Source organism: Platalea leucorodia (assembly GCF_965183815.1).
Source record: "Platalea leucorodia genome assembly, chromosome: 6".
Lineage (NCBI taxonomy): Eukaryota > Metazoa > Chordata > Aves > Pelecaniformes > Threskiornithidae > Platalea > Platalea leucorodia.
The window spans coordinates 47,078,065-47,150,153 of record NC_138828.1 but is presented as its reverse complement, the minus strand read 5'-3'; the positions used below and the strand labels follow the sequence as shown (position 1 = coordinate 47,150,153).

General features: G+C 38.2%; 2 protein-coding genes across 6 annotated transcripts; one reads left to right on the top strand and one right to left on the bottom strand.

Moving 5' to 3' along the window:
- Positions 1-17,818: 17,818 nt before the first annotated feature.
- Positions 17,819-25,858, bottom strand: SPCS3 (signal peptidase complex subunit 3). Its single transcript, XM_082315629.1, has 5 exons — positions 25,589-25,858; positions 23,002-23,075; positions 20,228-20,304; positions 18,673-18,788; positions 17,819-18,171 (listed from the first exon to the last, which is right to left on the bottom strand). Exons 1-5 carry the CDS (start codon positions 25,729-25,731, stop codon positions 18,039-18,041), a joined length of 543 nt encoding a protein of 180 aa, XP_082171755.1. The 5' UTR covers positions 25,732-25,858; the 3' UTR covers positions 17,819-18,038.
- Positions 25,277-66,747, top strand: ASB5 (ankyrin repeat and SOCS box containing 5). 5 transcript variants are annotated; one of them, XM_082315623.1, is made up of 10 exons: positions 25,578-25,663; positions 28,506-28,616; positions 29,090-29,268; positions 37,784-38,076; positions 59,318-59,397; positions 60,516-60,623; positions 62,202-62,352; positions 62,488-62,622; positions 64,602-64,793; positions 66,209-66,747. In XM_082315623.1, exons 4-10 carry the CDS (start codon positions 37,881-37,883, stop codon positions 66,334-66,336), a joined length of 990 nt encoding a protein of 329 aa, XP_082171749.1. In that variant the 5' UTR covers positions 25,578-25,663; positions 28,506-28,616; positions 29,090-29,268; positions 37,784-37,880; the 3' UTR covers positions 66,337-66,747. The 5 variants fall into 5 exon arrangements, with proteins under 5 accessions (XP_082171751.1, XP_082171749.1, XP_082171752.1 ...); XM_082315624.1 differs by lacking the exon at positions 25,578-25,663 and adding an exon at positions 27,037-27,103; XM_082315626.1 differs by lacking the exon at positions 60,516-60,623.
- Positions 66,748-72,089: the final 5,342 nt, after the last annotated feature.

Sequence of the window (72,089 nt, the reverse complement as noted above, 5' to 3'; positions counted from 1 at the left end):
CAGCACAAAAGAAGGTAGCATAGAAACGATACATTTGAGAAAGAGCGTAACTCTCAGCAGCAAATCACGGCCAAGCAGAAAGGAAAATAGTCTGATTTACTTAAACTATTTATTAGTAAAATATAACCAGTCAAAAAAGCTTAATGGGACCACAAGAAGCTGCTTTATAAGGATGCCTACACAATATCATGTGTTGTATATAGAAATGGAAATGAAGGTACATCATCTTTAAAAATAAAAACTGGGTGACACTTGAGGGCACTGTACTTAAGAATGCAGAGCAGTTCAATCTTTTATTTCACAGGGAGGCAGAAAGTTAGCTTATTTCTTACTTCATTTGTGTAACGTAGAATTAAGAAAAATCACACTTCTTGTCTCCTTCCACATTCCATGCGTCTCTTATAATGAAAATTTAAAATGAAAATTTGTAACATATAAAAGCAGGAAAGTATAATTTCTGTATTCAAAAATGTAATGTTTTAAAGCATTAGAATTTGAATTATTTTACAGTAGATGCATTTTAAGACTTCTACTTGCTAAAAGATTTCATTAAAATTGGCATTTTTACAGGAAGTGTTTTGTGTTTGCAACTTCATTTCTCTACTAGAAAAACATTTAGGAATTTAGGAATGATGTAGCACCTCAATCCATTTATAGGTATCCATTTTAAAGTCTGTATACAGTTCATTTGTACAAAACAATTTTTTTAAGACTGAACTAACAGTTCAAAGCAATGAGGTTTTGAATTTTTTTTCCTTTTTTTTTTTTTTTCTTTTTTTTAAATAAACTTAGTTCTACAATGGACAAAATTTCCAAGAATCCAGATGTGGTCATAGGCATATCAAGGCAAGATGAGAAGACACCGATGTCCCTCTTTGGAGGTTGTTGTACCACCTTTGCAAAATTGCACTAGTCCACTGAACTGAGTTTAGGTATTTGATCAAAGAGCTTGGCATATAGGAATAGCTGTCGGGGGCAGGGTAAAGAAATTGTAAAGAAACAGACATATCAGAGTGATTAAAGCAAAAGCTAAAAACCCCCAAAAGCGTACTGACATGCAGAAACAAAACATTCACAGAAGTCAACCATATAGCCACTCTCTCAAACATTATCTCATTTTAGTGATCCACTGCACACCTAATAAATACCATGGTATAGCTATATTTTTAGGCAATATTGCTCTGTGAATTTGCATACATTGCCTTTCATATTTCACTACATCTATGCATGGTTTGAGGTTGCATTTTTATTAAATTGCTCACTCTATAGCATATTCCAAGATCTTGAAAAGATTTTTGGTAGACAATCACTGAAATATCTGGTAACATTAATATACCCATTAAAAAAAAAAAAAAAAAAAAAAAAAAAAAAAGGCTTAGTATGTTTTTCTACTATAAAAAGTCAGAACACATACACATTTAGGAGCAACTCTTCCAGATGACAGTTTAAAGAGTTTGCCAGACATAGTTAAGGAGCACTGATAAATTAACATGAAAATGACTGTATATGACACAGTATGTTTTCTGTTTAGTGGATTAACAGACAACTTTAGCCTGTTAGTGTTCTCAGTGCTATATACACATCAAATCACTACTAAAAATACAACTTCTGTAATTTTAACTTCAACTCCCAGATAAACAAGACTCCTTTAACATGACAGCTAGAAGCACTCATGAGAAAATAAGTCTTCTAAGTAGTCATGTAACAGAAGCCACATGCAGCGACACATACCAGCAGCAGATAAAAATCTTACCACACTGAACTCAATTTCCCCAAGATACGATTCTGTTCCATTTTCCAACACAGAAGAACCACTATTCATAGAAGCATGTTTCTCATGTGGTAAAATCAGGTACGTAACTTAGTTTGATTCCAAGTGTAGTCGCAAAGAGGAGCATTTGGGAAACTCCAGTGGGGCTGTACACACTAGCTAGGAAAAAGACATTTACAGAAGAACTTGGAGGGAGAGGGAGTTGTGTTTGAAAACATGACTCCCTCATCACAAATGTGTAAAGTGCATAAAAATTAAAATGTAAAAATCCATCACAATCTCTAGCTTATCATATTACAATGCACATTCTTCTTTTGGTCACTTTTGTGTTCCTGTTTTAGTGCTAGTTTTTAAAATTGTGAAGACCTAAACCTTTGAAGTATTAAACATATTCTGCTAAACACTTCAAAAGAGAGCTCCAAAGAGTGGAGAAACATAACACCAGAGAAAGCAGTCAGCTCTTTGCAGAATTCAGCTCCTGTAAGTCTTCAAAGAAAGGGCAGTCTCTGAAGACAATGGATTGGGCAAGCAATTTTTAGCATGCCATTAATCCAAAAAAAGTTCAAAACAAAAGTACAAGCAGATTGGGTTGTGTCTCTGAAAACAATACTTCGCATACCATATTATTTCTTCAATATAATTTTGATGTGGCTAGAACATTACTTTGAGTTTTCTTTAGCAGACCTGCTTTGAAAGGTGGGAATTTCTAAAGCACAGACTTCAGTTATGAGTCATTACTATTGTTTCCTTTAAATTTTCTCACCAGCTCATCCTGCATCACTTCCCTTGTTCTCATGAATGAACAACGGTAATGGAAACATGTCCATTGGTAAGAAAGACTTGAGAAAACTATTGTGACAGGTTTTCAAATGCCCTGTCAACAAAAAGTTAACATTTAATTCTAGTTGCTAACTTTTAGGATTGTAGGTAGGAATTAAGAAATTTGTTTCCTTGTTCAATACGAACTCATTTAAACGTTGCAGCCATGTTACTTCTTAACAGCAAATAAAATGCACCCAGCTTGTGCAACATTGTTTTATGATCCATTACAGTAAAAAGGAAAGGGAATATGATTTTAATCTTAAAATAATATGCCATTTGTACAAAGTCAATGCATCATCAAGGTTTCATTTCCCCATAGGATCGCTGTATTTCAGCACAAGGGGGGGAAAAAAAAAAAAATCATCCTTACATACCATGAAATCTTACCTCCATTCAAGATTAATGGGCACTAGTCTGTACGTACATTAAGAGGTCACTCGACCCCATCTGTTGTGCAACAGCCAGGCACCCTGGGATAAGCGAAGGAGACTAAAAAGCTTAGTTTCCCATCTATAATTCATTGCATGCAATCTTTATGTTGTGGGCCCTTCATGCGTTATGCCTGCGGAACTCCCTTTGATACCAGTGGAATTTCTGAGCACGTCACAAGTGCAGTACCGCCACATCAGGCTCTGTCAAGTGCTGTTTTCCTGCAGCCAGTTCCCTCAGTTATTGGGTCCCTCTTAATATTGGGTCTGGAGGTTAAAAAACAAACAACCCCCCACCAAACAAACACAAAAAAACCCATGAAAATAAGGGGAATGGTCTAGTTTTACTAAACATGTGCAAGCTTTAACAGATTCCAGTCTAGACACAGTGTTACTCAGCTACCACAAAGGACAGCAGATCTTCCAAGTTGCCCTTTCATGAAGGAGCACTATGACACAAACTCTGACTAGATAGATGCCTAGTGCAATTTCTGTTTCGCTCTAACTACTGATGGTCCTCAAACACAACTGACCACAAACATTGCTAACAATTCTCTCCTTTCACGATTATAAATATACTGTTTTTAGGGAACAGCTTTGTGACAACACTATCCCTTGTCTCATTTGCTGCACTTTTATCCATGAAAACTTCCTCAAATTTGCTTTCTCTTGATCTTAAAAATCTTGCTTGTACAGTTAAGACAAAAGCCCCCAGTGCTATATGTAACATTGCCATCTAGTGACATCCTGCAAGGGTGTTTTCTGCTGATAAACTATTCTCAATCACTTTTTTCCCTAATGAAATCTAGCTCAGTGTATTAGTTTAGTGTTAATAAAAGATTATTCAAACGATTAATGTAGTTTAATAAGAAAGGAAATTTTATTATTTGATTGAGTTTTTAGAATATTTCTCACTGTGTGTTTGCATTTCCATGATTAACTCTTCAGAAGTCTGGTTGGTACCTTTTAATATTGCTAACGAAAAAGACCTTTATATCAGTAGGAAGTGGAAGTTAGTATTTTCTCCTTTGGAAAGAGATCATGCAGGACTATTTGCATGGTTGCAGACCTTGCTGTTAAAGCTCTGAACAGTCATATGCATTTTTACTTCTTTTACATTTAAAATTGAACCTTCCCCAATGCATGTCTTACATGCCACCACCTTAATCAATACCAGGTACTTTCTAAACTATAAACATAAGACCCAAGAGCCTAAGTGGAAAAGCCAGACTTAAGCCAAAAATGAACGGGTTTGTGCTGTGGGTCAGCGACATACACCCACTGCTGGCTTACAGCCTTCTCTTGGGCAGAAGTTAGTCCCAGCAGGTCAGGTGAGCCACAGTGCCACAGGCTCACCTCACTGACACACTGCAAATCCCCTGGAACAGGGCTGAGCAGCAGAAGCTGCTCTAGCACCATCTTGCTAAAGCAATGAAAGCTCTAGGGAGTCACAGCCAAACCCCAACCCGACAGTAACCCTGGCATGCTCCCTCCTTTCAGCTTTACAAGCCCTGTGTTGTGCACCCCAGCCTTCCCAGCCCTGGGGGCTGCACTGCCTCTGGCCACTCTCATGACAGGTTTATAGCTAACAGTCCCACAAATAGATGAGAGGCCCTTTGGAAATGTCCTAGTTTACACAAATTAATTGGTTGACAGGGTTACCATTACTTGTCTCTTAGTGTATTGTTTGTTCCAAGCAATCTTTGAAATATGGCTACTTGCCAGAAGTTATTTTGTGCACATGCTGGCAGGGTGGGATACCCTGTCCAAGTTAGTTTTAGGCTTTGGACCCAGCCGCTGAAGGTGACCATTTGGTTGCACTGCTTGCAATTCAGAGATGAATGAATGAGGTTCAAATGAAAGAAATGAGAACCTAACCATTCTAGCCTTGCAAGAAAGTAATACTGAGCGCCACAAAGTGCTAAATGCAGTGTTAAGCAGATACTACTTGATTCTCTATGCATGACTAAACGAGTAGTTATACTTTATTCATTCAGAGAAAAACTGTTTTATCAGTAAACTCTCTACTTCCCCACCACTTACTTGGTGCTACAGAGGCATCAGCTCTGGAGCCAGCGTGTAAGAGGTGGAGGAAGTACGTAAGATTTTCTTCCAAGTCTGTTACTTTTACACAAAGTCATCTTCTGTCATTTCTTACCTGGCACTTTCAACATGCAGCACTTGCAAAGTGGTTTATGAACACTACGGATGCCTATTTGTAGCAGATCTAGTCTTTGTCTTTCCATTTTGTTTTTGATCAAAAAGACTTTCCTAGTGCTTGTGCATGAGGGAAAAAACCACAACATTCTGGAACAGGTACAAAAACCGCCCAATAGATGTAGTCCTCCCTTTTTCCCTTCACATATATACAGAATATAATATTTTATTACACCAGTTATTTTGGTCTTTTTTATTTGTGGCGGCTAAAGTTGGGTAGGGAGAGGATAAAAATAGTGGTTTGCTTCTAATACAGTGGGAACTGCCAAGGCAGCAGTTCTCATTTCATGCTCAATCCTTTCTGTTGTTTTTAACCAAGACTGCTTTGAGACTCATGTTGCTGCAGCAATAGCAACTGACTTGTATCTTGTCTCCTTGGGAAGCAGCTGTTCCCACTTAGCAGGGGTAGATGCTCAGAACACAGGCATTTACCTTAAAGAATGGGGTCAATGCGGTTATCTGTATAGAAATACCACCCCACTTCAAAGGACAGCTATTTGTGCTCCACTGCCCAAATATTTAGGGAAAATATTTTTATTTTGTTTCCTACAGGAAACTTTGAACAGGCAGTTAATAAATGCACTGAAAATTGCCTTAAATATATTCACAACAACAGCAGAGCATCAGAAAGAAGGTGATGTTGTCCAGTCTTGTCATTCTCTACAGCAACCACTACCCATACAATTCAAAGTTGAAAAATTTGACTTATATTCACAATTAATTAGGTTTCAAAGTCCTTGTGAGACAACCAACCATTGCTCCTATACATTTTAAAACTCTGTACCATAGTTCTGTCATCTGCAGCTTCTTCTTTGGTCCATGAATGATCTGTAGAGGAGCCAAGAATAATATTCCAGAGTCCTGACTCCATCATGGACTTTAACTGTAAGGATTCTTTCATTTGCAACAGATGACTGGTCAAATCCCAGGGATAAACTAAACAGTACTATCTTAAATGTCACCAGACATTTAGTGTCTAGGGAAAACAAATGCAAGGATGTCACTTACGTACACATATACATCATTCTGACTCATTTTTTTACCATGTTATATATGGCATTCATAAATATGTCAAATATTCAAAAAGATGTCACATTAAGATTAAGCCCACCACTGTTTAACACAAAACACCCTGAAAAGTAATTCATTAAATTAAAATCTCTCAAGTCTAATGGGTAACAAGCTGCACAATAGCATTATATACACCAAAATTTAAAATCAAAGCTTCTTGTATCCTACTGTGAAAATGGACACTTTTCAAGCTCAGTTGTTTCGTAAAGCGAATGCCTGACATCTGCTGGTAATTATACAAACTGTATATTGTTGAACCAAACTGTCTTTAGTTTAGTTTTTAGACTAAGGAAGATGCTTTAGAATGTATGAATTATTCAAATAAAAAAGATTTAAATTATTACAAACATGATGTAATGAGATTTCAAAACCTAACTGCATCAATATTGCTTTTACTTGTTAGATGCAAGATACTGAGTGACTTAGAATTTCCTACAAAATTTTCCTGCAAGAGTGATCAAATTCACTCCTCAGAAAAAGTTTTTTCCCAACATTATTTTTGTGCGCATTATTTTTAATAAATTAGCAGAAACACTTCTAGTGCTATTGTACTTCACATTCCCTTTAGTTTAGATTGAACATTTTTAGAAAGCTATTTCTACACTACTCTGTAATATTTCAGTCATGCTACCAAAAAATACAGTTGCTAACTGAAACAACAGGGCTGCAGGAAGGCCCATTAAAATAATGACTTACAAAAGTCCCAATCTGTGATGAAGGCTACAAAACATGTCTTTATTTAAGACGACTTCTTAGGAGCCAGCAAAGACATGGGAGAAAATAAAAGGTATTGCACTAGAAAAAGCAGTAAAAGGGGACTGCCCACAAATTGATAAACTGAGGGCTTTCAGTTTTGCACCGTTTCATGAGTTGCACAGTTCTTTTTAAAAAATTTGGGGACTTATCAGTATAAATAAGTAGAACTCAGTTTTACAGTTTATAAGCACCTGTGATTTTATGAAGCAACTGTGTAACATGACATCTTGGTAAAACATAATTCAGAAACTAATTTTGTACATGAAGGGGTCAGCATATCAGAATGAAAATAATCCTGCTGGATCACAACCAGAAAATAGGAGAGAAGGAAAGAATGTACACAGGAAAGTGGGAAATTGTAAAACATTTTATGAATTCTTTAATATGGAAGTAGCAAATAAAATGCTCTGTTTGACAAAGTTCGGGGTGGGGTGGGGGGGTTGGAACAACAACCCAAAACTTCCAAAGTTAACAACAGACCTTTAATGAAAGCCTACATGGATATCAAATAGCAGAACTCCTTCAGCCACAGAAACTCATCCTTCATTCCAAACAAAAATAAAACTTTGTTTGACAAGATTTTCCCTTGCTCTGTAGAAGCCTCACCATGAACCCAATGAAATGAAGAAGAAAAAAGTAAAAGCTATTGCCTCCATCCATTATTATTTTCTCATTTTTCCTCTGTACCAATAAAAACAATAAAACAAAATTAATATCTGGTAGAACATCTGTCGAATCCCTATATCATAATGTGCAGTTCTGGTGGTGTGCAACATAAAAGCTATAGTTTGCTACAGTACTGCCAAAAAGAGAGTATAAGAGAGTTACCTTGAATTTAATGACAAACACATACCAGTTTTCTGAATGCAAACTATCTGCAATTCTCTTTGACAGAAGGAAAACCACCAAAACAAAAAAAAAAAAAAAAAAAAAAAAGAGAGATGGGGGGCAAAAAAGACAAAAAGACTTTAAAAATCAGAGCCAGCAAAAACCTTTACTTGCTGGCTCCTGGAAAACAAGACATTTACACCTCCTGTAGCTCCTCAGGAGCAAAAGTGTTAAATTGGTGTTACACCCAGCAGAACTGGGCAGACAAGTCTCAGTGTTTGACACTGGTTCCCCAAACATATAAGCAGCACCGAAAACAAATTGCTAAAATGCCCTGGTATTGACCAGTTCTTGAAAGATTACACCGAACTATAGATACAGATATATATATACACCATACATACCTATCGGGTCTCCTTGAAAGGATAACAGTATGTTATGTAAAATACAACTGAAGTTCCACATTTTTTGTTTTCTTTGATATTAAAAAATCAGAAATTTTATAGTACTTGAACAATCCCTCCTCCCAATGGGATAAGGAGAGCATTAAAAGAGACATGACTTAACTCACAACATTATTATTATGCCAAGTATCCAGGAAAAAAACAGACATACCTTGTCTGAAGACACCCACTGACTTTGATGAATATTGATGGGTTCCTACATGGAATTATGTGCCTTTGAGGAGTGGCCTACTGTCCATTTTCAGGAAGTCAGCAGCTGCTTTTCAAATTTCTGATAAATAAAACTGGGGGACAGAGGAAAATAATAGTGCTGACTATTCACCACATCAAAGACAACACCTATATGCTCTTATGTCACAAAATATTTCATTAATTTTTTATATCAATATCCTTTTGGAAGATTTAAATCTTTGCAAGAACAAATCCCATCCATTTTAAGAAAATGAAAAATGTTAAATCTGCAAACCCTTTTACCTTAGGGACTTCAGACACAGTATAGCCTAACATTCTGGAATAGCATGGTAGGGAGTTGGTTTGCCAGTGTTTCTACTTATTTGTTATGCTTTTTTAAACAGTAAAAAAGGATAAGGTTGGTTGGTTGTTTATATAGCAAGGAAGTGCATTAAAAATAAGCATTTTGAGATGCAAAAAACATTAAAACCCACAAACATATATCCTATATCTGGGTCAAAGATGTTATTTTGAATTCTAAAACTAAGTGGCAGCACATTCTTGAAGCAGCAGAGACTTCTGCTTTCAGACTTTGCAATCAAGCTTAAAAGAGGCACACTTCACTTTCTTGCAAAATTAACTTTATACCCTGTCATAGAGCTGTTCTCCAAATACACATTACGAATGATTATAAACTTTGTCACAGAGTCAAGGGTTTAAGTTACTTTCTGGATATGAGGATTTTTTCTTTTCTTTTCTTTTTTCCCCCTTCTCCTTCTGACAGAAGGATGGCAACTCTAGATGCCAGAGAATCAAAGAACCATTGACTACTCTGTGCTTGTTCCAAGATACAGCACTACTTCACTTGGAGCTGTTCAGAATTTTTATTTCATCCGTCTTCTTGGATTTGTAGCAATTATAAGCAACATATTTCTTAGACTCAAACCCAAGGGGGAAAATCCATGACTACAAGAAGTATAAAATATTTATTAACCTTATTTATGTGAATTGCTGCCTGTACTGAACCAATGTTTTCAGTGACATATGCTAAATTGCATGTAACAAATTCTCCAACCACTTTCAGCTTGAGAGCAGAAAGTTCCTTTTAAATATAATTATGGGCAAAAAGCACTTGAACATCATTAGGAAGCAGCATTTGTAACACTTCCTACTCAGTCCAGGACTATTACAGCATCAATTTGTTCAGTTGAAATCCAGTTTCAGAGCTGTACTTAAGATTATGCGGATACAATTGCTCATGTTCTTATATTGCATGGATTTACGCAATGGGATACCTACAGGGAAGAAGACTAAATTAAATACAATACAGGAAAGTTGCATTAACTGTGAAGAATATAAATATCACATAATCCTACTGATTGTTAAATCAACATCTTACCATTAAGAATCACAAAGGCTATAAAAATAGCCAGAGTCATCTTTAAGTCCTTCATTTAATCAGTTGTTTGAGACATTGGTACCCAGATTTCTAATAAAGATTAATTGGATGGGGTGGCAGAAAATTAGCAGTAAGTGTTCAATTACAAGTACTTCATAAAACAGCTTATTTTTGTTATCCGATAACAAAACATTCTGGTTTTACATGTGTACACAGTTTAAAAAAATCTTGACAGCAATAAAACCAAGGATATTAAAAGCATCCTGGTGATCATCCCTTCATCTATTCTTCTCCCCTCATTACCCCAAAATAAAAAAATAAGAATACTTTGATTAGGGATTTATTTTAACTTTTCTCAGTGTCTAGAGCTATTGTTACCAGCTCTATGCTCCTAAGACTATATTTAGCAAATAACACTCTATCCCTAAAGCATATTACAAGGTCATATCCACCACATACATCTGAGGAGTTAATGGATCTGTTGCCTAAGTTCTGGTAACTAAGCCAGTAAAATTTTGAGACCCTGCTTCAGTTTTGGGAACTGCTTTCTCACCCTTTGCTATGGCCTGTAATTTTAAAACAGAGTTATCTGGAACATGAATTTACCACTTAGTGGATCAACTCATACACTCAGGTCAACTGGGATAGTTTCACTTACACTAATATGATTGCATAAATGCCAGCCTGCAACCACAAAAATCTTTCCCACCTCAGCCCCTAGGCACATAACCTAGCTGCTGCCCCATCGTCATGATGAGGAGGACACTGCTTCAACCCACCTCCCATTGCTGCGTTCCCCATCCCAGGGTGGAAAGGGGCCACCGACAATCGCATCAACGGCTTACACAGTGCAACACAGGCAGGGAATGCTGTCTTCATCAAAACCCACAGGAGAAATACAAAACTTGGGTACACTCTCTAACAGGCCAACCCAATCTATATCATCACCTTTCACAGTGGTAAGATCTATCAGATACAAATCATCCCAGACAGACATTGGCATAAACTGTTATTTCCAGCAGGAGTTCTGTATCTTCCTAGAAAATCGGTGTTAATCTTAGAAAGTTTTTCTTGGTAGATGAGGGGGAAGATTCAGACTAAATATTCAAACACAAATACTTTATGAAAAGAGATTCTACACCCACACCCAGTAGATATAACACTTATTTTTCTTCCCATGTGCAGTAAAGTAATATGCATTTCAAGACCTAGAAGTCAAGTACTCTTAAATGCACACATATTTTGTAAAAAACCCACTGATTTCCTGTTCTGCATTTCAAGATGTGGAGTGAATGTACTGATCTCACTGTCAAAAACCACTTACAGATTATGCCAGCTCTGATTTTTCTAGAGCCAGATACATAGGAAGAATAATTTAATATGATTTACTGACTACCTTTGCTTGAATCTCCAAACAATTACAACTTTCTGCACTGAGCATAATCTCTAAATGTCATTAAGTATACTTCCTATTCTATCACCTATGCTATTAATGAGAGTAGCGAATAGCATGAAGGCCAAGAAAAAGTAATAGAAAGGGGGGGGGGGGGGGGGGGGGAACAACAAAACAAACACAAAACCATCTGCAGCTAGACTGCAGATGCCAATGCCCCTTGCTGTTTCTTACTATGCTGATTCCTAAAGCAAAAAATAAATGAACAAGTAGTATTTAATGAGAGATGGGGGCTGGAACGGCAGGGAAGAAAAAGAAACTCTGACCCTCTCCTTCTTTCAGAATTGGGAGAGAGAGGAAGAAATAAAACAGGAAGAAAATTACCTTTTAGAAATAAAAGTAGAATAGAAAGAAAAAAAAGACTTAAGCAGCCACAAACAATCACTGTTACTTCCCAATCACAGTTAAATTAGTTTTATCTTAATCTTCAATTACTACCTTACACAAAAAACAGCTCTTTTGTCTGCCTGTCTTGTCAGCCACTCATAACTACATCTAAAACAAGTCATTCTTAAAGGCAAATATTTTCTACATTTACACCAAACACTTATTTCTGAACTGATCTTCCATAGCCACGTCCAAACCCCTTCTTTGTCTCATGGCTCCTATCACCGCATTATGAAACCTCTCCTGCGTACCAAACCCAGCTCATTCATCTCAGCATGAGCACCAAGGACCACAGCAATCACTTAACTTGGGGAAAAAAACCAAATCCTGATAAAGCAAGAAGAAACACTGAGCGAAGAGGCAGACTGAATTAGTACCTGTTGTCCCTGTTGCACCACAGAAGCAAAACCCCGTGTGTGAAGTCCAAAGCCTGGTTCTGCAAAGGGAGCGCCCAATTAGGAGTCCCTAATTACCCCTTCTGCCTGCCAACCACCTGTGCAGCCAGGTGGTACAAAGCCCGCAGCAGGTCAGTCACACACAGCCCCAAGCAATTCTAGCTACCGCCAGATAATATTTTTGAGATGGTCTCTTGCAAAAGCACTTCCAGTATGGCTTAAGAATACCAGCCTCTTTCAGGAAATAAATACGGATTTTTCTCGTAAAGCACTTGGAAGTCATTGGATTACAACTGCAAAATAAATGACAATTGCTGTTAACAAAGTTATGGATATAATATAAACGTCTTCAAATTACAAAAACGTTTACTCACTGTCATGGTCCTCTAGTACTAGAAATACATATATTCTCTCTAATCCATTTCTGCCAGTTTTATTATTTTTAAAATCATAGGAGTGCCAGCTATTTCTTCAGAATTTATGGCCTGGAGCACTGCTAATGAGCACAAGGGGATACAGCTGGAAAGCAGAGGATAGTTCCAGGTGGCTTCGCTGTGTGTCATTAGCACTGAGCTGGGGGAGGGAAGGGGGTCAGGAGGTCAGGTAGCACTTTTGACCATATCTGAGTTTTGCAATATTCTCTTAATGATATATTTGGCTCCGTTATTTTTATTCTGAAGCAATAGCTTGTAAGTCTAGATAATGTATCCATATTGATTCAGAGGGGTTTTTTGTTTTGTTTTGTTTTCTCAATAGCTTATGCATAGAAGATTTAAAATTTCATTATTAGATCATTTGTGTTTGGAAAAAGAAATCATAAATGCAACTCTGTTGGAGTTTGGAGTAAGCAGAAAAGAGAGAGAGAGAGAGAAAATTCTGACTATCTTTCCACATAAAACAAAAACAAATTAAGAATTGCTAATTAAAAACAATTATTACTGGATAAACTAAATAATAACTTGCACAAAAGGAATTATTACTGTGATAAAATATTAAGGGAAAAAGAAACTTTAACAATGGAATGCTTACTTTGTCTTTACCTGTGCCTCATCTCTTCAAGAACGTGCTGATTCACAAAATGGTCCCAGGTAACTGGTGGAGGGTGCCAGAAAAACATCCAGCAGCAGTTTGGCTTGTTCAAGCCAAGTTTTAGATTTTTTTTTTGTTTAATAAAAATATGCCTGATGTGAATACTGTAATATGAGCGTTTACCTGTGTGCTTAGAATGAGACTCTTCACGCTAAAGAGTATATGCCTGTTCGCAAACAGTTTAAAATGTTTTAAAAAGTTTTAAACTGTTTTAGTGGAGAAAATCTCAATTGTCTTCCAAAATGAAGAAGCCAAATAAACCAGAACATTCTTGTATTGTGTTTGTGTGGCAAGGTTTTGGTAGTGGGGGGGCTACAGGGGTGGCTGCTGTGAAAAGCTGCTAGAAGCTTCCCCTGTGTCCGATAGAGCCAATGCCAGCCGGCTCCAAGATGGACCTGCTGCTGGCCAAGGCCGAGCCCATCAGCAATGGTGGTAGTGCCTCTGGGATAATGTATTTCAGAAGGGGGGGAGGAAATGTGCAATTGCAGCCGGAGAGAGGAGTGGGAATACGTGACAGGAACAGCCCTGCAGACACCAAGGCCAGTGAAGAAGGAGGGGGAGGAGGTGCTCCAGGCACCGGAGCAGAGATTCCCCCGCAGCCTGTGGTGAAGACCATGGTGAAGCAGGCTGTCCCCCTGCAGCCCATGGAGGTTAACAGTGGAGCAGATATCCACCTGCAGCCCATGGAGGACCCCACGCTGGAACACATGGTCACATCCCAAGGAGGACGTGACCCTGTGGGAGGCCTGCGCTGGAGCAGGCTCCTGGCAGGACCTGTGGGCCCGTGGAGAGGAGAGCCCGCACTGGAGCAGGTTTGCAGGCAGGACTTGTGACCCCGCAGGGGACCCAGGCTGGAGCAGTCTGCTCCTGAAGGACTGCACCCTGTGGAAGGGACCCACGCTGGAGCAGTTCATGAAGAACTGCAGCCCGTAGGCAGGACTCACATTGGAGAAGTTCATGGAGGACTGTCTCCCATGGGACAGACTCCACGCCTGAGCAAGGGAAGAGTGTGAGGAGTCCTCCCCTGAGGAGGAAGGAGCGGCAGAGACAACGTGTGATGAACTGACCGCAACCCCCATTCCCCGTCCCCCTGCGCCGCTCAGGGGGAGGAGGTAGAGAAAATTGGAAGTAAAGTTAAGCCCGGGAAGAAGGGAGGGGTGGAGAAAAGGTGTTTTAAGATTTAGTTTTTATTTCTCATTACTCTAATCTGATTTGATTGGTAATAAATTAAATTACTATTTTTCTTAAGTCGAGCCTGTTTTGCCCATGATGGTAATTGCCGAGTGCTCTCTCCCTGTCCTTATCTCGACCCAGGAGCTTTTTGTTATATTTTCTCTCCCCTGTCCACCTGAGGGGGAGGAGTGACAGCGCAGCTTTGGTGGGCACCTGGCGTCCAGCCAGGGTCAACTCATCACAATTCCTTAAATACCAAAGACTTGCAAATAGTTATTTTCTATGTATTTTCTGACACAAATTTGGAGTAAGATTGCGCCTCCACTACCTGAATTTTCAGTCTAAATAGCTTTCATTTTACAGAACTGTTCCTGCAAAACCTCTCTTGAAATAATTTTCAGAAGAATAACATTTTCAAAATTTGTAATCCAAAAATAATGCAGGAACTCTACTTCAATCTGGCTGTTAAGAAATATAATAGCTGGCTTTAATTTTGTTGTTCGGAAGAAACTTATTAAAAGAATAAACAACCAACAGTTAGAAGCAATTTATTTTCTCACTGTCTTTCTATTTTCATTATCTATAGTGCCAATCCATAAATAAGACTGTATGCGCAGGGGAGCAGAGCTGTAAATACCGATCTTTAAAAGTTATTTTCCTTTCCTGCATAGGGCTTTCCGTGTCATGCTGTGTGTTCTCAACAGTAAATGGAAACCCAGGCTACGTTAGAAGTTTGCATTTTTTAGTCCTTAGAAAAGAACTCCTGTCTCCAGAACCTCAATAAATTGCCACCTGAAATGCATCAGAAGCGCTTTCAGTTCAAATTTCCTACAAAAGGGTTTCAAGCCTTTTCCTATTAAGTAAACCAGTTGCCTGGGAATACATCTTTTGTACACATCACTACATAAAACATCATTATTTAGTTAGTAGCACATCTAAGAGAACAATCAGCTGTCAGCAATAATACTACCTCTTTTTATAAGATGTATCAGAAGAGACAAGAGGAAGTAAATGCCATTTGTCTCCATAAGAGCATTCTTTTTATAAATGGTTTAAGAATTGTCACAACAGGGTCATTTTACTTTTTGAAAGGCTTTAAAGAGACCAACTGAGCAATTTATCTCCTTGTTCCCTGAATCAAGAGAACAGAGAGCATCCCGTTCTGCTGGGTGGCTGAGAAGGGAAGAGCAAGCTGTTACAGTATCATTTAAGTGCTCATCTATGCTGGCCTTTCCCTCAGGATAAAACCAAGTTCTTCTCCCTAAGGACTTGAGCATAAACTCAGTGATGGTTTCTTCTTCATGCTAAAATGCTTACTTCAAACATCACTTCTCTTCACTGGGAAAGCCTAGAAAAGCTTCAAGCATGGTGTTTGAAGCTACAATTTTAGCATCTTAAAATTCTGCTACTATCTGCTGGGAGGAATTTTGGAGGAAAGAAGGTAGGTTTATCTCTGATTTTTTTGACAGCGGATCCTTGTGTTTGTAGTTAAAGCATCTCTTTCATAGGCAGCCTTCATACTCATTGGAAGAGTACTGCCAAAGGAATACAGGGAAGTGGTTGAATGCCAAGCCACAAGAAATAAGTTTCAGTAAACATTTCAGGAATATAATTTATGAATAAACCAACCACTTACTTGGCAATTAACAAAACAACTCCACAACTTTGCTCAATTATCTCTAAAAAAATTATTTTTTTTGTTTTCCTTCTGTATGACAGTATTAAGTTCTCTAGAACAGTTGGTTTAGAGCAATATATGCATTTGATATCAAAGCACAGAAAAAATAGGATGTATTTCAGTGTGCTGATTATGCTAATCTGTAGAAAACAGCACAAATTCTGAGAACTGAAAATCATGTAAAGATGCTGCACACAAATGAAAAAATGTCCTAAAATATTCCTGTGAAAATAGTTTTTTAGTTTTCACTCTTAATTTTGTTTGTAAAAAGACAAAGCACTTTTTGGAAATTTTTTCAACACCTCTTTGACTGATATACCAACACGGAGAATGTACTAAATAGTCACTTAGGGATAATTAACAAATATTAAAGATCCCTTTTTAAAAGCAAGTTGGCTTCCTCAAAATCCATCTGCCCCCGCAGCAAAGGGGGAGGCGCTGCTCCAATCTTTTGCATCTCTTCCTCTGAAAAGTTTTGTCACACTGCAATTCTCATCATTTTTCCTATTATTTCTTCTGATTTGCAGTATTAAAAAACTCATAGTTTTAGTTTCAGACTATGTTTGCTCTTTTTGAAAGTCCCCAGCACATTCAGAACATTCCATGTCTGGCAATAAATTACCTTCTACCGTACTTGATTTGAATATATATGTGCACATTAAGAACTACGTCAGGAAGGCGATAATGGCAAGTGCTCCTCCTTGTGGATACATGATGAGGAAAAAACACTAGTCAATCAGTGTAAACCATCATTATTGCCAAGAGGCAATCCTGATACCCTGTTTCTTCCTTCTGTCCTCCCAGGTACGACAAGCATTTGCAGCTGCAGCTGAGGAGGAGGACACAAAGAGCAGGATGTGCAGCCACAGCGAAGCCGCTTCTTCCGCAGAGGTGCTGACCGAAACTGCTACACACTGTTTGCTACCTTTCCTGGCTGATGCAAATCAGGAGGACTTGCAGGTAGACTCCTATCCATATTCAAGCCGGTAAATCTGTCTAAATTTCTCTGTGTTCCCATGGGAAATCCCCTTATTTCTTAAATGCTTTCCCAGACTGTTTTGGAGAACATGTGTCCCATTCCTTGCTATGGAAGGGCCCCTCTAATATTAGTTGTCCCAGCCTGCCCCGGAACAAGTGTGTTTATTCTTCCTGCTGAGCAGATCCCAATAAAAATCAAGTGGTTGCTTTGTAGACAGTCTTTCTTTAGATAAAGCTTTTGCTTTTCTTCCTGACTTACGCTTAATACACTGAAAAAATTTCTTTTTATTCTTCCAGTGAGCTGCATTATAAGCAGTTATTAAAATGTTTTATAATACAGAATTGCATGTGGGCTACATCAATGGCACTCAAAACAAGATCTGCAGGCTGACTGGCAGATAATGAACTATCAGTTTTCAGAGTAGCTTTTGGCAGTCCTAGAAAGGACCAAGCTTACCTTACTGTAACATGCTAAGTATGCATTTAGCAAAACGCTGTAAAACAGAATAGCCATTTCCTTCAGGCACTCACAGAAACTGACTCCAGAAGGTGTATTTGAGTTCTACACAGGTTAAATAACTATCACAGTACCTCAAAAAAAAAAAAAAACAAAAAACAGTAAGACTATCTTCTGGTTTAAAAATGTTTATTTAAAAGAAAAGGAGATCTATAACCAGATGGTCAGGAGAAAGAAAAAAAAAAAAAATAAAAATTCCTCAGTTCACCTCCCCCCCCCCAAACCATTACTCTGCAATTTACCTTTCCCTTAAGTTTCAGCTTCAATGTTTTATTTTAAAAAAACCCCTGAACTTTCATTTCCTTTTCCTATGCTGTTAGACCTGAGGAAATTAAGTACCTTTCACAGAAGGGTTGCATGGGATCTGAGAAGAAACCGCGATAAAATTTATTCACAATATACAAGTATAAAAATATCTTGCTTAGGATTCAGTATCATAATTTAATAACTCTTTGTTGTTTCATAGGTATCTGGGAAAGGTACAGACACATGTCCTGATCCTGTTACAAGAGGTAGAATGCCAGCATTTGGTACAACGTTCCAGGAGAGAGTCAAAGTGACGTTCCTGTTTCCCCTGCAAAAGCAACAAAGACTATCAGCACAAACACTCAAGTTAACCAGTTTTATTAATAATTACTAATATTAAATAAATTAGGATAAAAATGGTTTTCCTGATCCAGAAACAATGGGCTTTTTAATTTTATCAAGTTACTTCATGAAGTATTACCTAGTTTCCAGGTAAGACTTTTTTTTTTTTTTTTTTACTGTTACCTAACTCCTTTGGAGTTGAGTACGTTACAGAACCAATTCTACACAGACAAGAATATTGGAAGCAGAAACCCAGAAGCCTAGTGCTCATATTAGCAGTGCATCTTCTAGTCTACAGAAGAAAACAGGATACCTTGTATCCCAAGGTCATCATCTAACAATCAAACCACAAAGATGCAACAGACTGACACAGTATCAGATAGAATATAGGTACCTTACCACAGCAATAAAACCACATATAAAATGCGAAGTATGCAAGTAAATCAAGACACCATGAATAATAATAATAAAAAAAGGATTTACTTACTTGAGACCATTTCCATCATCAAAAAAAAAGTACTTTGACTTCATGTCTTTTAAGAACAGCCTTGGGTTATCACCTCTCAACATGATCTTGTCCCAAAGGACCACTTGGTTTAGAGCCTAAAAATACAATTATAATTAAGTCAGCAAGGTACCTTACAAGATCATATTCAGTCACTGGAATTTCATAGCATTATTAATCTAAAAACCCTGAAGTTGAAGTACATGTTTGCAATCCATAACTAATTTGACAAAAGAAGGCTTGGTGTGTGTGGGCCACTGAAGTGTGGCACAGAATACATGGAAACAACAAAGAACGGCTCAATAAAACATGAGAAAGCCATTTAAATAAGTCACAAGCTTTCAAAGACTTACAAAGTATGATGGGTTTTCCTTTTGAATTGCAAAGGTAAGTCATTTTTAAAGCAGTATTTAGACTTCATTTCAAATAAAGGACTTAAATTGAGCTATCATGACACTGCCTAGGTATTTAACATTTTTCCAATTTTAATGGAAAAAAATCTCTACTTGAATTGCAAGGATAACTCCAAGAATTTTATGAACAATTCAAAAGATGGATCCCAAATTCTTAAAAGAACAGTATAAAGTTTCAAACATTTAAGCAGTTAGGTGCTGAACAGTCTTTAGTACCTTATAGAAAAACTTAGAAAAAAATATTTCTCAATATTTGTGAAAACAAGTGATTTATGTGAAAAAAAAATCTAAAAGATGAAATGAGACAATAAAGTCCCAGACCCTAATAAAGAACCCTAAAAAGTATTTTAGTACAAACACAATATCCACCAGCATGTATAAAATAACTAAGGTACTTTAAAAAACAAAGAAAGAAAAGTAGGGAGATAGTTTTGCGCAGCAAGTTAAGAAAAAAAACTCAGCCTTCACTATCTCCTTGCAATGTGACCACAGTAGTTTAAACTAGAATTCAGTAGTACCATGGCAGCATGGTGTTTTGTTAAAATAATTTTTCCATAGGCTGTTCCACACAGCTCCTATCAGATCACTGAAAAAAGCCTTCAGCTATCCAACGTGAAATATCAATAGCAACCAATTTAAAGGATGCAGCAGAGCCAATTATTTTGAGAAGTATGACAAGATAACATAAATGTATTATGGGGCTACAGTAACTGGTACGGGCAAACACTTCTGTGAACTATGAAGAAAAGACCCACCACACCTGGCCAGACCAAAGGCCACTATATCTTGTTTCTAACAGCAGTCAACTGCAGAACGTTAGGGAAAAGTAAAATGGACAGAGCAAATAAGTGAGAAAACTCATTTACAGTCCACTCTCATAACTGAACAAGGCATGTGTTACTTTTTTCCTACTTCGCTGGGCACATACCAGGTTAGGTTTCATGAAGGAACTTCCCACCCTGAAGTTAAACTGTCAAGAAAATAACAGTCACGAAGGCCAGTAAAAACAGTCCAAGCTAGTAGGAAATGCTCGTGCCTTAACTCTTCCCAACAGAACTTTAGAATGTTAAAAATAGCCACAGTACAAAATGGGTAATTGCTTCAACTTTCTTTTTCATACTTACATTGTTTTTCGTTGAATATTCTGCAGACAAATATAGAAACAATTGTTTAACATTCCAGTCAAATATACTCTGCAGATGTATGTGAGTTAAGAAAAATACCATATTGTACTTACATAACCTTGGTTTATTTTTACTAGATCTAAATAGACTATAATAATTACAGTGGGTTCTTACCTTTCAACATACCTCATCTTATTTATACATCAGAGCACTTCCAGGAGTTCTAACACATATTTTAATCGTATTAAAGCAACAGGGTTTTGGTTGGGCTTTTTTTACTATTTATGAAATCTAACAGCTATTTCCTCCAATGATTTAAGAGTTCTATGTTTGACACTGCAAGCTAGTAACCATAATCCACTGCTAGACAATCTATTCCAAAACCTTAAACATAAAAGGCAAGATAGAATTCTTCAGTAAATATCTTCAAAGCGATTATTTATACTATCAAAGAACCCTCATATCCAACTGTGGATTGAGATACAATAGCATTAAACAATATATAAATACAAAATTGGTGGAGTGTAGAGAGTTCAAAGAGCCTGTAATAGCCACAATAGAGAAGTTAGTAGATGGGAAGTATTTCATATTGGAAGGGACACCAGAAATTAGCAAACTTAATTACCTACTTACTACAAAGTCAGCTTATTAGACTGGAACAAAACCCTGCTCAAATTTTTGATCAACAGTAAAGAACTGCCATTTGAGACTGTCAGTATAATAAAGCTGATACTCTAAATACTTGTCTCTTTATTCAGCAATAAAATGCACCATGTGTAACTGCTAAGGGAAAGACCTTTTAACACACAATAAAGATTAGCTTTCTATTTCCCAGTCCTCTTTTTTCATTTTATTTGCCACTATCTCAAAGAATAAATTAAACAGATTCCCCAACCAGCCTCAAAATCTGTTCTATTTTGTTCCACTCATCCCAACACTGAATCATGTGTTTTTAAGCTGCTAATTCAAAAGGCAAGTAAGGAAGGAATTAAATAATTAACGGCTGTTGCTGCAAGAATAGCTGGAGCTATTTTACTTGAACATTTTTCATCATCTAACTCAAAACAAGAAACAAGATTCTGAAGATCTCCTTTGTAGGATTTCTGAACGCTTGCTAAAGTTAGCCACGAATTCAGTAAGCTAAAGAGTTTGTGAAAACTGCCTCCTCTCCTCCCCTCTCCTTTCCCTAGTTTCTAACTGTCGTTTTAATTAATTCTTCCTAACAACTCATTTCCATTAAGAGAGCCCATGTACCAGTATCTCTTTATAAATTTTGTCCAAAACAACCTACCAGAAAGTTGTATTTTACAACTCTACACACCGCAAGGTTTATTTATACCAGGCATGAAAGATCAAGTCAGAGTTTTTATAATAAAAAAAATTTTAAAACTACTGCTACTATTAAAAGTCACTAAAACATGGAATCTTTATGCCTACATACTGCAGACTAATTCTTGCATAAGAATATTTCTTTTAGAGGTCCTGTCCTGCCTTGCTCTGCCTCCCCTTATATACACTGCATACAATTCAATTAATCTACTTTAGAATGTTTGTCTCTGGTTTTAATACGTATAAGCATTTCAGAGGTAAAACTCAGGCTTAAGAGTTCACTTCTCCTGCTTCCAGCTTATAAAAAAAAAAATCCCTCTTATTCCTGTGCAACACACACCTGCAAAAATCTGAGTAACCTGTTTTCCAGTGTTCACACGCATTCAAGATCTGTATTTTGTTTGGTTTGCTTACACAATGTAGTAGTTGCTTATACAATGTAGAATTCTCCAAAACAGGGAAACTGAAACACAGAGGTAATCAATGTCTTTCCTAACAGTGACAAAAAACAGCAGACGGAAAAATCCCAGGAATCTTAGCCCAGCTGCAAAGCAAGGCTTAGTGTAATCACCTGAGGTAAAGCATGCTCCCTCATATTTGGTACTGACTTCTGCAGAAAAACACAGAATTTTTTTTATATCAAGACCCTAAATCCTGATTGCCTTCTACTGTCGAAAAACCTACCCAAAACAAAACCAAACAAAAACACCCACCCACCACCCTCTTTCCCCAATAAAAAACAGACTAACAGGGAAGCAGAGAAATACAAAAGAAAAGTTGCAAAAAGCTAACAGCAACGAGAAAGAGGCCAAAAAGCAATGTGGTAAATTTTGTAGTACCTCATATGCTTCCCAGTGAATTTCATACTATTCAATGTCAAAGATTTGACAGTTTAACATCTAAGCAAGTAAAGGATTACACTGTCTTTCTATTTTTAAAGGAAGACAGGTACTTGTGTGCAACTATTACAGGGCCAGAACTTTGAAAGCCTCACAACAAAAACAGTTTGAAAGGTGCACTGGAGTTTCTAGATTCAGTATGACAGTCAAAACAGTGTGTTATACAAATCCTAGAATTAATTCACACCTCAAACCACCAACACAAACTTCACTTAACAGTAATACTGTCCAGATGTTAAACCGCACTTCCCATTATTAGATACAGTGAACTTCACTATAGAACCTGATTTTAAAAACAGGCCTTAAAAAAAAAAGACGAGATAAAACAACTTGCCCTGTGTCATCTACTGAAGACAGAACCGCTATTCCATTTCACTGCAATAGCTATATAAAATACTACTTTTCACTGCTTTAAATTTATATTTTAAGACAAATTGCTAGTTTTCCTCAAGTCCTGAGTATCTGAAGATTATAAAGTAACAAAAATAGATGTCAAGATGTTCTTATTTCAAAATGTTCGCAAACCGTTTTTTCCATTAAGGATATCTGCAGTAATGTCAAATGTGACGAATCCCAGATCACTTCTTTCTCTAGGTCCAGTGAAATCTTCTACATTTTTTCTAAGACAAAACAAAACACAAGATTATCCTTTCTCATTATTTCTCTTTCATGCGTTACATAAATTATTATTGTTATTACGTATTTCCCTCATCCATTTTCTGTACTTTCTTTTAAATACTTTTGGCTAAACTATAATCAACATTACTAAGTAAAATCTGCCTTCCAGAAATTATGGAGCCCCAGTTTTGAATGCCAGGCCTTGTCAATACAGTATTTTAAGTTAGACAAATAGCCTATAGACTTTTTCCTGTTAACAAAAATCTGTTTCTATCTACCTAAACTGCACTACATTTCATTTCAGTAAAATATGTGTTAGCCATCCCCAAATATATAAAGCTGATTGGAACACCGGCAGCATAGCTGTCTGCTAGCAACCATTTTCAATATTATTCCTCAGCTTTCCATAGAAAAAAGCCTCTAGTGCTCAATCTCATAGAAGACACTCGAATCATTCTGACAAAACAGAGTTTATGTTTGTAGCTCACACAACTTACAAGATTTCTCTCTGGAATGTATTTAAGAAGCAGTATAAAGGAATTGCTTATTTTCTTCTACATTATGGAAAATCATATCGTTTTGGAAGACTTTATTACAAATCCACATTTGGAGGAATATCTGACATTGCCACACTAAACCACGTTAGTAAAAGAAACTGGAAAATAACAGAGACACAGCAGATATTTTCATATGAATTCACAAAGCTTATCAATTTACCAAACTTACCCTCTACAAAGAGGAATACCACAAACAGGTTGACAATCAGCTATAAACCTTAATTCCTGATGTAACAAAAATTTTATGAATTATGAACTTCTTAGTTACATTTATTCCAGTTTGAAATTTAGTCCATTAAAATATCATTTCATTAAAACTAAGCTTAGTAATCTCAAGCAAAAGTTTACCAGCAGAAGAAACACTTTTGTAGACAGTAGTTAAGAAAAACACCAACAAAACTTCTCAGCTTAAGCCTTGCTACGAATTTCCATCCCTTTGCAAAAAGCAACATCTTTTTAAGTAGTAACCCTTATCAAGCACTTGACTTCATTTCTGAATCGCTGTCAATCTGGTGGAGTAACGGTCCTTAAGCCTGGGGTGTGCAGAACTTCTCAGAAGTTCAAGAAAAGCAACTAATGTATAACGCCTCTCATTAACATCAGAGCTGTGCATCTTGGAAGGGACTGGCACGGCACTATAAATTTCATCCAAACTAGGCATTAATATGCTACCTCATATATGTCAAGCTCATCAGAACACTCAAAAATATGTTTTTATGCTGGTTTTCTGCTGTTCACAATCCTCAATCTGGCACAAGTACGGGGTTTATTTTCCTGAGATATTAAACCAATCCAAAAGGCGATGGCAGTTCCCCCTCCTTATTTGCATCCACCTCCCCTTTCAAACCCTGCTGCTAGCTGTCCACTCCTGCCACGTACCTCGGGTGGTCCAAAGCTCCATGAGCTGCTTTAGCTCACTAACTTGGCCAAAACCGAACTAAACAAACTCATTAGTCGAGTTAAAACAGCTCAGTACCCTGGGAGCCCCATTCGCCTGTGCAGCTCTGGTAAAGGACCATGTGGCCAGAAGCAGCAGCAAAGACCTCCACTTCTTGGTGGCAGTAGCAGCGGCTCAACTGCTCGTGAAACAACAGCCCTCCACATCATACGCACTTAACTTGATGTAAGTTTCCTGTGACAAAGTTTGCCTTTCAAAAAAAAAAAAAAAAAAAAAAAAGTAAAAAAGGTTCCCCTGGCACAAGTTTGCATTGGCATATTGTGCCATGTGGGCAACACCCTTTTGATGTGGCATTATGTATTCTACACCTGGTGCATTTCCCAGGAAGATAAGCCATCCCAGTCAGTCCACTCTCAAAGAGCTCGCAAAAAAGAAAATACGTGACCAGTGGAAAAATATAAAGGAACTGCTAATTAAAAAAGAGGTGCTAGGGAGACAAACCGCACGTTCATTGCGCCCTCAAAGCTGTCAAAAGCAGCTCGCTCGACCCCCCTGTAAGGCACCACCCCCTTACAGAGAGCGCGACTGCGGCCCGCAGGCAAGCACGCCTCAAGGCGGCGGCCCCCCTCGCACCTCCGCAGGTCAGCGCGCTGACCAGCCGCGAAACGCCCAAGGCGGGCGGCGCCGCCCCAGCTCCCGCCCGGCCGGGGCGTGAGGCGGCGGAGCGCCGTCGTGGGGCTCCCTCATTGGCCCAGGCGGGGAGCGAGGGAGCGGGCAGGAAGCGGAGACCTCGGCGGCCCCGGCCGTGCAGCCGGCCGAACGGCGGCGGCCAGGAGCTCCCGCGGCCGCGGGCCTCCGCTCGCGTCTGCGCCCTCCCGCAGCCCGGCGTTAACGTCCCCTCCGGCGCCCTGGCCGTTACTCGCCCCGCAGCGGCTCCTCGGCGGGCAGCCGGGGAAGAGCCAGCTCCCAGGCAAACCCTTCCCCTCCCCAGCGGGCAGCCGCCGCCCGGCCCGGCCCGGCCCTCCTCCGCCACTCCCTTCCCTCTCCCGCCCGCACTCACAGAGTGACCCGGGACACGGCGATGCTGACGGGCACGCTCCGCTCCTTGAAGGCGGTGGTGATGAAGCAGCCGAAGGTGAGCGCCGCCATCACGCTCAAAGAAAAGGCGAAGAGCGAGTTGGCCCGGGACAGCACCGTGTTCATCTCCCCGCTCGTCCCGGCCGCCGCGCCGCGCAGGCTCCCAGGCTCCAGCCGCTGCTCGGAGGAGGGGGCGGCTCCGGCGGGCCCGGCGGCGCTGGGACGCGGCAGGAAGCGGGCGGGCGGCGGCGGCTTCGCTGGGGCCGCGGAGAAGGCGGCGCGCGCGCGGCCGGCGGGGAGGGGCGTGGCCCCGCCCCGGCTGGGCGGGCTCTTCGGCGAGGCCACGCCCCTCCCGCAACGGCGCCTGCGCCGGCAGCGGCGGCGGTCCCTTGCCGCTTCCGCCAGCCGTTGGGCCGCGACATGGCGGCGCGGGCCGGAGTTGGCAGCCCGCCCGCTTCCCGGCAGTTCCTCTGTCGCCCCCCCGTGTCTGCTCTTACCGGCTAGCCGTTAGTTTTGCGCCGCGATGCCGTTTGAGACCCGCACCCTCTCGGGCAGCTCTCAAGCTTGGGAGTTTGGAGAAAGAAACGCGTTGTGCCCTTTGGCTGTCGCGTACCCAAGGCGACTGGCTTCCGTAAAAGAGCCTGCGCAGCGTGTCTGCGTCGGTCAGGTTTATAGAAAAAAAAAAAAAAAAAAAAGTACCTGAAGGCAAGACGTCCCCGCAGGGCTGTGCCCTGTTCAGCTGTGGGTGGTTTATTTCCCTTCGGCGAGCAGGGGCCGCGGCGCGGGGGGAAGGTCCCGGGCGCTCACCCGCCGCCGGCGCCCCTCGGAGCAGCCCATGGTGGAGGCGCATTTGCGTCCCCTGGGGTGGTCCCCGATGGAGGGCTGCTTGGGGCTGCTGTTGGGAGCTCTCACCGCTAACCCTAGCAGTAGATATTCTTGTCCTGGTTCCTTCATAACTTTGGGGAAAAAAAAGCTTGTTAGGTGTTGGAGCGTTTTTTGTCAATTAATTGTTTGCCACCTGCTATGTTTCTAAGGCATTCGTTTTTAGAGGGAAGTTGGTATTTGTAGCTGTGGTGGATTTTTACATTTATGTAATAAAATGTAAATAACATTTGAGGTGAAGACTTGTTTTTTCATTTGATGTCTGTAGCTTGCTTTCACTGCTATTGTGCCGTGCCATTCACTACCTTGTTTCCTATAGGATGTTGCTGTTCCTCTCCACTTTGTTACATACATATTCAGTATATAAATCATCTTGTTTAGAAATCTCATTTGGTAGCTGGGCATGTCATTGGGATCCTTTTTCTTTACCAGATGGCTCTGTGATCCCACAGCGTTTGCAGGATAAGGCAGTCTTTCACCTTAATCTTCCAAGTTGGTTGAAACTTCACTTCAAATCAGTGCTAGCAAAGCTTAGCTTATGTAGTGAGGTGGTTTCTAACTCCTCTTCCTGGGCCCTTCCTTGGCACCCGTTCCTGCTCCCTGGACCTGCAACATTGTAAGTCTGAGAACTGCGGGGAGAGAAAGCCTGTACAATGGTGTGGTGGGGTTTTTTTCCCCATATTTCACTGTATTAAGTACACCAGGCCTGATTAACACAAATTTCTCGGAGCGGACAACAGGTGTCAGCAGTGGTTCAGTGATACTTAATTTCCTCTTCCCAGCCCTAAGATTCCAATGCTGTAAATAGGAGGAGTAGGAACAGGAGCTCAGATACAGGGGTCTAAAAAGGTGGAAGGCCTCATGGTGACTGAAGGGATAGGGAGAAGAAGGTGTGGACTGTCAGGCCGTTCTGAAATACATATGTTCTGTAATGATGGTGCTGTTTCTTTTCCTCCCCTGTAACTGAGAGTCAGGTCTGTGATTCAGGGAAGAAAAATCTTTGCAGGTAAAGGTAGGGAATGGAAGAGGAAAAAGATTGTGCTAATACTCTGTGTTTCCACCCAGCTTGACTATCTACAGCACATCTCTGTTTAGCACTATTATTAAATGTAGGATGTGAAGGTACCTATGGGGATGTTCCTTGTAGTTGGGAACCTCTGTTTCACTCTACTGTTGAATTCTATGTGTCTGTGCATTTGCCATAATGAAATCGGTCGCAGGCCCAAAGAGGGTAGGCTCTTTAGCAGTATTCTGATGATAAACTTTTTGCTGGTTTGCATTTGGTAATTCTCGGCCTTCCCGATATTGCAGAAGAGTTCCAGAAACACAGAAAGTTTCTTGTGTAAAGGTTTTTGTCGGTTTGTTATTATTTTATGTTTTGGTTTGCTATTCAAAACATTAATTGTTGTGAGGTAAAGGTTTTTGATTTATGGTCTGGAACATAGTGTTACTGAAACCTTGGATAACTTACTGAAAAGTGGGTACTTTTCCCCAAAATATCTGAAGACTTAGAAGTAACAAGGAAACTTTTACTGCAAACTGGGGAACCTAAACATTTCAGAAGTTGTGAAATCTCTACTATAATCAAAAAGATAGTTCAAAATGTGAACGCTATTCTTTTCTTGTATCTACAAACAAAAGGCTCAATTACCTTTGCTCTTGCTTTTAGTTCTTATAGTTTCTATTTAGAGTTTTTCATTAGATATTAAACAACTCTGCTGTTGGGGAAAAATTAAGTAACTAAGGCAGAACTTATAGGAGTAAAGTAGTAACATTTCCAAACCAGCAGTCAAGTGTCTGAAGAAGACCAAAATCAAAAGGTTTGCCCAAATTCATGTTAGCATGTGTTTTTAAGACAAATGAATAAATATGGCTGTTGCTCATGTAGTTTTGGATTTATTTTAGTAGAACCCTTAAATAAATGTCTCCTAAAAGCACAGTATGCAGGGGAAGACAGATGGTGTACTTTATTCAAGGACTGATCCATTACTGTTTCAGAACAAAGAAACCTTTTGCAGGTTTTTAATGACTGAAATCTTGCAAAATCAAACGAGGAAAAAAATTTTGAAATGAAGGTGGCAGTTGTGAAGGAAGAAGGGAAGAGGACTATTTACAATAGCTGTTTGCTGGTAAGTTCCAAATTGTTCTGTCAGAAATATAAAATCTGTTCTTTTTGTAAAGAACAGCGGCATAATATTAATATCAGAAGTCACTCTCAGCTAAATAAATTGTGTTAGTGTGAATGGATCAAATACTATAATTATGAAAACAAATTTATAGACTCTTGGGGAGGCAGAAAAGTTTGGGAGATGATTTCCAAGATGCAGTGGTGTAAAGTATTCAGTATGCCTGAGCAGTGTACTCAGGTACAGACCAGCAGAGCACCTAAGGCATGGCAGTGCTCAGGCTGGTTCTTACTTCAAGAAATTTCGTAATTTTTCGTTACAAACTAGTTGAACAAAATGCAGAGGTGGGATTGGGAGCAGGTCTGAAACATAGAATTCTCCCTTCTTCTCCCATCCTTCCTCAGAATTATCCAACTTTGGAATTGTGTTCTTATGCACTCTTTGATCTATTAATCATGTGGTGTTCTTTTTTATAGTGTTAGCACTTCAACGGGATCAATCCCAGTCAACAGCTGATGATTAGTCTTCTGACAGAGAGTGGCTTGCTTTCTTCCGTTGAGATGTTTCTACTCTGATGTTCAAGTTAGTGAGTGCTTCCTTTAATCATCTATAAACAAAATGGCAAGTGTTGACATTGACATCAACAGAGATTGCTGTGAGTTCTTTGTTTTTCTGCTGAAGTAAGATTGGTTCTAACGTGGCACACATAGATAAGAGCTTTGAGGTGGCTGACAGTTTGGCGTGTATGGTTTATGAATTCCAGGTGAAGGGGAGGTGTTAACTTCAGACCAGGTAGTAACAACTTCGGCCTTCTTGGGGCTTGAGTTTCTAACTAATTTTACAGGTGAAAGTGGAGGTGCCTGTGGCATCTTTGGCACCTTGCTAGTTAGATGAGGATGGCATAGATAACTTTTTTTGGTCTAGGGCCACGTATATGCTTCCTAAATTTTACCATAAGTATCTAAATGCTTTATTAAATTCGTCTTTTATTAATTATTGAAATGTTAACTCTTTAAGAGACAGTAGCAACACACAGCCTCTTAGGCAGCTCTGGGTATGCAGATGAAGATTAAAATAAATGTGGCCATGAGCAACCTGGGGAATTTTTGTCTCTATTGCAATAGCCCCCTTTCAGTTAGTGCCTCTTCTGGGTGTGCCATTTTTACCACTGGTGTGGAAAGGCTGTGGCCAAGAGAAGTAGTCTTTCTGGACTGCAATGAAGGGTTTTTGTTTCTAACCTTCTTCTCACCTCCATTTTTTTGCTTTGGATCTACAAAGTGTGGCGAATAAGAAGATAAGCAAACAGAAATTTTCACTTGCCTCTGTATTCTTATTGCTAGTCTTCCAGCAAGAAAATCTCAGGGAATTTTAAATTTCTGATTTCAGAGTGAACTTGATATTTTATAACACTGTCTCATTTGGCAGCATAAGAATGCTTCATCGGAGACGGAACCAAATATTCTTGGCTCCAAAACCAACTCTTATAAGTTTTGGAGCCCAACACAGTTAATTTTTGGCTCCTGGAAGATTTGCTATTGCCTGTTCCATGGCATATGAAGCCATGTTAGGTAAAGCCCTCTCATACATCACTGATTCAGCTGAAGCTTTCACGCTTGATTGTGCTTTGCATTCTGTGGCAAGAAGCCTGTGTGCTGCTGATCCACCTCACTCTAGTTTTACCTCATCCCTAAGTCAGTTACAAGTTCTTCATCACAAGGTATTTTTATGTCACTTGTAAAAGCACCAAGCAGAGACTGTCATGCCTCGGCTTGAGGAAAAGAATGTTTTGCCAGCTCTGTCATGATGATATCACTTAACTGATACCAATTTTAGTAGATGGAAAAAACCTTTCTGATATGAACACCAGCCATGGGAGTCAGCGTATAGTGACATATGCTTGCAGAATAATCTTTTAACTCTCATCCCTGCCAAGTCATGAAATTGAATTTGTAATTTCCTTTTATTAATACCATTCATAGACACCAGAATATATGTTAAACAGAAAGGAGACAAATGAAACCACTTTTACTTAGTCTAGAAGACAACCTCACAAAAGTTCGAAGAAAATGGGTATAAAGTTAAAGTAAACAAATGATTTCACTGTTTTTAGAAACAGTTTGTAATGAAGAAAAAAAAATCAGTTAAACAATTAAAGAAAAATTAAAAGAGACTATAATGTAGAATAAAATTAACAACTTTGAAAGGAATTCAAGTTGGTGACAGAAAACATTTACAACTCAGAGATGATATTTTGAGCAAACTTTTCACTTTAGAATAATTCATAATTGTCTCATCTTGGTGACATAATTTAAAGGTCTTACAGATAAGTAACTAAAAAATTACTATAGATCCAAACCAGTTACATATGTCCAGATAGTATTAATTCAAACAGCTGAAGAGGTCTGTCTGGTTTTCAAAGTGGCAGAGAGGCATTAGTTACAGGTGCAAATCTGGTCTTTTGAAAACTGTCAGTTGAAACAGAAAATTTCTGTCAAGTTCATTTCTCATGTACTAACTGTATATGTGATGAAAACCAAATCCTCACAACATGGCTGTTCTGGGATTTTAATGTTACAGATTTATTTATTTATTTACTTAGAGATAGCTGCTTAATAAGAATAGGTGACATTTTGCCATTCATGAAAGAAAAGATTAACTGTAAAGACTGCAAAAATACCAGGTTCAGTTACATGAATTTAGATTAATAGGATGGTTGCACTGCCTACTAGAGAAATGGCAAAGTTAGTTCTGTCAAGCTAGTTCAAATATCAAAAGCATAGTAGCTGTAGTACCACATACCTAAGGAAGAGGATGAGTTAGTTGCTGAAGAAGGAATCTGTGAAGCTCTATAGACATGCGGTTGGTGATGAAAACATCTGTTTGGACCCAAGAAAGGAACTACACAAAGGGAAAGAGATGCAAAATGAGGAGTCTCTTCAAAGTTTCACTGATAGAGCCATATCAGTACGTTGAGCCACCAAGAATTAGAGCTAAATATCCTTATTAAGAGGCAGCTTGTATGTGCATTTTGACATTACTCTCCCTTCATAGTTTGCTACTGCTTTTTAACAGGAGGTTACTATCTGTAGCAGAATGGGTGGTAGGGGGTGTGAGTGTTTTTTTTTTTCAGTGTGAAGTCCAAAAGGTTAGTTTAAACTCATCAACAGTTTAAATTGCCAGATTTTGAACTGAAGTGACTGAATGCCAATACACATTCCTTCCTGTTGATTTCCAGGAAGGGAGAAAGAGGGGCAGGAATCTTTAGCTGAGGAATGGAATGGGCAGCTGGAGGTGATAACTTTTTAAACTCCTGGGGAGCAAGTTTGGCTAGAGTTTGTCTCTCCGCAGTCTGTGTGAGCCTGCTGTCTGACATGTTTCTGGTTTTAGTAATGTCTCCAAGTACACACATGACTTATTTTAGAATCTTCTATAATACTCTTAATAATTGGGTTGTGTTAGGTGTCCAAAGAGGACTGCAACAAATACTGTAGGACAAACTTACTATGTTTCTTAGCAGAACTCAGATTGAATTTACTTATAAGCAGGTCAGTTATACCTGCTTCCCTTCTGTATAGAACTTTACTGTCAGTGATTAGGTGGACTGGGTAAGCAGATCAAGCATGCTTATATGATAATGTTGCTGATAGCAGGGATTGTTTGATATTAGACTTGTAGTTGAAGTGGAATCTATCACCATTGTGAGAAGCAGCTATCCAGGGGGTGTATAACAAAGTGATACAGCTTTAAAATTTCTGTGCATTCTTTCGAAGAACTGAGAAAGTTAGAAAACTGGAATTTCATAATTGCTTATGTATCTGAGTTACTTTTTGTGTTTTTAAATACATGTGATATAGAGAGTGTTTGTTATATCTAGAGATACTGATTGATATTTAAATCCTTGACCAGTAATTCCATCCTCTAGAAATCCAGATATGCAAGTCTGTATGTTAGAACTATTTTCTAAGATAGGAGCAGTATTTTCCACAGACAGGAAAGGTAAAACACCTGAATAAAACCAATATAAATTAATTAAAAGTTAGCAGTAGAATAAGCAAACTTTTCATGCTGTTACAAATGAAAGGTTGCATCATTCATGTACCAGAAGAACTTGATTTGTATAGAACCTAAACTGTATCAGAGCACTGATTTTAATACATAGTGGAGGAAAAAAAAAAAGTACTACCGTATCCATGCAAAGGCATGAATTTGGACTTTTTGGAGCAGCTTGTGAACTGATGGAAATAGTGTGCTACACCAAAATATAGGGAGAAACTATTTATGTAACAAAACTTGTATGATAAATTTTTGTGCGTTAAAATTTTTAAATGAACTGGTGTGTTTCGTGGTCTTATGAGAGAAGAGGAATAGTGTCTAACTACATAGGCGTTAGTAGAATGAGTGCCAAAAGTCAGAGCATGACTGCTAAGAGGAGGAGGGTAACATGTTTTACGACACTTATTCTGATTTTCCCCTGTTATGACACTTAAGATGTCATTGTAATGCATTTTGAAAGAGATTTTTGGTTAAAGTCTTTAGTTGGGTGATCAGGAGAGTAGCATGAATTATGAGAACTGCAGAAATCTGAACGAAACATAACTTTGGATGTCAGTTATAACTTCACGCTGCATTGTTTGTGTAGATTCTGGATAGACGTGGCATTCAGGTACTTCAGGAAGAAAGGCTGTAAAAAGGAGATGTAGGCCTTTCATTTGTTTTACAGTGTTGTGTTTGCTTCAGTTGGCAACGCAACTCTCAAGCTTTTGTCTCATCTTTAAAAAAACATTTTCACTTTCAGACATTTAGATGCATCTCCAAAATACTGACGAAAACTGTTAAGACTACCTGTAACAGAATTTTGTGCCATAAGTATAATTACTCTTCTACAGCCTATGTTAATCTAATTTAAGTATATTACTTTAAAAGATTTAATTACAAGTAAGTATATTTTCCAGAACTAAAGACACAGTATATGCTATAAAGAAATCGTGTTTCTAAGGGGTTTACAGTCTTTATTATTAAAAAATGCCTTCAAAGACTAAATATTATATCAATTGTGTTATTTTTCTTGTGTATCTTGCCTTACTGAAAATTAAGCATGCCAGTCTCCTAAAGTGTTGAGAAAAAATTGCCAGAGTAAAATAAAAAGTTTATTAATGTGGTTATGTAATTAATCATAGAAGCTAGAGCATACTTTTTTCTAACACTTACTCACTTAGGCTGTGGGTAAATTGCGCTAGATTTCACAAACAGTTTGAATTAGCTTAAACAGGTGCCACTGCTGAATACGTTCTTTCTGCACTTGGCCACTACACAGTAAGGCACTAAAGGGCAGGCTGCTTTGTCTGAGCACTGGAGTTTGAAATTAAGCACTTTTGTAGTCATTATAAATGGCAATACTGCTATCTTGAATATACTGCTTATGTTCTTTGGAAATGATAACTGACCAAGCTACATTAAAAGGGAATTTAAGGCCATAAATTCCAGCATTTGAAGCTTTTTAAATGGTTTTAAAATTAACATAGTTAATTGCCAGAAATGGGGAAAGCATACCAGAGAAATGATTACATTGTTCTTGTTTTATCTGCTGGGAATATGCTAGTATGTCAAGCTAGGGGGATCCTCGTCTGTCACAATATTACCACGTTCTTAAAACAAAACAAAAATCCTAATATTGTTTATCTGCAGTGTAGCTTGGTGCTGTTTTGCTGTGTGCTATGATAAAACCCTAAATGGTATTAATTTTACATGGTATCCCTTTTGTAGCCATTAAGTGAATGAACAGTCAATATTTTATTTAGGTTTATTGTCCAAATTTTGTATTAAAAGAAAAATTATTAGATACCTAATTAGCTTCAGTATTGTTTTCACCGGAATATCTGAGTGTTTTGTTAACAGCAATGAAATCATCAGAATACTCCTCTTGAGCGGTCCTTTTAAACCCATCTTACAAGTGAGGAAATGAGGCAGAGAAATTTCATTCCCAAAAGTCAAAACTATACGGGAAATGTGAATGTCTAGATTAAGCCACTGCTTTTTTCAAGTGCTTTGATATTTTTATAACATTGTACGTTTGTTACATATTGCTGATGCATTTCTATTTGGAAGTTCTCAGTATTCTTCGCTGCTGCAAGACCAGACTCCAATCACTTCACATTGCCGTGCAATAGAAAACTTGGAACACTTACGTGACAGTTTTTTACACTCTTTCATGGCATCACATTGACTGTCAGATCCTTTATTTATTTACTTATGCTTCTACTTTCTGATTTCCATTATAACATCCGTAGCTTTCTGTTCCTGGTTCTCCCAGTCTGTATGGCTTTGCTCTCAGCTATTTTGTGTTCAAGCCTCAGTATTCACATTGTTGATTCTTCCAAAATGCCGTGTGAGCGTTAACATCTGAACAGCTGTTCTGTTTTCATGACTGGGTGCCTGGTAGCATGGGTTTGCCAACAAGCTGTAATGACAATTTCTGCAGAGCTTTAGTAGCCTTAGATTAGGATAAACCTGGTTGTTCTGTGCAGTTGGGAGAGTTTCCAGTTAAGCTGGCACATAGGAGTTATAGAGGTTTAAAAGAGAAGAAATATTCTTAGGAGAGTAATTTTGCCACCTTATTATGAGCATGTGTGAACTGAAATTCTCAAAACTCATAATTTCTTTCATTTTTATGTAGTTTATAGCTGAGGAGGGAAATTTTTGAAAGGACAGAAGACAAGCTTTGATACAGGAATAACCCTCCTGCTCAATTTTCATGTTGTTTCTAAAAACAGAAGTTTTACAGATTGATGAGGATTTTTGAAAGATCACTTACAAAATATTACATGCATCCACAGCCTTATTTTCGAAAAGGTTTTTGTTATTTTTGTTGACCTTTTGCAGAAAAATTCAACCTGAAAAAGACAACCTAACAACTGCGAAATTTCTTTTCAGTGACTTATCTACTGTAGTTATAAGAAGCAGGAAACAGTATTGTAAGGGGAAGATTAACTCTGAGTGCTGCTGTTAACTCCAGCTGTTATTTATAGTAATTGCTATTTGGATTTTTGCCTCTACAGACTATTTTGTTAATTAACAAAACATGGGAGAAGTCCAGATGAGATAGCATAGTTACTGGATGACACAATGTGGGGTCAGGTAAAACACCATAAAGAAGCAGAATGTTTTCCGTGAGATAATTATGATTCTTCCTTATTCTGCATGGTAAATTTGTAAAACAGGTACTTAAGATGGCTGGGAAACTCTGTGGACTGATTGAGTTAAGCTTAATAATACTACTAGAAATATGGAAGAAGTAAGAAATTCCAATACTGGATGTGTTACTACGGAAAATACCATTTCTATTAATGATTGAAACGGAAATTGGCAGTGGTGGCTCAGAACATAATGCCTATTTATCCTTATGGAAAACATGACACCTCAATTCAGTGTCAGATAACAATGTGCCAAATATAAAAAGGGATTTTCATTTGGCATTTTAAGTACTCACTCCTGCTTCTAACTATGGTATGAGGAGAGCAGTTCCTATTCTGGCTGGATGAGAAAATGTCTATAAATGAAATTTAGGAGAAAATGTGTATATTTTTTCACAGACTAATATAGTTTACAGTGTAAACTGCGTTTTAATTGCCTTTTCTAGTTACTCTTTTGACTTTTATGTGGATTAAATTTTTTCCAAAGAAAAAGGCTGAATGTCTGTTTCTCTCAAGATAAGCACAATTCAGTTCCTGTCTGTTAAAAATCTTGATATTTACTTCCAAGCACATTTCCTTTTATCGTTATCTTTTCTTCATTTATATAGGTTTATTGGAATGTAGTTTCCAGAAAACATTATAGCTTCTTACTCTAATAAATTATTCCTGGAGCCAGATGACAAGAGGTTCTTTATTTTGCCACATTCCTTTCAGAAATATGGTTTTGTATCATCTCCTTAATGTCTGCTATGCTGTTCATTGAAGTCAGAGGGATCTGTGGATGCGGTGACATTTGGATCATACCCTCTGTTCCTGATGGACAGTTGCCAACATTCTAAAATGTTTTTTTCTGACCATCAAACAAAACCATCCAGAGTAGAATAGAAAGGGTGTTTCAGTTTAAGATTGCTATGCTTTAAACTATAATTAAAGACACTATGTATTTTATTTAAAAGGAAATATAAAAGTTTAGAACAGGACCCTTTCCTACGCTGCCATGATTCTTTATTTTAGGGTTATAGCTTACTTAGGAACCTAGTTCTGTCCTGCAGCTCCTCAGTTTGTATCATATTGTGACACCATTATTTACTCAGCAATTACTCACACTAATGGAACAATTTGTGCGTAACTGCTGATGACTATGAGTAATAACTTTATGGTATATAAGCAAATTAATTTTTAAAAAATCTGAGGAATTTAGCTTCCCCTCTCTAAAACTGGCCAAGAAATAAAGCCTGTCATGTCATAGGTTTAAAATAATATGATGCAGCACAATGAAGTGTGTATCATAAGCATTAGAAATTTTTCAGGTTGTATATTTACTATTGCATTTAATTACATTGTAATTAATTTAATTTTAGATGCTCTGAGATCTTATTTATAAAAATATCTAGGAATTTGATTGTTATAGTCTGCTCTGAATACTGTTTTTTGTATAATGCTGTAAGCCATATATACTAGATATTTTCATTCAGCCTGAACAAAATAATAAGAGACTGTCAAAGCTAATATATATTAAATCCCTGTTTCTTTATTAATGTGCATTTCAAGTATTTACTGATGTGATTCTAGTTTCGTAAGAAAAAAAATAGTAGTCTGACATAAAATGAAGTAGCACAAAAGAGCAATTGTACTTAAGAAGCAGGAGAACTTATTTTAACAAAAACTGATTACGTGAGTTACCTTTTTTAGTACATGAAATTGTAGTTCTTAATAATAATACTTTTGACAGTATATTTTTAAACATGTATTAACAGGGTAAATAAATGAATTAGAAATGCAGAATTTGGAATGAAACAGACCTTTTAAGTGGAACAAGTACAATCCAGGGTGTTGGAACCTGTGTCTGTTATATTCCGTCCCACTTGAGTATCACCAGGCTAGCAGGAGTGGTAGTGAACTCAATACTATGTACAGTATAAATAATCGTCATATTTTGAGCAGCAAGCATCATGACCAGCTGATATTTTCTTTCCTCAGGACCAGTTGTTCCCAAGAGTGCGTGGCTGGAGCCATATGATCTTATCAACACATTTGAGAGCCCTACCCAAACACTGAGAGAGATTTTGCTGCAGCAATGACTGTCATAGAAGAAAGTCGCCCTTTTGCCCAGCAGCTATCCAATGTCTACTTTACTATACTGTCCCTTTTTTGTTTTAAACTTTTTGTGAAGATCAGCCTCGCTATACTTAGTCATTTCTACATTGTGAAAGGAAACCGTAAGGAAGCAGCAAGGATAGCTGCTGAATTTTATGGAGTTCCTCAAGGACAAGGTATGTTTGTGCTTACTATCTTATCACTACTGTTTGGGGCTTTTGTTGTTACTGGTTTTTTTTTCCAGGTAATTATTTATCTGCTAGCCTCATTTATATTCAGTTTGTCAAATGATATGTGTGAGTGTTTTCTGCAGTTCTTCCTGTGGTTTTTTGACAAAAATTATCTGAAGGAGTGTTGTTAGATTATTGAAGCTTGTATGTTTGGGTTTTGGGTTGGTTTGTTTTTTGTTTTTGTTTTTGGTTTTTTTTTTGTTATTAAGTTCAGAATAAAACTGAAGTATTACAGCCACTGACCTGTTAGGAAAGAGACCTATATTTAAGATTGCCAAATACTTCCCAATCTAAGACAATTTTCCAAATTGCTTCTGAGGTTCCCCAGCTTATCCATTTGTGGTTGAAATTTTCCACGCTTGGCATGTGATTATTTTGCAACACTTCAGTGAAACTAGTTCAAATATTTCTGAGAATTATTTTTTGATTAAGTTAAAATTTTCTTATAATAATTTATTTGAGAAGATATAGTCTTTCTGTACTTGAATTAGGTAGTGTCTTGGCACATATCAGGAAGCTTACTGTTTGTCAGGGTGAGCTTTTGGGCATCTGTGCGGAAACCCATCAAATTTTGCTGGGTTGAAAGCTCTTGTGAAATTTCCTTTTTCTGTTTCCTCAGGCAGAACTTTGGCAGAGCTGGGCACTACTGTTCCCTCAAGCTCATCTGTGGTGAACCAGTACCATTTTCATTCAATTCTTTTTCTGGGTCACAAAACACAGAAAACTCTCTCTTCTCGATTGTGGTATCCGAGTGCATGACTGAGCCATGTTTTTGCTCAACCTGGGATCCCTGCTGCCTCGCTTGCCTTTGTGGTTCCTTGTACTCTGGGATGACATCAAGTTTGAGTTAGGCGATGGAACAGGAAGACTTGTCTTGCCTCTTATCGCCTTCACCACTCATCCCTAGGTACCACGAACAAGAAGAAATAACCCAAGTTAAATGCAAAGGGGGAAACTGTAGAAACAAGCCAGAAACAGTTTCAAACATAAAGATCCTTTCAGTCTTCAATGTTGGGACAAAAGTTAGACATTCTGTGTGTATGTATATAAATTCACAAACCAGAGAGAGAGGCTTACATCCTAAAGCAGGAATCAGCTTGCTTTGCAGAAGATTTACTTGAGGTGGATTTATATTATGTGTTCTCTGCACAATTTAGAGAGAAAGTTCTGGAACCCGGGGTTTTACATCTGAGTATGTTAATCTCATCATGTGAACTATTACACGTGTGTGTGTGTGAGTATGTATACAGATATATATGCATGTGGGGAGGGTATACGTATGTGTATTCACTACAGTAGGATGGGAAGGCCTGACTGTCTATCCCACTGGCAGAAATACTCGCAGTGAATGTGGTAGCCCTCACTTGAAATCAAGAATTTTTTTGTCAAAAACTGCTGGCTAGCTCTAAGGCAGCTCATTCTGGGAAGGCTGACACAGAATCTAAGGAAGGAAGAAGACTGGGAAAAACTAGAGGGAAAGGAATAACATGCATCAGGTTGGAAAGTAAAATAGTCTCTACAACATTACCTGTTGCTGAATCCAGGAGACTTTAGTTTGGTCATTTGTCAAATGTCTGAACTATTATATCTAAACAAATGTATATTCAGTGTTCTAGTAGCTGGCCCATGCAAAAGATGAAAATCTATCGCTCTTGCAGGTTACTGTTTTGCTCAGGTAGCAGAGGTTTATATTGATTTAAAGGCTCAAACATATGGTAGAGTTTCTGGTTTTCTGCTTGGTTTATTAAAAGAAAATAGTTAATGCAACTATTTTGTGCTTAAACTGTACTTTTTACAACTCGACACCCGTATGTCTTAATTTTTCACTGCCCAACTTGCAGTGTTTGGGTCTGGATTTGGAACAGTCCTAAGCACATGTTCAGCTAATGTTACATAATCTGCGATTTCAGCCATTTGTCTTGATTAACAGGACCAATCCCTGCTCTTTGGGATGCAAGTGAGGCTCCTCAAGATACTATTTTATCTCATCTTTTCTATACCTTTGTTCTGTGTTTGTAGAAGGGGGCATGATACTGCCTCAACTCATGCCACATTGTGGGATTTCGTTTGTTTATGTTTGTGAAACACAGTACAGAGATACCTCAATAGAGTTTATACAGTACCATGTAACAAAATATCCTGTTCAAAGTAATATCTAGAAATGTACAATAAGTAATGTGGAAGCTGCACCTTGTAACGTTAAATGATAAAATTAAATACCAAGTATCCTCCTAACTAGCAATCCTGTTCTGTGTTTTTTATTAAGCCATAGAGAAGCCTCAGCGGAAAAGAAAAAACCCAAAACAGAAAAATAGCCTGTCATTGCCTAATTGAAGTTTATAGTTTTATAGTGTTTCAAGAAGTAATTAGATGAAATGTTAGTTTTCATTTTCTAGTTTTAACCTGATTATGTACTCTTAAAATTCTGTTAGTGCTGGTATTTTCAGTTTGCTTGTAATACTACAAAATTACTTTTTTGCTATTTTAATGGCTTGGATAGGATAGAGTGCTATAATTTTGAAGAAAAGAGCCTCTGGAAATAATGTACTACTAGGCACAGGCATTATTTCATGTTTACTGAATTGAGCTCTTCAGTTAAAATAAGCCTTTCTTTTATGAAGCCTGTATAATTGGGGACATTTTAGATGCTGAGCAGTAGTACTTGGTGGAACTCCTTTTATCAAACTAAGATATATAGGTCAGTACAGGATTTGAGGCCCAGGGATTGCACATTTCATGGCTGACTTTCTCTGTTTTGTGGCTTGTTCTTTGTTGAATACAAGCAGACAGCTTTACCCGTGTCATCTGCCTACTGTGGTCTTGTTGCTAGGTGTTAGTAGTGAAACAGGTCATATTTTGTTCCTTAATATTTCAGGAATATTTTCTCTTCAGTATGGATAGTCACCAATCTACTGTGTTAAGTCTATCCTTTGGATCTCATATATATGTGAACAGCTGGATAGCGATAATGTCCCAATAATTAATTAGAAATTATTATACTGTGTATGTGGCATTGAAATGTAAGAACTAGATCAGTGTTCAGCATCAGCTAAGACCAGAAAAATGCATATAAAATCTCTACTAATTATAAGTCACATTAATTTGCTTATGGAGATGAAGTCTGAGTAAAACTTCTTTTGTGTACAGCTAAAAGGCACCTTGAGAGATAATTTGGATGCTCTAGGATCAAATACACATGGGTTGTCTGGCAAATGTTTGTCTAACCTGTTTTTAAAATGCTTAGTAATAGCGATTTCTGCAGTGTCCTTATGCAACCAACTACAGTTTTTGCTATTCTCATCACTAGAATGCTCCCCACTCCCCCCAAGACCTACCTAAGTCTTTATTTCTGCAAACTAAATACATAAAATATGGTTAAGGTATTTATCAGTTTTTCTCCATGTATGAAAAGTAATCAATTTAAAGACTATTATCATGCATCTTCCTGGCTCTACTGTTTTTGTCTTTTCTAGAATAAAAAAAAAAAAAAAAAAAGGATTTAACTAAGTCTGTCCTCCTAGGTCTTGTTTTTTAGACCTGGAATTACTGTAGTTGCTCTCCTTTGGGCTTGTGCCAGTTCATATACAGTTCATAGACATCTTTATTGATGTCTAATTCCCCGTGTTAAACAGAGTGCTCCAGCTGAGACTTTATTAGTGCAACCAGTGGAACTATTAGTTGTATAAAAGTGGAAGAGTTATGTCATGTGCCATATATATATGATACCCTATGTAATACCTCTTGGAATTACGCCTTTTTTTTTTTTTTTTTTTGCCCGCCCCCCCCCCCCCCCCCCCCAAAGTATTAAGGATACAGTCTGTAGCCTGCTAAACCCCATGTTAAAACAGAGTCACTGTACTATGCGTTTTCCTCTCTAAGTGTAATACTTTGTACTTCAGCTAACTTCATGCTTTTGATATCAGACAATTTATCCATTTTACTCAAGTCTGTTTTGAATTGTTTCCCTCTGAGCAGTTGCAGCACTTGCATTTTAGTGTCATCTACCGATTTTATAAAAATAAATGTAATATTCTATCATCCACAGTATTAAAAAAAATGAACTGCACCAAATGCAGGACAGAACTCTGCATTCTTTTACATTTGTTTAAAGTGGATTAAAGACCCATGTCTTAATAAACTATCAGAATTTAATTCTTTTTTCAGTGAAGTCAGTGGTATTACTACCATACAAGAATTAATGAAAAAGGGATCCGTTCCATTATAAAGGTCCTATTTACTGGATTATTTTTAATTTTGGCACTGATTTTATAAACACTCATATACACACACTTGCCCCATTGAATTGAAAGGGACTGATTAGTTATTTAGAGCTAAGTGCTTTGCAATCAGGGACTGTAGCTGTGTTGTAAATAGGTTATGGTGCCTAGGTTTTCTTTTTTTATTGTGTTGAAGTGAACACGTATTTATTCATTACACTAGAAAAGTCACAAAAGTCAGCATTTTATTAATTTCTTTCTTTATGGAAAAAGTCATAGCACATATATGTTTATTCCTTTTTAAAATTCAGTGCCTGACAAACTGACCTACAAAAATGAACTTAATTGCAAATTAACTTTGGGTATAATTAGCTCCTTAGCAGGCTATCTGCAGTGACAGTGATCTGCACAGTAAGATATCTTCTCACTGTATTTCCAGACCTGTGAAGAGTTAATAACTCAGCCTTTTGTACAGCTGTTGCTAGACACAAACCGGAGGATCAAAAGCAACCTTCAGACTCTTCCTACTATACAAACTAGCTGGTCACATCACAAATGTGCTCTGTATGTACAAGCGCTCAGTTGGAGCTTCAGCTGAGTTTTATAGTTCAATTGCTTTAGGATGAGGTAGTAGCACTGTGGTATGAAGTGATTTCAAAGTTTAAGTGTGTATCAGATCTTAAGAGTTAATTCGTTGTCAGGTGTTTTGGGTCTGTAAGATATAAACTCTACTGACAAATACTGGTAAGAGCTTGGTTTGTATGGAAGAGTCCATACTTTGATAATACAGTTAACTTTATAGAAGGAGGTATAGTTCCCATTCATAAACTTTTTATAAGGCAAAAAGAGTCTATTTTATCAAAATTAAATCTGATACTCAGTAACTGTCAAAATGCTTTTAGCTGCAAGCAGAAGGTGGTATAGAGGAACTTTCTTATGAAAGAATCATTTTGCAGAAGTCAATATAGCATAAATGACAAACAACTAGTCATGTACTTATACAGATGCCTGGGGTCTGATGCACAAGCTAAGTAGTTCGGACAACATGAAATGCTTTTTCTTTAATATCCTATTTTTTAGCTATGTCATCTCTCTTTGCAAAAATTTTCATAGAGTATCACTTTATGCGTAACTATACTATTTTAAAGTAATATTTGAAAGTTATTTGAAAGCAGAATTTGTATTTGTAGTATTTGAGTATAGCTTCTCAAAATATATTATACTGGTTTTGCAGAACTGGAGAGGTGAATATACCCTGATTTCTTCTAAGTTTAAAAGAAAAAAAAAGTCTACTCTTGAATGAACATAGCAAGTTCTAAGCTACCCGTCTTTGCTGTATCTGCCTTGGCCAGGCATGGTAGGAATGCTCAGTATACTAGTTATTCCTAGTTACCCTAAATTAAGCCATCCATGGGATTGTGGTAGTTCAAGACTGGAGTCCCCATCTCCTTTCAGGATTATGAGACTTGTAAATAGTACGAAGCCTTCTGTTTCCTTCTTTTTCTTGTACGCTGTGTGCTGCTTGGGTGGACCCAAGAAACCAGTCCATTAAATACAACTCATAAATAGGAAATAATGCTGTGTTTCGCTGTTAGAGAGTCGCTGTTTGGAAAGCTTGATTACATTTTGAACTGTAGTGAATTATTAGAGCAAAGTTTTCCTATTATTTTATTCTAACAAGTTGCAATTGATAATGTCACTCAGCAACAGTTGTTAGGTAGGGAAGATAGGCACGAGGCATTTTCTCAACTTGCATTCCACAGAGATCACAGTTCTATTAATAAAAGCCATATAAGACCTCTACTAGCTTCCTGGATACAATAGAGATTAATTTAGTAATGATAGGAATATTGTATGGCATACCTATTCACCATACCACTTGGTGTAAGGCACCACATTTAGCATTTGTTTTTCATATGCAGCATGTAAGCTAATGGTGTAAAAATGCTTAAGATAGTGTGAATGTTCTTTTTTTTGAAAGTTCAGAAGGGAGGTTTTTTTGATGGAGCTCATCACCTTCTCTTATATGCCAAATAACTGCCTAGTATGACAAACAACTGTCAAAGAAGAGTTATAATTCAAAATAAATCGCAAGAAGACACTTATTTAGAATGAAGCGAATGACACCATATATCAGCAAGATACCAGAATCATTCTCCTCTGAAGAATGTAATCTACCTTAAAGGGATTTTGGTGAGAGTTATATGATACAACTAGACTGGCATGGTCAGAGCCCTGACCTATTTGCAGCAACAAAAACTAAGCATGTCTGTTGGCAAGCATTGACTCTTTCCTCACCTTAAAGAAAATCTCTGCAGCTACAGAAACTTCTAGTGAATATATCTGCTGAGGCCTGTTTGCATACTTGCTTCCCTGAAAGGAACTGAGATATCCTATCATGTGGATTCCTTTGTAGGTTTTTTTTTTTGACTCCTATCTGTATTTGTATGTCAGGACCTCCTTGAGAAGAGTATCACCACAAGCTGTATTTTATGGTCAGTATCGTTTATGTGTGCCTCCTTGAAATGTCTCTTTCCTGAAGCTGGACCTTAACTTGTCACCAGCCTAGGTCCTATTGGCCTGCTTGATGTGCACAGTCTTAAGTTAACTCACATGGAAATCTCCTTCAATTGATTTCTTTATTTTTCTGGATTAAATTAATAATAAGCTTTTGAACTACAAAAAAAGTACAAAATTGTGAACTCTGCTGTAGCTTAAAAACTGGATTTTTAAAGGTGCGTAGCAATAAGACTGAAAGATAATCCTGGAGCAATCTGCCTGCGAGGCCTTAAAGACAACTGTTGTTAAAGATAAGCAGTTAGGAAAGTCCAATACTAGATTGGGGCAAGCTCAAACATACCGTCTGCACTGGTCTTTTTTGCAGCGGTGGGGCGTAAGGCAACAGGGGAAGACCAAAATAGCATAGCTCCCTGAAAGTGATGTTCCTTCCCTCAGCCATAGACTTGTTATGGCCAGGGTTCTGCTATTCACACTCTTCTCTTGTAGGGGATGTTCTCAAACATTTGCAATGCAGGCAAGCAGCGAGTGAACTTCTGCCAGGGTTAGATGATGATGGCTTTGGGGGAATGCATTACGTGCCTAAGTACTGAGCTCTGTTCATGATTGCAGCAATGCTGGCTGGTTGGTCATAAATCCATTATGGCATGCTGCATCTGTTGCACTAGTGGATGTTACTCTTTGCTATGTCTAGAGTCTTCCTGGCAATAGATACGATCTCTCTCTTATGGCTGTTCTCTCACAGTAACTGGCTGAAGATTCACTCTGTGGTGCTCTGTATCACTCCCATGCTGACTACTGGTCTCATGCCTTGTGTCCATCTTCTCTGTCAATATCTGAAGCCCAGGCCTGCTTGGTAACTGATTTAGCTAGATGCATCAACATGACTGCTGTGATTTCGTTTTTCTTTAGCCTGCATATTAGCAAATATTCTGTGTTACCACTGCCTGTCTGCATGAAGAGGTCTGGCGGGTACACATCGGAAATCCACAAGCCAAGACATGTAGTGAATGTATCGTTGTTCCATATTTGACTTCTGTAGTGGCTGAGACAGAGCCTTTATCATATCAGAATTTCAAATCTTTTCTAGACCTTCCATTCTGATTCCCAGCATCCGAGGATATAAGGCCTAGTAACTGTAAAAATCTCAGGGGAAGAGGTAGGAAAACTACTAGCGATCCATGCTGTTGCTACTTTAATAATAATAATAATAATAATAATTATTTGGATTTCCAGCTAAGAGACAGTGATGATACCGTATAAAGAGCAGGAGTGTGTAATAGGCTTTTTAGTGCTTATAGTGGCACAGAGAAATCTCATTTTATGCTTAAATAACTAATGACATTTTAAGTATTATCTGTGTATCTGCTGACATTTGTCAACATGTGGAGGACAGAGGAGTGGTTGGTGACCGCTGAGTAATGCCTAAGCTTCTGGTTGACTGCTAATGACTTATAATATCATTGTATTGGCCATAAAGTATGGCTTGATGTGAGAATCTGTGGGTTTTTTTGTTTTGTTTTGTTTTTTTAAAAAAAAAGTTTTTCCAGTCCTTTCCCTGTCCTGCTGTTAGACCTTTATCTCTGTACTTTTATGGTGCATTTAACTTCTTTGGCGTTGAGCTGGCACTGCAGGATGTAACTGTGGCCTCTGTGGCCTTTTAGGATACTGTTTTTGTTGGTAACCACATTTCTGTAATTATTTCTAAAACTTACTTCGTTTTGGCTTCTCCTACAGGGAGGAATGTTCAGGATTTCTGCTTGTTTGCTCCTGGCAATATCAAATGACAGACAACTCTTGGGGTACTGGCACTGAGATCCAGGGAGCCTATCTGTCATTTCAACTTCATGGTTGTAGTCCATGGATTACATCAGCAAGAAAAGGCAATTTCTAGTCCTGTTCCAGAATTTAGTGTGGCAGGTTCCGTGCGGTCACTGTGACCCCATAATAATCCTGGTCCTAAAAGCAGAGTGAATCGGAGAGTACAGAACAGTTTGGGAAGCGAGGTGGCTCATCAGTTGGCTAACTTAAGGAGGGTTGCACACAAAATGCTGACCTGTGGCATTTGACAATACTGCAATTTTGTCCAATTTTTCCTAAGATAAATTGTTGTTATTGGAGTTTGGGCTGTATTGCATCAGGCTGCATCATGTGTTGAAAGGTGTGGGAGTTTTTTTGTCGTCACTTTTATTAACACGTTTTTTTGCGTATTATCACAATTGTGTCTTTATTGCCTTAGGAACAGTCTTCAAAATAGAATGGGTTCCCCAGTGAAAGGGAGGAACAAAAATTTCTTTCCATTTTCGTTCCCACCTGTTAAGAACTGCTGCCCTGTGAACTCAGAGCTATTTGCTGACATGGAAATGTTGAAACTCTACTGACATTTCTTTTTATAAAAATCTGGATAAAAAAGATTGTGAAGAAAATCACTTGAAAGTTTCCTTTAACAGTTCTTCCCCTGGCTTATAAAAGTTGAATAGAACTAAATATTAGTGAAATGCAGCAGAGTGGTTTATTTAAAGCTTGTCTGCTAAATAAAGTCAGAATTCCAAACTCATTAGTAAAATCTTCCAGTTTCCTTACTCTGAGACTGTAGTGTCTGCCCATTCCTCTGGCTGCTTTTTTGCAGGTAGCTGTATTGCTTCCCTGAATAACTAGAATATGAATACCGTCCTAACTGCTTGTGTACCAAGGCAGGGAAAGTAATGGCCTACTGTATTTTCTGCATACCTGGATATCTACTTAGATTTCCAATACAGGTTTTCTGGTGGATTTTTGAAGTGTTTGAGTGTCTGCTATAGAGAAAAATCTGAGGAACAGAATCTGAGTACCAAGCCTAAGTAGTTTCAAATATTAGTTTTATAGTTTAATACCTTTATTACCTAATGAGGTCAAGAGATACTGATTTTTAGTTTGTAGCTAATGTAACCCAGTGCATGGATGGCTGACATGACGAAGATCACACAGCAATTCCATGTCAGAGGTGGAAGTGAAATAGTGAGTTCTTCAGTCTTACTCCACAGTTTTAACTGTGTGCTCATCGTATTAACATCTCAATTATATTTTTAATACATTTTCAGTTGATTTCTGATGTTCATCTAGCTTTCACTTTTTTATGTACTGTTTTAATAGGACTTTTTAATGGCTTTTGCCCAGAGGATGAGTAGTTGTGCCTAGCAGAATTTAGTGCAAAGTTGCGTCTAGAGTCCTGAATGGGACACGCTCTGCCTTCTTTAAAGAATGAGAAAAGATAGTGCATATTTTTATGCGTTGCGTTCTGATGTCCTCCAAAGTATTCAAAGTAACTTAATAATAATGGGTGGCACGTGTCTATGGAATAGAGATACTTTTGCTAGTACCCTTGCCTTGAAGGCGGCAGATTTTGGGGGCAGCCTGACTCCATCGGTAGCTCATTGCTTCCTGTGCAGTTCTCTGGACAAGAGCGAGCAGGTGCTGCGGACTCCCCGGGGGTCTTCCTCTTTGAAGCCATGGCAGCTGTCTATGTATCTGCTTGTTTCCTTGCTCCTGTAAGTCACACCTCTGAGACTAGTAAGAGAATAATAACCAGGGGGGCTGGAATATTTGTGGAAAGCAAGTTGTATGAACCGCTTCCAGGTTTGTACCACTCCTCTAGAAGGACCCAACTTCATTCTCAGCTGACAACCTCACCCACAAAACTCCTACAGAAACATGTAGGTCTTTTCTTCTGAGCCCACTGTCAATCCCTGCCCTGCAGTGCCAGATGCTTTGCTTGATCCTCATCCTCACCACCTTCTCCTGAAAGTCCTGGGATTCCATTCCAAATGGAAAGGAAGTGTAAAACTGAGATGAGCCTCAGAGTCATGGCAAGTGCAGAAATTGTCATCGGCTGTTTCTCACCTGGAGAATAGTGCTGACATCTTCCTGACACAGACACGTGTATACATGTCCTTAGTAAGCTTTCCAGTTAATTCATCTTCCAGTATTTATTTACTTATAGAAAGCACTACAATTTAACAAGTAATTCTAGTATTAAAGTGATATATTTATAATGTGCCCTTTTATACTGAGCCTTTTTGCAAAAGGTCTGTTGAAGGCTTACTTGCAGAGTCTGGTTGCTGGATGTGTAGAAGTATTTATTTCTGTCTGTGAGATATTCTGGTTCATTCAGCTAGATAAAACCTGAGGAAAACAACTTTCTGAAAGCAGCATAATGTCTGGGAGAGTGCAGTTTTGTTCTCTCTTGTGAGAACAGCAGTAGCCCACCTGCTTCTGTTCTGTAACTAGTGTAGCACCATTCCAGTAGGGCAGTTCTCATGTGCTGTAATTTCAAGGTGAAATTTGCAGCTGCTCCTTCTTCTTCTTCCCCTTCCCCTACCTAATTATAATCTTGCCTGTGATTTTCTTTTAATGAAAAACAAGAGGGATATAGAAAATTTCATTAAATACCTGTGTACTGTTTCAATGTCGCAGGGATTAATTTTTGTCAGGTACCTGAAAGGAGTAGTATTAATGAAACCCAGTAATGTTAATTTCCTTTTAAAAGGTTTACAAATGGCTAGTTTTTATATCAGTGGAAGAGGATAGTGAAGAACTACCAGAAGGAAGTGGCAGGGAGGCAAAGGCAGCATCTTAACATGTTATTTAGTACAGAGAAATCACTGTCCTCTTTATCTATGCTGGAATTTTATCGTGGATTGCCTCTCCTTGCAGATCTCTGTTGTATAGTATCAGCGTGATACATAGTAACAAACAAAAAAATTCTACTATTGGTTGCCCTTGTTTTTGTTATTAAAAAATATTGACTTGTGCTTCTGACAAGACTACAGCCTTACTTTCATAATGGGATCAGACTTTCAAAATAATCAGTGAAATCTCTTTTTTTTTTTTTTTTTTTTTTTTTTTGGTAATCAAACCATGCTTTTATTTATTCAGGATGTAGTTTCTAATTGACATCTGTAGGATACCTTGTCCCCTATTTAAAAAACAAACAAACAAACAAACAAAAATGACCACAAAAACCCAGAAGTGCTTCATAGTTTCATGGATTCTTCTGAATTCCAAAATCTCTCTTAACTGCAAGTTACATATGAGTAAAGCCTGATGCAGTAATAATTATTGTTTCTATAATTAAAAGAGCTGCCATTCTGATAAAACAGTTTTAGTTTTTCTGGTTTAGGTTGCTTGTTATTCAACCAACAAAGCATTGAATACTTATGCTTTAAGAAGCTTTTTCTTTTTTGGTTAAATGATTAAAAAATTAACACCTTCTTTCCATCTAAATCATGTAAATAGTTCAGACTCATGCTGTAGCTAAGCTGATTCTTTCTCTGTTTTAAAAATAGAAAATGCTAGAGCAGTCCTTCCCTTCCCCCACTACGTACTCACTAGTCCAAGCTAGTAAATGTTACTGAATGGATTTCAGTGTTGTAGCCATTCTACAGTAAGTACAGCAAGATCCTTTGTGAAAAAGCGAGAGGAAAAAAGGTAGTAGAAATCTATTTGTGGATGTTCGTCAGACCAGAGTACCTGCAGCAATGACAGACAGGCTCTCCTCGAGAAACAAATAATGACAACAAACACTGCTGCTCAGAGGAGCCAGAATCTCCCCAAAAGACGCCTAGAAAGTATAGGGGAGTGTCCTGCGAAACGAAAAGCTAGCTGGGGTATTCTGACCAGCCAAGGTTAGTATAGCAGCCATTTCAGAAACCGTGTACTGAAATATGCTAAGCTGACCCAGTTTATGATGTTCGAGCTCTAAACTGTTTTTTGGTTTTTGTTTTTGGTTTTTTGTTTGTTTTGGGTTTTGTTTTTTTTTTCTAGCTGTAATATAAATGCATGCTTATGTTAGTGGCACTTTATTGTATTGCATGGGTTAATACAAGGGTGTTGAAGCTATTTTTGTTCTTTCTGCACTCTTATCAGCTGATCTAAAATACCTTTTCTTGTTTATCTGCCCTATTTGTTTTATGCAAGTGTTTAAGGCTTGACTTACCCTGACTTTTGCTGTCCTGTCACAAGGTAACTGGATACTGAAGGCTAATTGTTTACAACAGGGAACGGGGGGAATGAAAGGAGGGGGAGGAGTAAACTTTACCTATAACTTTATATGTGAAGAGAAGCTTTTAGGTAGCTGAAATAGGAGGCAATGGAGGAACTACAGGTGACAGTTATTGTACTGTACTAAGATACTAAAGACAAAGATATAATTGTAAGGGTTTGCATAGAGAAGTACTTAGGAGGTATTTAAGTTCCTGGACACTGATGTTTTCAGCAATGAGGAATAAATTCTATTATAAAAGAATTGTTTAGGACTGCTATTGTCTGTGCCATATTTTCCTATTTTTTTCATAATAAAAACATGTAAAAGGGAGCTTTGAGTAATTGAGAGAGTATAATAGGAATTTTTTAAAAGTGATCATAATTCCAATTAATATTGACCATATCATAAGGGTTAGAGTGAAACAAAAAAGAAAATAAAGAAATCAAACTTGAAATTCTTGATAACATGATATAAAATTAAAAACTGGAGGTGTTAAAATAGTCAAGGAAAGGAGGAGACAGGAAAGAGAGATTTGATATATTGTGCATAAAAATAATTGTGTAAATGTAGCTACATGTTATAGGAATCAGAGTTATTCTTAAAATACCTTTGCTAATTTCTGGTACTGCCTAGTTTTAGAATTAAGCAATATTCAAGAATTTAAGCAACAGTTACCACAGCTTCCCAAGTACCTGTTTGGATGCAGTGGTACTGTAAGTTTATATTTATTCATCAGTTTTAATACGCATTGTATCTTTTACCCTCATATTGTTCAGTGTTTGGGCTAAGATTTCCTGATCTATAGTAATTTATTTATGAACATTTCAGCTAGTTAGGTCAGTAGTTCCCAAAAAACTAGGACATTCTCACTCAGACTGAAAAGAAATTTTACAAAAGTTTCTCAATGTTAGCAACTAGCCACTCCTTGATATGGTTCAGGGTTAGGCTCTTTTGCCATACTTATAAAGACATAGCCATAGTTAGTCAAGTTTTGAAACTTTCCAAATCCCAGTAAAATATGGAAAGTAAAATTTTCTGAAGAATCCATCTTAACGCGGTCTAGCTACTTACAGCCTCTTTGTGATTGTCAGACTGGGCATCTTGAAGTACTGAGAGACTTCTGTTGCAGAGACTTCTGCTTCTGGTTGGAGCAGTTCACTTGGATAACAGGTGTATCTAATATCAAATCTGAAGAAGGCTCTTTTTTTCCCTCTCTATTCCCATCCATGGAGGTATCCAAACCTGACTTTGTTCTTCAGGCACCCTTGCAGAGCAAAGGAAGAGAAAGTTATACTGCAATGCAGTATGTAATTAAATATGCAGATTGGAAAATGCACTAAAAGTGATGCAGAGGGTGGAATATGTCATGATAAGATTTGGTAGAAGGGCGAAAGGATAGAGTCAGGCTAGGAAAAGGTCTTCAGCCTACTGGCATGAGGGTCCACAACCAGGCTATTTTACCAAAATTGCCTGGATGTGGCAAAAATCAGCACACTAGGCCCAGCTTTGCTGCCCAGGGGGTGCTGCTTTTAAGGCTAGGGATCAGGCCACGTGCTGCATTCACTCTCACAGGCTGGGAAAATACTGAGAATTCTGAGCACAGCTTGGGGAAAATTGCTTGCAGGCTGGATTAAGGCTGAGACTGCTTTTGAGGCGCAAAATTATGCCAGGCAGAAATCCTCCAGAGTCTGAACTCAGCTCAGAATGTCCATATGCCTTTTCTGTCACCTTCTAGTTGGGAAGGCCACTGTAAAACCCTTACTTTTGTTTTAGTGACTTGTCCAAGGAAATAATAACAGCCTAAGGGTACTACGAGCTGCTCCACTTACTCAAATCAAATCTGATGTGGGTCTAGCAGATTACTGAATTTAGAGGTTGATGTGATTTTACACCTTGGCGCTCTAGCTATGGCACACAGAGTTTGCAAGCTACTTTCGGCTAGAAAAATATCCAGCCAGTTGTTGATCCTTGAAGAAGATGGAAAAAACAAACTGTGCATGAGCAATGGAGAGGGGAGTTGTTGCTGTGCTTTCATGTGACGGGAGAAGGGGCCTGACACACTCCTTCCTGTGTGTGCAAGAGCCGGCACAGAGCCAGCAGCAACAACTGCTGCCGCCGCTGCCATCATCATTACCATTGCCTTCACGTAGCCTAATGTTGCTCCTGTTGGGAACCAAGTGAGCGATGTTTGGATACGGCTGTTGTGGGTTTTTTAGGATTTTTAATACAGTTTAGTGGCTCATGTTTCTATGTGAAAAGTATGTTAAATTGCAATGCCAAAGCACTCAAAATTTAGGAATTGTTAAAAGTAATGTTGCCTGTGCCATGCTGATTTGACCCTCTAATGCATTACAACCCAGTATTTGACAACACAGTCACATGCTGTACTTTTCCACAAAGCCTCTGCTTCCTTTGATGTGCATGATGGATGCAAGATGTGCAAGGTGGATGATGTTCTGAGAATGCATCAGGTTTATACTCAGAAAAAATACACCCTATATTTTCCTGTATGTTGCAAAGGTTAGAAGGCATGTAGTGAATGGTAGGAAAAAAGGGTTAACGTTTTAATGTCCCTAAAAGCAAATTCTATTCTTGTCTTTGCTGTGGCATCTGTGTGTTTGAAGACCAATCATCTAACCTAAAAGTTTCTTGACTGATCATGGTTATTATTATCTAAGGCTGAAATTTCAGAAGCTCAAAGCTCTCATAACCATAATTAAACTATGCTTTCAGTGTACACTCTAATGCTTAAGTACTCTGGAAAAAATAAGCTATTAGATTGGATTTACAATATAAGCATTAAAACTCTCTGTCTTTTGGTTCCTTAGTTATAAAATAGTATGAATGGATGATGTTATGAAGATAGATTCAGCAAGGGTTTTGAAGTATGGAGAATGCCATGAAAAAGGCAATATTAAATCAACAATGTTATAGTCAGTTTAGAGTTTGGATAGCATGTCTTAAAGAGCGAGAGATCCTACTAGATACGGAGATACAAAATGATGTGAATGCTAACTCATTTATTGAATACAACACTGGAATGGCAGAACTAATGTGTGGTCATGTGGTGTGGGTGCATCATAAACAGACCTGTATGGGAAAATAGATTTGTTTTGTATGGTTTTCAAGAGTAGGACATTGTTGGCATTTTCATTTGGAATGAAATCCCCAAATTTTGAATGTCTACATGATGATAGACACTAGAGAGAGTATTGGTTTGAAGCAATCAAGGTTTCTTTTTTTGTAGGCGTATGTTTATCTATTTATGTGTATATATTTATATATTGTTATATAATTTTCAGTCAAATGAAAACAATTATTTGAAATATTGAAATGAAATATTTAAATGCCACTCGAACTACATATTCTCTCTCAGACATATTTTAATAATCTCTAGCCTAAATTCTGATTCTTTTGGAGTTCTTCAGTGTTGACTGTTGGAATTTCATTTGTTAAAAAGAAGTGGCTTCTGTTTTGCTGGTCATATCTAATCATAGTAGTTAAGCACCACAGATACATTTCTTAACTTTTAAATGCTTGACTTAAGATTCTTTTCAATAGTTTTTAACATCAAATATCAATTAAGTAGTTGGCACACTTCTTTAACCTGCGAGGGCTTTAGACAAATGGGTAATTTGATAGCGCCACAGTAAAAATCTGTTAGAACTTAATTACATATACAAAATATCAGGCAGTTTTAACAACTGGAGTGAAGCGAGTCCATTGATCTTGGGACTATAATGTTAGAGAGTTTTTCTGCTACAGTTACTGATCCTGTCTGTTGCTTCAGTTGCCACAAACTGAAACACTCAGAATACATCTTAAGGAATAAAAGGTAACGGTGATGAGCTTAATACATAGCATTTGTTAGTTTTGCAAAAATAAATATTAGCTACAACACTTTCCAAATAGTCTGTGTTTCTCATCTCTCAATAACGAACTGTGGCAGGCTTCTATTTTTCAGTTCTTCTCTGATGATACTGCTTCTTCTGAGGACTGGGACTGCCCTTAGAGCAGTATTTTTCTAAAGTGCCGAGCCCTGACATAAATCTGCTGGTGAAGTCAGTGAGAAGACTTTTATTCATTTCGAGTCCTCCTTGTTTTGAAAATCCAACTGCTTAATGTACCTTTTATACTGTTGTGGGGTTGGTTTTTTTTTTTTGGTGGTGGTGGTGGTTTTGTTTTTTTTTTTTTTTTTTCTTGAAGACTACACAAATTTTAAAAATAAAAACAGAAGGATGGTATGACTGGACTTAATGACTTCTACAAAAATATTTTTCCTTAGTATTTTACTACTATAATCTTAACTGCAGGAATGACTTACACGTAATTGCAGGTAGATGTAAAGGAGTGAAGTCTGTAGGAAAACGTGAAGAAGTAACATTAATGACTTAGAAATAGATCGAAGTCAGAATTGCAAATCCCCATTTTGGGGGATTTTCGCTGCTGAGAGTAGTTATCAAAACCCCAATTTTAACAACCAAAGAATTGTTTAGAAGACAATTGACACAATAGTGACCTGCTAAAAGAAAAACAGTTCAGCGTACGGATCAAATAGCATTTGAAACATATTCAGAATATCTTTGCTTATTTCTTTTCTAAGTATATTATGAGTAAGTAGTAAAATAACATATGAACATTTGGCAGTGCTTCCTTTACAAATCTAGATACTAATACCAATTTTTGAGGATACTAAGCTGTGTGTCTCATTGCGTCATGTTAAAAAAGGAGGAGTTTGTCCTGCAGTTCTTAGTCAGCTCAAGGTTCTCCTGATTTCACTGTGAGTTTCTGTTGTGTTAAAATTCCAGTTTTTCTGTCTTAGAAGGCAAATGGACAGACACTGGCACTTTCAAAAGTTGTTATGTTAAAAAAAGAAGTGAGAAAAATAAACAAAAAGGGCCACAGTCCCTTTAGCATAAGAAAAGAAACTGGCAACTTGTATATGCTCATATCTTCAAAGCTGTGTTTACTGAAGGGTGAAAGTTCATATTACAGTGAGCTGCCGATCTCCTTCCAAACATAGCTGGAGTGTATTAAGAACAGGCCCAACCAGCAAGAACAGACTTTTTTATTATTTTTTATTTTCCAGATTGAAAGAAATGAGTAGGATTTATAATTGCAATTGGCTGGAGGTGCCATGGGGAGATGGAGATTTAGGTATTGTATGATACTTTGTAATTTTTTTTTTTTTTTAACTTCGCCTGTTAATACAGTGACTATATTTATTCTTTCTTGTTAGTGTTTACAAAGCAATGGAGGCTGCCCTTCCTGGTAAACTATACACCAGGGAACTTGGAACTAATGTGGCTTCTAAATATAGTTAGAGATACTTTGTATTCAGCATCTGTCAGAGATGGCATCGGTAGGGAATTAATGCATTAACAGTTTTGGAATAGACTGTTTGCTAATGCTGCTGTTACAGACAACAATGAATGAAAAAATGTTCTCGTTTGTATTCTTGTTAATGCTTTCTAAGTGAGAGACATAGCAAGTTTGTAGATTAGCAGAAGGCAGCAATCTAGACAAATAATTTAAGACACCTCTGATGTTTATTTGTGATACATATTTATTTTGAACATATTCTTGTCCCTGTGGTATTTAATGATGAATTACTATGTTTATCAATAAATCAGTTGGAATGTGAAAGTTTTTTTCCCAAACTTGGTTTGCACAAAATATTTCTGCAGCATTTTGCTTATAGATTTTATTTCTAATGAAGATGATACAAGCATTTTGTATTCAATGGATTTAGCAGAAACAGCTAGCTGCTGGATGTCTCTACACGAAGACAAGGGTATAAGGTGGGTCTAGGTGCAAAACAGAGCTCATGATGGGATCTGGCATCACTTGATTCTCAAATGCCACTGGAGTAATGACATTAACAGACATTCTTCTGAGCAATCCAAAAGGGAAGGAGGTGAAGGAAAGCAAGGTGGAAAACATGTTGCTTTCAGATCCCACCTGCATCTTTGTTCTGTTTAGAGTTATACACGGTTACAAAAATGTCCAAAGTATGTGTGTGCGTATTTAATGGGCATAAAAACTTCACGACACTTAGAATTTTATTAGATATTTTTCTATGTAATAGTTAAGTGTCTTTTTTTCCTGTTAATTTAGGAGTAGGATAAACTGTTGAGAGAGAAGTTCTCATCTGTAGAGACAGGGGGACAAAATTTCAAAAGTTGCCTCTAAATATAGCTTTTAATTATTTTTGAGGAATTCTTTGCAGCTGCTAGCAGGAGAACTTAATGGATCTAATTAATTTCAATTAGAACGACTCGAATGCTGGTTCAGATACCGCTACAGAAGAAGGAAAACATTGGTCAAAATTCTCATAGTGTTTGCACACATCCAACCTACAATAAGATAAATATATCTGGACTTATTGGGATGACAGAGAAAATACTGATGTTTTGTCAAAATCAGGTCACTTTAAGATTTCTGAGCTCAGTTTTTGTAGTGTAATACCCCTTAAAATCCCACTCACTTTGTGTATGGGGTTTTTTAGCCGTTATTCTGACTAGCAATAAGAATTGCAAAATATTGCATTTAATAAACCTAAAGTAAAAAGTCTAGGGAACGATGTATGTGCACGTACATACACATGCAGACACAGATGATGAGAGCTTAGTGCAGATAATTCTGAAAGAGTATTGGAAGCTGGATCTTGCCTATGGTCCATCTACTGCCACAGATGAAAGAGTACAAGGAGCTTTACAGATACTGGGTACTCTGACATAATAGAAATCTCCATGCATTTTTAAGATCAGGTTTACAAAGCTTTAATCTCCTATATTTTTTTAACTTCTGTGATCAGCTGTGTATAGTCTTATGATAAATACTCCAGTGTGCTTTTGTTTTGCTAAGTTTTTGATCTCAATAGCATCTAGTAGTGCCGAGTTCCGCAGTGTAGTTGTATGTTCTGTGAGAAGATACAGTCTTACATCTGAGTAAGTTTTAGTTTAATTCACTAACACCTCAAGGAAAATGGAGGTTTTATCTCAATTTCCATATTGCGCACTATTTCATATGTTTTTAACTATGCCCTGATTTCTCTTCAGGTTGAGCAGTCTTAATCTTTTTGGTCATTCTTCATGTGATTTGAGGGGGTTATTTATTGTAACCAAAAGTGGACTTTCTGAAACAGGCTAGTGGACAGAAGAGGACCAGTGGGAAACAGAAACAGGGTCTATTTCTAGTGAGTAGTTACCTTAGAGCTTAGACTGATGATTGCCTGTGATTGAGCCTTCTCATTTAAAATTCATTGCCTTGTCACTAAAATGCAGTCACTGGTTTTGCAGGCAGTCCTAATCCGTTGCAATGGACAAAGTCAAACACGTTTACACACTGGAGAGTCATCTGCCATTGTTACCAATCCATCATACTTAAGCTAATTCTCTCTACGTTTCTTCAGGGATTTGGGGGGGCTTAATATAACTCACCTGAGTGACTGCATTAATGTTTTCAGTTCCCTGATTTTCTTCTTACAGGAATAAATATCAGTAATTCATAATATATTTTGAAGATGGTTCTTCCTTGCACAATCTCTCAAAACTTAATTTGCAAAATTCATGCAATAAATTGGTATCAGGTGTGCTCGCAACCCTGTCTGGCTGGAAGGGACCTGTCAGTGGCCAGTCTTCTAGAGGAAAGGGCAAGTTCTTCATCAGGAGCCAGAGGATGACTCTGGGACCTGGGTTGGGAGTTAAGGGAGGGTATGTGTGTGAAGGCGAGGTTGTTGTTGGGTTTCTTTTTTTTTTTTTCCCTTTCTTTTTTGGGGGTGATAAATAAATGAAAATAAATGCCAAACCTTTACATTAAGCATATCTAACTATTTTTAGCCCTAATAGCCTATTAGAATGAGAACTTAGACCTAATATCGTATTTCTACTATAGCAATTTTTTTAGTGTGATTCTCACTGTATTTCTCTCCTTGCACTTGTGTAGTAGCTGCAGATTAATCTCATCCTACAAAAGGATTTCCATATTGATTTTCATATACATCAGCTTTTTCAGGACTTTTTCAGGGAGGTTTATGTGTGGTTTAAGTTCAAATATCAATTTATTGAAGTCTATACTAAATGCCAGCTGCAAAAATAAGTTATATTATTTTTTAAAAAATGAATATTGAAAAAATGTAAGTGGGAAATATGGCAATTGATGAATTTATTAAATCAGATTACTGAAATCAATATATCAATATTTTGTTCTCTGTACCACATAATCATTTATTAGAGATGTTTACAGTTAATAATAGAGCAGTTTTTATTGTCTAGAAACTGATCATTTGAAATACAGTCTCTAAAGAGCAAAAATGAATTTCATAGGACAGTTGACTTCATTCTGTGCATTATATTTTCTGCTTTGCTCTATGCATTCCAAAATCCTTCTGATTCATATGGTTTACTCAATAAATGTTGTTATTATATAGGTTCTTGGGCAGATCGCTCACCTCTGCATGAGGCAGCCAGTCAAGGACGTCTTCTTTCTCTAAAGACTTTATTGTCACAGGTGAAGGCTGTGTTCTTAAAATTGCTTTCATTTTTAATGTTACTTAATTTCTCAGCATAGATTATTAATGCAGATTTAGTATGCATTGCTTTGCTTTTTTCACTTGAATTTTTCAGAGCAATACACATTTAGGAATTTTTTATATGATAAGATGTAAGTTAATATGTAAAATATTTCCTCTGTATGTTTTAAAACTTCTCCCCCCCAAAAAAAAAATTACAAAAGCTGTCTCTAAATGTATATTAGTCTTCCCCTCTTGCATGGTAGAAGTCAATGGAGTTCCACTGCTTTAAGCCCTCGGGTGAATAGAGCTAGTCAGGAAGATACTTGTTGAGGGGAAGAATCACTGAAAGATTCTGGGTTTTGCATAGTTGTCATTTAAAAAAAAAAAAAAAAAATTGTTAATAGCGAAGGGAGTGACTGAAAACTGCTAAATTTTAATATTACAGTATTGTCATATTAGCTACTGCAATACTGAAAAATTATACTATAGAATACATTTGATGAAAGCCAATAGATGCAATTATTAGTTCTTAAGAATCGAACAACATCCACTGCAGAAAATTTCAAGGGCTTGATGATTTTATCAGTCCAAGAAGTGTTTTCCGTGCTAAAATTCATGGCTTTAAGATATTTCAGACATTAAGTCAGAGAATCATAGAATCACAGGACAGTTTAGACTCGATGCCTTGTTGAGTTTTAAAGATCACCAAGAGCGGAGATGCACCAACCTCTCTGGAGCCCTGTTCCAGGATTTCACTGTCCGCACAGTGAAATTTTTTTCCATGTAACTAATTGGAATTCACCATGTTCCAACTTGTGTCTGTTGCCTTTTGTCCTATCCCTGTGCATCTCAACAGTGTGTTTCCATCTTCTTTCTACCCTCTATATCCTATTCTTATTTCTGATTTTAAAAAAAAGAACTGACAACTTACTTTTATTGTTACATACATTGATTGATGAAAGATTCTTTTTATGCTCACTGAAGATTTATTTAGTGCAAGTAGAGTTTTAAGCCTATTTAGAGTATTGTAAACTATTCATTTGAACAGTAGTGTGGGGAAACGACTATTAACAGCTTTTGTATGATCTTTATATGTCATTCATGTCTTGTTTAGGGGTACAATGTAGACACACTAACAATTGACCAAGTAACTCCACTTCATGAAGCCTGCCTGGGAGATCATGTAGGATGTGCAAGAATCCTTCTTGAAGCAGGAGCAAATGTAAGGGGTTGGTTTTTTTATATGAAGTCCAGTGCTAACCTTGGTTTAATTGAGAAGGATATATTTCTTGATTTATTTTTTTTTTAATTGGCATTTCTCTATACTTACCCCATTGATTGCGTTGATCTCGTTTCATTACAGTAAGCTGCCATCTGAAAGCTAGCAAAGGAAAGTGATGGGTCAAAGAAACATCATTAGAGAGATGTTAGGTTAAAAGAAAAAAAGAACAACCAACCAAACCACATAATGATATGTGTAAGAGTAGATATCAAACAGAAGAACAGTAACAGAGGAAATAGATGGGAGCTGGGCAGACACTGAGACACAGTAATGAATTGGAGAGGATCTGCTGGCAGTATGTCACCAGCCTTATTTCTTCTCTGAATTTCATTATATTATTTCTCTTTTAAAATATGGAACGCATTCCTCTCCTTTACTGGTTTCCTCTTGCTTTGAGTGGCTTGCAGGAGACTCTTCTTTTAATCTCCAGAATGTCTTTTGTCTGCACCTCTGTGCTCTTAAGATTCTTTGGTCTGAGTACAAAAAAGCACTGGCTCTTTTCTGTACTCCTGACGCAGGCTGCCTATCTGTTATCCCAAAACAAAAATGGGACTTTACAGACCACTTTCACTATAATCTCTGCTGACATCAGAGTTTAAATGCATAGTTTTCCAAATCTCTGATCTTTGTGATGGAAATATTTATTATCCTTACAGTTCAGTTTTGAGAACCGTGTAGAATATGTCTATGTTATTACAGAAAAAGAAAAAAATACATAGAAGTTTCTAAAAACAATTCCTTTTCACTTGAGCTAGCACAAGGATTCTAAAGATACAAAACTATAGATACTATAGACAAAGCTATAAGAACAAATTTCACTTTCCTATCTGAATTTTTTTAGTACTTTTAATTGTTTTAGTGGGTTTGGGGGGTGCATGGAAGAGGATAGGCCAGAGTCCTGGAAGGAGCCCTCTCCTAATACCCATGCTCCTTCCTTCAGTATTATTAGCCCTCACAAATTTGCCTAGTTTCTTTCCTCATTCTCTTGCACTGGGAATATTCAGTTAACCAGTGAGGTGGCAAGGTTGGTATTACAACAGCGAAGCTGTGCTGTTAGCTTTGTCTCCATCCTGTGAAACATCACTCCAACCTGGAGATTAAAACCACAGAAGAAAATAGCAAATAATTCTCACTTTTTTACTATGGAGTTTGCATTCTTGACAGAGCTGCAAAGAGAAGGTCCCCATTATCACATTACTACACAAAGGTGTAGATTTTTTGTATCAACAAAACAAGCTAAGTGCAATGATTTTCGAAAATGCCCAGGTGTTAACGTGTGCTCTTTAGTATTCCAGATGTATTTTGGTTTATTCAACAGAGTTTAACAAGAATAGTAGTAAATTCATTTCAAGTGAGGGGTGTAGTGAGAGGAAGACAGTAGCACAGGGACTGATCAGTTAAGCTACGTTATTCTAACCAGTAAATTTTTTGGTATTTTAATGCAATTTCTAACTATATTCTGTTTAAAAATTTACCTTTCTTTCAATTCTGTTCTTAAATAGATTTTATATATCCTAGGTAAACGCTACAACTATTGATGGAGTGACACCTTTATTTAATGCATGTTCGAGAGGCAGTGCGGCATGTGCTGAGCTCCTGTTAGAGTATGGTGCCAAAGCTCAGTGGGAATCCTGTCTTCCGTCACCAACTCATGAAGCAGCCAGCAGAGGTAAGAAATTGCCTGCTGAACAAACACGGAGCAGTTGGCGAATGTCTCAATAATAGTGTTAAGTAATGTGTCCGGTTTTGCCTATGAGACAGCTTACTGAAGTCGAGCAAACTCTGTTGTGCTTTGTACTGACAGGTCACAGTGAATGTCTGGAGGTACTGATATCCTGGGGTATAGATGTTGACCAAGATCTTCCTCATTTAGGAACGCCTCTGTATGTAGCATGTGTTTCACAGCAGATCCATTGTATTCGAAAGCTTCTTTATGCAGGTATGTCATGATTTAAATAAAAATATTACTAGTTTGTAAAATAAGTGTACTGTACTCACCTTTGAGGTGAGCTGTGCTCAATCAATGAAACTAGAACCCTTCCTTGCAGGGCTCTACTTCTAAGTTTATTCTGTGATGCGTGTTTTCTTATAATAACTTACTACATCAAAAACAAAGGTAAAAAATCAGCTTTGAGAAAGGAATTTTATATAGTAATCATTGAGCTTTCAACAGAACTTTTTTAGCGATGTAGTCCCACCCTTTTTCATTCTTCAGCATGTTCTGATTGATCTTTTTACAAGGCATAGAGGCTGAGCTGCAGAGAGAAGAGGTAAGGTAAAAAAAGGCACTTGATCCTAAATTTCACATTATTTATTAAATCAACGAGAAAGAGATGTTGGAGGCTCACTCTGTTTCAGCACAAGTCCAGGGACACAATCGGCATAGCTAAAGGATCATTTGCTGTGTTTCAGGTAATGACATACAGGGCTTCTGTGTCCTGCAGCACAATGAATGAAAATGTGTATATGAATAATTACAGACTTGCCATCATTGTACTGAAATTGTTTTTCTAGTTAATTGCAGGTTATTTAGAACTTAAGCAAGCAGTTAAATTGTTTCTCGTTAAGTCAGTCTCCTTGTATGATTTACTATCCTGTGTCATGATTTTTATGTTTAAGAACCACAGAAGTATAATTAGCATATTTTGGGGTTCAAATACTACCATACATTAAAAACAATAACAGAAGGGCATATTCTACATTCGTTGGTGCCCTGAAGTAGAAAAGGGTATGTAAATTGAGAATATAAGTAACTGCTTATGTCAGTCTGACTTTTTTCATATTTTATGAGTTTATGAGAATCTATTAGAAGTTGAAAAGCAAATAGACAATGAAATAGGCAAGAGTGATACTGTGGAAGTATTCTCAAATTGTTAATACTGAGAACAGTGAGTTATTCAGACTTCAAATCTAAGTGCTAGCCCTGTGATATTATTAAATTATTTTACTCACATGGGAATTAAAAGGGCCAAAATTGTTGATTCAGGAAGAAAAGTTGGTACAAAAGCCAATTTTTGGTCTCACAAGATCAGTAAAGCTCTCTTAAGAAGTCTGGGGATTTCTTCTGCTAGAATAGTCTGGACAACTGTTGGGACAAACCCAGTTTCAGGGGAACTAACAGTTTGCCTATAAGGGAAATTCTTCCATACTAGCTTGTTTTGTTTAACTCTTGTATGCATAGTTTTTTCTTGAACATGAATGCATTATTGCAAATTAATTTAGTCCATCTTAATTTAAAATAAATTAGAAATTCCTTATTAACACTAAAGTGTAATAATTAGAATTCTGTGGACTGGGAGAATTAATGGTTTGGGGTTTTTTTCCCTATTAGCTTTCTTGACAGTGTACCGCACCTTAATTAAAATTAAGTCCTTTATAGAAAAATCCTTGATAAAGATTGGCCGCGATGAGAATTTATTTCAAACCCTTTGCCAGCTTCAACGTGTGAAAAACCATAAAGCATCCAAGTTAGATTCTTTCTTGGGTTGGTGTACTTACAAAAATATAATTACTAAACTTCAGTTTAGTGATTCTTTGTAAAGACTTAAATAAGGACAGTATGTTTTTATGTAGTGCAAATTTTCTTAAACATGCACAAAATGTGCTTTTTTATAATTAGGGCAACGATGGTGCTCACATGACCTAATCTGATTTTTCTTTTCCTTCTTTTTATAAAGTATTTTCCTTTAAAATCTAGTTGTGCTTACGTAATAAAACCTAGGATAAGTGTATGGCTTTAGAAAAAGACACTGATATGATTAGCTATAGCGCTATGCAATAAAATGAATAAAGTGGCTAAATTCACTGTGGCATGCTAGGACAGTGGAGGTTTTTTGTTTGTTTTCTAACATCATATTTACTCAGTGACAATTTTAATTAATCTCTTCTTACGTCTCTCTATGTGCATCTACCCACCAGGTGCCAATGTACAGAAAGGAAAGCATTTGGAAACTCCACTCCATGCTGCTGCCCAGCATTCTAGTACAGAGATCGTAAACTTGCTCCTTGAATTTGGGGCAGACATAAATGCCAAAAATACAGATTTCGAGAGGCCTGTTGATTTAGCTGCTCCAAGCAGTTTAGTGGAGAGACTGCTGCTCCTCCATGAAGGTGAGTTTTACATGTGTGTTTTTGCAACTATAATTTGTATTCTTAAAAAAAACCCACCACACCACCCCACCCCCCCCCAAAAAAACCCCAATAGCCCAAACAACCCATGTTAGAGAAGCTAACACTGTGCTTTATGAAATGAATATATTAACATTCAGGTATATTCCTTTCTAAATATAAAAATACCAGTAATCTTTAGTCTCAGGCCAGAGCCTGTTGACAAAGCAGCATCAGAATTTATACAAGCTGAAAAAGTACCATCTTATGTTTATTGGGTGTTTACACAATTAGACATTAAAGCTACATTTTTATTAGCTGTTACAGACCTTGTTAAAAAGAAACAGAATATTTCAATTTCAGATTAAAAATATATTTCATTTTGGCCAGCTGTCCTAATATTTTTAAAAATATATTTTAAGTGCATATAAAGCACTTTATTTTGATAGTAGGCAAAAAGTATAATAAGTTTCATTTTCTAAATTTTCTTTACTGAATTGTAAAATTGACAAATAGGAGTCAACACTTAAGACTCTCTTAAAACTCTTGAAGGTCTGTTGCCTTAGAGAGAGAGAATATCCCAAAGGGAACTGGATTTGTTCAGACTGACCTATGTACACTGTAAAAATAAGCCACAAGGCAAAGGTGGGAAATCAGCAGAGAAACTATTGCAATTAGCGTGGGCATCTCTTTAGAGGTGAACTGACAAGTAGCATCGATTAATGTCTTCCTCCAGAAAACATCTCTGTAGTCTGAATGCTGTTAAAAAAAACCCTCTAAAAACAGTTGGTTATCACAAATTGCCAAGGCTAGCAGGATTTTTGAAAGCCACGGCAGAGAGGTCAAAAAAAAAAAAAAGAATTGGCATGAAATGCATATGGTTTTATTGCCCAGGGAAGCAGAGCGATGTGCTCGTTTTGAGGGAGCGGGGGGGGGTGCAGAGGGACAAAGGCAGTATCATGAGCTCGTAAGACCACTAAACATGGTCCAGGATCTTGGGGTATTTTGCCTGCTTATTCTTGTGCAGTGATGCATTGGTAGTGGAGCTTGTAGTGCCGTAGCGTGTATTTTACATGTCCTATGAATAAAAAAAAACCCAACCTGCCGTTTTTAAAGTTGTTGACATCAGGTATTTTCTGGGAGCGCGTTTTTAATTTAAAAACACAAATTATTTGCTGATCTGACACTGATTTTTTTATTATTTCCCTGATTATTAATAAGGCTTCAGCAGCTCCAGTCTTTATCTTTGAGGACAGAAAGGCAATGAAGGAAAAGGAAGGAAAGAAAAGGACAAATTTGCAAAATGTGAACTATTTTTTTTTTTTTTTTTGAAATCCCATTATTGTGCAAGACTCTTGTAAAACAAAGTACTGGCTTTTATAGTTGTATAATTAAATTCCTTTCTTTTTTGTTTGCAGCCACACCATCTTCTCTTTGTCAGCTCTGCCGACTATGTATCCGAAATTACATAGGAAGAGCTAGACTGCATCTTGTCCCACAACTTCAGTTGCCAACAATACTGAAGAATTTCTTACAGTATAGATAACGTAGTAATTAACCTTTAGAAACTTGAATAACAATTACTTTTTCTTCTTTCTGTTTATTGTACGTTTTATCTAAAGAACTGCTGGGCGGAAAAAAAGCCTTTTGCATATTACTTAAAAAAATACATATATCTTTGACACCTGGTGTTGGTATATAATAATAATTGGGAGCCATTCAGCAACTGGTACCAAGGTGCTAATAAGGCTGAATTGAATAAGTGTGCTGATACTCTGTGAAATGATTGTATAGCTTTAGCTTAACACTTACTAAATAGCTTTAGTGCTGTTAATTTTAATTGTATTTATACTTTTAAAATCTGTTTGACACACCTGAACCACAAAGAGTTTCTTCATTATTATTTGTTAAGTTGGTCCATTTGGAGTCATTATTTTATGTGTTTTTAAATTTCTATTGTTTGTGTACCTAAAAATACTTGTGATAGGTGCACTATATACATTGATAAAAATAAAACAAATAATGTCATTTTTTCTTCTTTTCCTTTGTAGAGACAATTCATTAATGACAGTGAGAAACTTCCTTTATTCTTCCTCACTGCCTGTGCTGTGAATTGGAATTATGCTGCTGTGAACATAATCACAATTTTTTCAGCCATGCACAGTTTATGGATTCTCTGTTTATTAGTACAATTAGCAACTTTAAAAATTCCAGAGGCCTATTCCTCAACAGCCTTAATGTTGAGATACTTTTGAACTCCTCTTCTAAAACAGAATTATCTGGGCTCTTTCCTTATCTTTCATAACAATGGGCATATTAAATAATTACTTGCTTCAGAGAAAGGCATATATTATTCTATAACATCTGTGAGGTTTCTGAACGCGTATCATGGAGGTGTGGATACTGAATCTTCAACCTCAAGTTCAGAAGGTGGATGCAAGGCTCCAGAAATACATCAGTTCCCTGTATCAGGACAGGTATCACTCTGAAAAGGACATTATTTCTCTTGCTGTCTAGTTTGTAACAATTACCCAGCTCCAAAAATCATGTTGCAGAATCCCAGAATGCTCTAGCAGGCATTTCTGTGATCAGGTTGAAATTTTATTGTTCAGCTCTCTAGCCAGAGACGGAATGCTGACACCCCCAAGAGACAGTAGAAAACCCAAAAGATTTGCGCCTCGCTCATGCCCGTGCATGGTGATGATTGCCAGTCACGTCAAAAAAGGTGTTCTGGCTGCTTCATCAAAATACAGCGCTCCTTCTCTCAGTCTTCTCATTTGGTCTTCCTTTGAGAACAGATTACGTCCTCAGTGACCGATACTCAATTCCTGCAAACCAAAGCATGAGGCACCTGAAAATTTACCACTTGCCCGCGGTGATTCACCCTCTTCCATTCCTTCTCAGTGACTCCTTTCAGTATTTATGTTCCTACTGGAAAGATGCTAAGTGAGGAACTAACTATAGAGGAAGTTTTCACAAAGAAGAATGCTGACTCAGTTGCTAAATTATATCCACCTCATAAAAATGCCGCGCTCTGACACTTGCCCTTGTTAAAAGTAACCTTAGTTTGCTTCTGTTCACTCTAGTGAGGGCCTCTTCTGGAGTCCCCGTACAGGCAAGTCAGATGCAAGTAAGAGGAGCTGCTTAGGAGTCCGCAACGTACGTACTCTGCAATGGAGCAAGTTGGGTGGGTTTGGTTTTCATCCAGAAACTAGTAATTTGTGGGTTTATGTACAATAGCATTACCGTGTTACTTCAAGAAAGAAGGCAGTGCCAAGCCAGCTGTGGCACTGTTGAGCTTTTCTATGTAGAATGAGATCACGTAGACCCTCACCTTCAGGTGTGCACAGCGCTTTTCAAGTTTGACTCGGGAAAAGTGTGATTAAAAAAAAAGCGCTCTCGTGTTCTACACAATCAGATGAGTTTTCAGCCAGCGTGGCTATTCTGCAAAACACCTGTTCGAAACAAAACTAGATGATGATAGAAGTTTTGCTGGGGGTCACGTCAGAGTCCAAGCCGTCTCATCGCAAATAGGTGTGTTCATGCTCTCGTGGCATTTGCAATGTCTCTTCCCACCATTCCCACTGATCCTCGCCGTCATCCCAAGAGCAAGCAAGACCATCTTAGTTTACAGGTATTCGGTACTACTTTCTCCTTAATTCTATAGAATGGGAGACTCGCCAGAAGAGTAACCCAGAACTAGCTTACAGGAATATTATGACTTCAATCTTGGGCAATATGCGGCTCTCAACATAATCTTTAATCTTTTTGCTACCAGATAATTATATGAAAATAGAGTCACTTGGGCAAGCTGAGCCAAGTTGGATGGGCATCGCTTCTGTTACCATGTAACAGGAACAAACAAAATAGGGAATGGCTGTAGTTGCCCTGCCAGGACTGTGTACTGGAACAGGTCTCTGGCAGATCAGACCACGCTAATGCCACATACCAAAAATACATAGCAATGAAATACCTGACATTAGTGTTTGGTAAAATTCTTTCCAAAAAATGATCCCTTGTTTAGCCAGAAATGAAAGGAAACGGGCTTGTTATTGTTCTCTTTATGTGGGGGCCCCATTACTTACAGTGAGGCTCTGGTGGGTTTTATTCTCAGTATGAAATACATATAAAATAAATATTAAGAACAAGGACCTGAAACAAACATTGAACCGTGTCACAGCACTGTTAAAAGACTGCTACGGCACACCCAAGGTCAGAAGGAGCCTTCATACTGGCTGAAGTATCTCGTTATATGAATTATTATACCAGCATAAAAGTACCATGAGACGTTTTCAGGGTAAAAAAAAAAAAAATGTAGTGCAGTATCTCAGTTCTGCAAAGAAACCCAGCTGTGAAACGCTGCAGGCGGGCTGGCACCGCACTCGGGAGACAAACGGCACCGCAGGGGTGTCTGGGACGACGCAGGCCGTACGCGACTGCCGCCGGGGCCGGCCCCGGCCCCGCGCCGCCCGCCCACAGCCCCCGCCGGGCCGCGCCGCGGCGCCGATCGGCCCCGGCCCGAACGCGGGAGGCAGCGGAGCCGCCGCCAGCCCCGCCCCTTGCCCGGCTACGGCCGCTGGCGGGAGGCGGCGCGGGGCTCTCGGCGGCGGGGGCGGCCCCGCGCCCCGCTGCCTGCAGAGCCGCCGCCCCGCCCCGGGCAGCACCGCGGGTGCGCCGCGCCGCGCCGGGGCGGGGAGCGGCAGCGGGGCCCGGTGCCGGCGCCCGCGCCCCCTTGTGCTGCCTCGGCAGGGGCTGTAACCCGTACCGGGCGGCGGTTCGTCACTAGCACTGGCCGGTTACCCCATGCCTTTCGTATCTTATCCTGATTTGGCGAGAAGTAGCACCGTCATAAATGGGATTTAAAGTGAAATTTGGCTCTGGAAGAAGAGTTCGAGAAGCTTTAACCCAGCTGATTGAGCTCACAGGCCCAGGTACCGGCTGCTGGTTGATTCCTTTCAGCTTGACCAAATAGCTTTAGTCAAGCTATTCAAGATAATTGTATATTAGTTTCCCTGTTTTCAAAATAAAAGTAATTATATGTTATAGAACTGTAAAAACTAACTAATATTGAGTGATTTTTTTTTTTTTTAATATGTAATCAATTCCTGAAGACTTTTTTTTTTCCTTCAGAATTAAAAAGTTTCAAGACAGAGAGGTTGATTTCACTGACTGCTTTTATAAGGCACAGTTACCCCCAGTCGCCAGATGGGCAGCTTCAAAGGCTATCAAGAGTAATACCAGGCTAACAGAAATAATGATGGAGCCCAGTGTTAAAGGTTAAGGCCATCGTTAATATGCACGTGAGAATGAGAATACAAGTGAGTGGTTTTGGTTTTGGTTTTTATTCTCTTAAAAAGCAGAAGAGCAGGACCAGACCTTGGGACAGTCGTATTTTACCACAGCTACAGCGCTACGCGTCAGAACGCCAGCCGAAGGCAGCCAGCAGCAGGCCTCCTTCGCTCGCCCTTGCCTTGCTTACCTAAACGTGGCTGGGGAGTACCACTAGAACCACACGGGGGATAACGTGAAGTGGGTCATGCGTACAGTCTTCTGGATTCTTCCCAGTGTTTCATGATGTTTGATGACTGCTGCGTGGCCTACGTGCAGCATTTCTTGGGTAGCGTTATCAGCGTTACGCTATGTGATGGATGCACTCGACCCCTTGACCCTAAATCAGGATTTGCGACATGCTATGGAGTAAAATTTAAATTTAATAAATAGCACCGTTAACATGTTATTGATAAATACTGCCCTCTGCTACTCCTTATTACTAAAGAAGCTGCTGAGTTCCTTAGCTCTTCTTGGCTGAATCATTATATGTATTGTAGAGATACTCTAACTTGTCACTGGTATTCTTCAAAGAAATACATGGCTCTGGGTTCAAGGGGATAGCAGTCGATGTTGCATAGTGCCCTTGCAGTCAAATTACTGAGACACAGAGTGGGTAAAAGTGGTCCATGAGGTGGACGGAAAATTGGCTGGATTGCCATATTCAAAGGGCTGCGACCAAAGGGTTGTAGAGGCTGTCCAGCTGATGGCCGGTTACAAGGGATCTCCCTTAGGGATCACTTCTTGGGCCCGTATTGGTTTATGTCTTTATTAATGACCTGGGACAATGGGATGGAGGACACGCATAGCAAATAGGGGAGTGACTGACATGCTGGAGGGCCCTCCAGGTTCAGAGGGACTTCCACAGCCTGGAGAAATGGGCCGGCAGGACACGACACTCAGCAACGACAAAGTCCGGCACTGGGGATGGAGTAACCCACGCATCGCTACAGGCTGCGGCCAGCTGGTTAGAAAGGACCTTTGCAGAAAAGGACGCAGGGGCTCCTGATGGACGACAAGTTGAACAGTGCCCTTGCAGCATCTTGGGCTGTGTTAGTCAGCAAGGGTGAAATATGCCAGCGCCTTTGGAAGTGATTCCGAGCCTCTTTATGGCACTTGGGAGACTGCTCCCAGAGTACTGCACTCCGCGTCGGGCCACCCAGCACAGAACAGCCATAACATATGGGAGCGAGCCCAGGAAGGGCCACCACGGCGCTTAGCGGGCTGACGGGCAAGGAGTGGCTGGGAGGACTGGGTTTGTTAGCCTTAAGGAGAGCAGGTGGAGCGATAATGCAGTAGCCAATTATTTCCTTCTTCTGCTAATTAGGTTAATTTAACATGTGGATAAGGAGTGATAGGAATTGGGTCAGTGATATTATCAAATGGTCTTCAAGAGTAAAAGGATATTTTTAAATCAATCACTTTGAGTTTATAATTCTGTTCATTTTAATGTTATTACTCTTCTCCTCTGTAAGACAAATTATATGACCTTTTAAAAAAAATCAATCCAATCTTGCAAATGTTTGTACATGCATCAGTCTTACTGCAACCAGTTCAGGTATTTTGAGGTCTGAAGAGATCATTAGCCTGTCTAGTTTGACCTTCTCTGTCTTGCACACCACTGCATTTCACTTAAATTTTCTTACATTCAGCTTCCTAACCAGTGCTTTAACTAAAGCGCATCTTTTTTTTTGGAAGACGCTCTGTCTCAATTAAAAGACATCATGGCCATATCAACGTTGTTTCCCAAATGAGATTGAGTTCTCCCGTTCACTTCATTTTGGAGCCCTTTTCTTCACTCCTGTGAGTTCTCAGTGTCCTCAAAATGCTGGCACCAACATGGAACCTAACATGCCCCTATCAGTCTCTGCTATGCCACAGGCCAAGGTGGGACTCTACTTCTTCCAGCTTCTTGCTATCAGTAGTAGTTGCAGGAGTAAATGAAGCATATGCAAGCAGAGTTTAGACATT

Excerpts from the sequence above, each read along its gene's own strand:
- SPCS3 (XM_082315629.1), bottom strand. The coding sequence starts at position 25,731 with ATGAACACGGTGCTGTCCCGGGCCAACTCGCTCTTCGCCTTTTCTTTG. Across the intron at positions 23,076-25,588 it reads GCCGTGTCCCGGGTCACTCT|AAAAAATGTAGAAGATTTCA; the intron begins GTGAGTGCGGGC and ends GTTTTGTCTTAG. Across the intron at positions 18,789-20,227 it reads AATATTCAACGAAAAACAAT|GCTCTAAACCAAGTGGTCCT; the intron begins GTAAGTATGAAA and ends TTGTATTTTTAG.
- ASB5 (XM_082315625.1), top strand. The coding sequence starts at position 37,881 with ATGACTGTCATAGAAGAAAGTCGCCCTTTTGCCCAGCAGCTATCCAAT. Across the intron at positions 59,398-60,515 it reads TAAAGACTTTATTGTCACAG|GGGTACAATGTAGACACACT; the intron begins GTGAAGGCTGTG and ends TGTCTTGTTTAG. Across the intron at positions 64,794-66,208 it reads ACTGCTGCTCCTCCATGAAG|CCACACCATCTTCTCTTTGT; the intron begins GTGAGTTTTACA and ends TTTTGTTTGCAG.